The sequence below is a fragment of the Oryza sativa genome, chromosome 10, assembly GCF_034140825.1.
Source record: "Oryza sativa Japonica Group chromosome 10, ASM3414082v1".
Taxonomy (NCBI): domain Eukaryota; kingdom Viridiplantae; phylum Streptophyta; class Magnoliopsida; order Poales; family Poaceae; genus Oryza; species Oryza sativa.
In genome coordinates this window covers 18,134,546-18,193,109 of record NC_089044.1, presented here as the reverse complement: position 1 = coordinate 18,193,109, position 58,564 = coordinate 18,134,546, and the positions used below count along the sequence as shown (strand labels likewise).

At 39.9% G+C, this 58,564-nt stretch overlaps 4 protein-coding genes across 5 annotated transcripts; 3 read left to right on the top strand and 1 right to left on the bottom strand.

Moving 5' to 3' along the window:
* Positions 1 to 23,559: 23,559 nt before the first annotated feature.
* LOC4348872 (cyclin-dependent kinase inhibitor 4-like) lies at positions 23,560 to 27,085 on the top strand. Its single transcript, NM_001404020.1, has 3 exons — positions 23,560 to 24,017; positions 26,251 to 26,454; positions 26,601 to 27,085. The coding sequence occupies exons 1-3, from the start codon at positions 23,704 to 23,706 to the stop codon at positions 26,665 to 26,667; spliced, it is 585 nt and encodes a 194-aa protein (NP_001390949.1). The 5' UTR covers positions 23,560 to 23,703; the 3' UTR covers positions 26,668 to 27,085.
* An 8,947-nt stretch (positions 27,086 to 36,032) lies between these two features.
* LOC136351250 (protein NPGR2-like) lies at positions 36,033 to 40,591 on the top strand. The gene is made up of 6 exons (XM_066304913.1): positions 36,033 to 36,293; positions 36,778 to 37,076; positions 37,678 to 37,927; positions 38,045 to 39,258; positions 39,721 to 39,871; positions 40,086 to 40,591. The coding sequence occupies exons 2-6, from the start codon at positions 36,825 to 36,827 to the stop codon at positions 40,400 to 40,402; spliced, it is 2,184 nt and encodes a 727-aa protein (XP_066161010.1). The 5' UTR covers positions 36,033 to 36,293; positions 36,778 to 36,824; the 3' UTR covers positions 40,403 to 40,591.
* Positions 40,592 to 42,610: 2,019 nt separating this feature from the next.
* LOC4348871 (DExH-box ATP-dependent RNA helicase DExH1) lies at positions 42,611 to 51,302 on the top strand. Of its 2 annotated transcripts, none has more exons than XM_026020651.2 (16): positions 42,611 to 42,984; positions 43,486 to 43,631; positions 43,884 to 43,983; positions 44,072 to 44,275; positions 44,429 to 44,524; positions 45,169 to 45,444; positions 46,123 to 46,326; positions 46,415 to 46,567; positions 46,984 to 47,076; positions 47,661 to 47,875; positions 48,486 to 48,645; positions 48,723 to 48,996; positions 49,101 to 49,293; positions 49,556 to 49,742; positions 50,220 to 50,588; positions 50,965 to 51,302. In XM_026020651.2, the coding sequence occupies exons 1-16, from the start codon at positions 42,655 to 42,657 to the stop codon at positions 51,094 to 51,096; spliced, it is 3,132 nt and encodes a 1,043-aa protein (XP_025876436.2). In that variant the 5' UTR covers positions 42,611 to 42,654; the 3' UTR covers positions 51,097 to 51,302. The 2 variants fall into 2 exon arrangements, with proteins under 2 accessions (XP_025876436.2, XP_066161009.1); XM_066304912.1 differs by having other exon boundaries at positions 42,885 to 42,984; positions 43,880 to 43,983.
* Positions 51,303 to 51,970: 668 nt separating this feature from the next.
* Positions 51,971 to 55,226, bottom strand: LOC4348870 (cyanate hydratase-like). The gene is made up of 4 exons (NM_001423061.1): positions 54,804 to 55,226; positions 53,122 to 53,193; positions 52,606 to 52,714; positions 51,971 to 52,272 (listed from the first exon to the last, which is right to left on the bottom strand). The coding sequence occupies exons 1-4, from the start codon at positions 55,082 to 55,084 to the stop codon at positions 52,228 to 52,230; spliced, it is 507 nt and encodes a 168-aa protein (NP_001409990.1). The 5' UTR covers positions 55,085 to 55,226; the 3' UTR covers positions 51,971 to 52,227.
* Positions 55,227 to 58,564: the final 3,338 nt, after the last annotated feature.

The following is a 58,564-nucleotide window of genomic DNA, read 5'->3' as shown; positions in this document are numbered from 1 at the left end:
ACAACCGTTTCTGGGCACAGATATCACAACCTGACCCACATTAGTCACACGCACTCACACCAACATCCACACATCTTTTCAAACCAATTCACTGATTAAATCATTTGCATAGCCAATTGTTCATCACAAATATTAATCATGACAATGATTTCACATATTCATCAAAAAAAAAACCATATACAGTATATACAGTATACATAAGTTTGGTATTGGTGCCACCAATTCTAAGGCTGCGCTAAGTTTGGAGGATCAGCCAAGCTTATCATTCACACGGCAAACGAGGTGAGTTATAGAGCAATATTAATTTGACTTTCAATATTAACAGTTAAAAAATGAATTTATTTGATTCTTTAAACCTCTTTAAAGAAAAGTTTTGTATTAAAAAAATACATAGTTTATCAACTTAGAAAGCGTGTCCACGACAATCCAGAGAAGTATCCATAGTGAACTTCAGAAGCCTACACACGGTGTTCAGTGGGTATCAGTACACTTTGAGAGGAGTTTAAGATGCCTCTCCAATAATATCTCAACCATATGTACAGGGCAAACACGTACATGAGTGCTAATGTGGCGGTGCGCTGTCGACGGGTACGTGGTGCGCGTCTAAATGTCTCTATCGAAGAATAAACAAAAACTAAGAAAATTAGTGTGTACAAAGTTATTTAAGTAGAACAATTTTCGTTTGGACTATTTCCAATCTGTTAATGTACCCTCATATACTGTACACAAGAGAAGGATCACATGCAATAAGTATATGTATATCTGTCTGCTGGCGTTGCGCATGGCTCTCTCTATTCCGGGAAGAGGACGTATGTAAACAAAAACAGGGCAGGCAAAATATAATGGTCACAATGTCGATCTCTTGGGATCTATCTGAACCAAAAAAAAAAAACACGGTTGGAGGCCGTGTAGCACCATGGCATGGGCATGGCTTAGGTCGATGCCCAGCATCCCTACAGTAACAATCCTTGTGCAACGCCCATTTCTTTACAGAAAAATGGCATGAAGATGACAAATCCAACTGTTCTGCCCCCTATGCCACAACATCCAGGAAAACGGCGATACATCTCCTGGCGAGTCTGGACGGATGGATCGGCCTTCAGTTTGGATTTGTAGAGCTGGGACAACTACACATCAGTGGAGGGTTGGTGGTACCATCTCCTACACATGATGCATATCACAGTGAAGCTTGTGAAGCCTCTTGTAATTCTAGTCTCATGGGAACTTTGGTGCGAATGTAATTAGGTACGTCTGACACCCCGCCTGAAACAATCGTAGCTCAAATCAAGGAAGAAGCCACCGCCTGGGCGAAAGAAGGGGTTGTGTGCCTGGTAGAGCTCACCAAAAGAAACGCTCAGGAGTCTTTCGGCTAGCTCCACAAGGTGGTGGGCTAGATGACCTGGGTTCGAAGTCTCACCCCTTCTAATTATTTGATATTAGGCCCTTCCCTAATATTCGCGTCTTTTTTTTAGAGCTCACCGATTTGAGAGAAGTCTACTCATCCCCTTCCTTTTGTGGACGTTCGCCTTTACAAAGTCATGTAAAGTTATAATCTCTTGTTTGTTGCTTCCTACTTTATCAATATATACGAGGCAAAGCTTTTGTTTCTTTTAAAAAATAATGTCCATGTTTAAATAGCCAAAGGTTTTGTTTGTGAAATTTTGATGCGTAATTTGCAAACCGCCTCTACAAGGGCTCATCTGAAAAATGGGACAGGAGGGTGGGAATTTTTTTTTTATTTGGAACTGGGGATGAAGAGTTAGGATGAAACGAGATGAGATGACTGGATGATGGCTAGTATTAAAAATTACCCTATGATATGTTGGAAAATTATTATCCAAACAAATCCTAGAAAAGTTTCCTGACTCTATTATAGACTTTTATAGTTATATGAGAAACATTAAAGCACGCACAAACACCACTACCTTCACACATCACATATAGAGAGACATAAGTGTACTCTTTTACATACTTAAAGAGATGGAGTCCAATAGCAAATATCTAGCACAATAAAGTTCCAATTGAGGCTCACTAGAATTTAACTTTGATAATCATACAACCACAACTAAATCACCAAAGGTCTGATGCTCCAAACATAATGAAACCATTTGCAGCAAAAATTGACAGTTTAAAACCAGCTTAAAGATGAAAGTTTAACTGTTTCTACAGGTCCAAGGCCACAAAATTTTGGATTTCACTATTCAATATTCATGGTTAATTCTAACTCCTACTATCGTAGTATGTTTCCCCACATACCATGTTGTAAATGACGTTTAGAACAAGATTCAATTAAACTTTTAAAATTTAGACCATCAATAATTTCTTGAATGGTTAGTTTTTCTTTTTTAAAAAAAATTGGTATACGATATATCAGCCTCGAAAAGTATTATCACACGTATCATAATCTTGTTTGATTTTATACTTATTCTAATATCAAATTAATAATCATATGTTTTTAAAAATTTTGACCAAATTTAAATCTAAACATCGAATGAGAGGAAGTAGCTAGTACTATTCGACGAAATAAACCTCTCGCGTTCTCTCTTTTCCCTCCTAAATTTTGAACTTCGAAATGGAATTTTGAACTTCAAAAACGTACACGGAAATTCATGCGTGGAGATGGTGGAAAGCTGGAGAAAGGGTACATTCCGTGTTCAATTGCGCAGGGCGTCTCATCAGCAACGTACATTTCCGGCTGGGCTGCCATTCGCTCGAGAGCAGAGTCCGCAGCTGCCTTTCCTTTGGACGCAGCACGCGTACGTGCACAATTGAACAAACCAAAGCCGCCGTACGCCCTTGCACGAACCGCGAGACGGTAGAGTCTCCCTAGGTCGAAAAAAGGAAAAATCCAACCTAGCTAAGGATGGGACATCACCCATGAGAATATGGATATGAGGTTGTTCAGATTAGGAGGACGTTTCAGATTATAAATCATTTTGACTTTGGTCATAGTCAAACTATTTAAGATTTGGTCAAGCTGGTAGATAAATATACTAACATTTACAAAACTAAATTAGTTCCATTAAATTCATAATTGAATATATTTTATAATATATTTGTCTTGTGTTGAATATGTCATATTTTTTTCCACAAACTTGATTAAACTTAGAGTTTGACTTTAAGCAAAATCAAAACGACTTATAATCTAAAAAAAGGGAGTAGGATTTTTAATCCAACCTCTATATCAGCAAGTTTAAGTATTTGGGGTATCTTATTTTAGGAAAAAATGCCACACCTTTTAGCGTCTAACATTGCTCCGAGATTCGTCATCACGTATATATATTACTAGGGTAATTTTACTATTCTTGATAAGGTATTAGGATATATTATTTTTTATAGTATAAAATTTGGTAACTTCAGATACATCGAGGTACCAACACTTTTAGTGTAAAATAGATACTTTCTAAAGGATCGTAAAATTTATCATATTACTAGATAATTCCCTTACTTCGCTGCAAAAATTACTATGTAATCTTTAATATATTTTTATTGCCAACAATTGAGGTAGAAGTAAAAAATATATATATTAGTTATTAACAACAAATAAAACTGAATTATCAAACTATGTTTGGAGAGAAGTAAATTTAGTAATCTTTGTAGAAGATCGTAGATGAAATATTAGATTGTTGATCAAATTTTGCATCGCAAGAAGCGGAAGGTAGAAACCCTTTTTGCTAAAAAGTCAGTTTATAGTACTCATCATGAAAGAAACTAAATGATATCGTATATATATGCATGCTTCGTAATATATTTCGCATCAAAGCATATATATAGGATTATAAAAATTTTACCCTAAGCTTAATTTTGTACTGAAATGAAAACTTTTATCGATAGACAGAGAGAGTATTTAGAGACAGTGGCCCTAGCCATCTCATCCATGCTTCCCAACGATCTCGATCGTGTGCCGCATAGGGCTACTAGCAACACACACAACACACGACGGCCGGGCGTAGAAGGGACAAAGAATTTTTGAAATATTTTGAGACGTTTATTAGTCAGGTTGGTTGGTTGGTACGTAAGGCTGGCCAAGGTTATTTGCAAGTCATATCGTGGGAGCGAGAGTGACGAGACTTGTGGTTGATCGATAGAGATGAGAATCGATCAGGTGTGCGTCAAGCTAGGTGGCTACTCCAGCTAGGTTAATTACTCCCTCCGTTCCATAATAGATGTCGCTTTAACTTTTTTATTGTAACGTTTGATCATTCGTTTTATTTGAAAAATTAGTGCAAATATAAAAAAGGATAAGTTGTACTTAAAATACTTTTGATAATAAAGCAAATCACAAACAAAATAAATAATAATTCCAAAATTTCTTGAATAAGACGAATGATAAAAAATTACAAACAAAAACTCAAAGCGACAAGTAACATGGGACGGATGTAGTACTTGAGAAAGATCGGTGACCGTAGATACATAAATACTCTCTCCGCCCTAAAATACAATAGATTTAGAACGGAGAAGGCACGACATGACATATATAATACTTCATCTGTTCCAAAATATAAGATATTTGAAATGGGTGATACTTTTAGTAGTACCATCCGTTAAAAATCCCTTATATTTTAGAACGGATGGAGTAGTCTATTCTTGCTCAAGAAGTTTTGTGCCATGGCCGGCCGGTGAGCTCTTCCGTCCCATCAGCCGCTTATCATTTTGAATCAGCGGAAGCGAAGCGAGAGCCACGGGATTGGAGTAGGGCGGCAGCGAAGGTTAGCAACGGGTCTATGGACTAGTTAGCCTCCACTTGGAGAAAGAAGGGAGGAGGGAGGGGGACGGACGCGAGGGGCTTATAGTATGGGTGAGAAGGTAAGCTCTCTTTCACGAGTTTTGGAGACGCATGTCGTGGAGAGAAAATGGAAAGATAAGGTTTTTGCGTGAAACTTATCGTAAGCTGGGTCGTATAAAAGTGGGTGAAATGTGTAGGCATTTCTCTGGTGACTAAAAAATAAACACTTTCAATGATAGATATAAAAACTTGCAGTAAAATTTTTCCCTTTTGTTATATGTACTACCTCCAACCTGAAACAAATTTATTTTTACCCATTTCGCATATACCAATAAAAAGAAAATGAATACCCTCCATTTTATTAAATCTCGATACAATTGTCCTTTGGTTACGGTATATTTATTCTTACTTTCATAAACTCTAATATAATAATTATTTAAATATACTAATTTGAAGAGGTAAATGCTTTTAGAACCAATTTGAAGAGGTAAATGCCATCTTATTTTGAAATGGAGCTGATCAGGGTGGCAAAAGTTGGGCAACCACAAGATAGACAACTAGTGAGTGATCGTAAAACAAGTTCCAGCTCAGTACATGCCCTTGCACGTGTAGACTGTAGATTCTCGTAGCATTGGATTCCACCTATACGTATTCCGCCTTGGAAACAGCGTTATTCCAGACCTGCATGCCGACTAGTGTTAATCGGGAATTAATTGGCCAGTAATTAACTATATTTAAAATTGAGTGATTCCCCACGTTTTACTCCGGAAAATTACTAAGCAATTTTTAATATATATTTTCGACAATCGAGTTAAGAGTAAAAAAAAGAACAAAATAATGAAAAGTGAGGGTTTATTAGTACTTATCATAAAACAAATAAAACAAACAAATCAAATGATACTCGCGATTTAATGTGGAATATTTTGATAAGCATATGTTAAATATTATAAAAATGATAGATATATTTGTTAAAATATTATGAAAATGATATGAGGGGTGATGATTATGTTGATTTGTAGAATTAAATAAATTATAAATGATATTGTATGCTTGTATGAGGTTAAATATATAGTTATTGCTAGTGGATGATGATATAACATGGTTGCATATTGAGATTTAGAAGTTAGTGGACATCAACTTTATAGTAATATAGGATCAGAGTAATAGTACTCCTTCCGTTCGTCCCGTTTTAAAAAAGTTATTTTTTACTAATAATCATACTATCCATATTTATACTAAATATTATACCTATTATGTTACTAAATTTATATTCTGAAGTACTTTCATGCTATGCTAATTTTATATTGAAAAAGGTACGAATTACCCCCCTGAACTATTGTGGTCGACCGAATTACACCACCGAACCTGAACCAGACATTGTTCACCCTGAACTTTTAATACCGGACGAATTACCCCTCTCGATCCAATCCAGAGCGGTTTTGTCCTACGTGGCGTACACATGGCAATCCAGTCAGCATTTTCTATTTTTTTTAAAAAATGTGGGACCCACATGTCATACAGAGTCCCTCTTCCTCCCTCCCTCTCTCTCTCAGGGCGGTGGCAGGAGGTGGGCGGCGGCGCGAAAGGCAGCGGCGGGCGCGGTTGGCTGCGAGCGGCGGCAGGCGCGGCTGGAGGCGAGGAAGCCGGCGTTCGTCGAGCCGCCGCCGCTTGGCCACGGCGATGGCGAGGATGACCACCGCCGGTGGCATGAATCTTTCCTACCACTGAGTGAGCTCGCCGGCTCCGACGATGAGCCACGCCTCGTCCACTCGTACACCAAGGTGGTCAGCAGCTTCGCCGCGAGGCTCACCGACGGCAAGCTCGACGTGGTGTCCAAGAAGCATCCAGACCGTAGAATGCGGGCCTCCAGCATCACCGCCGCCGCCGTCTCCACCATCCCTAGTTACCTCCGCCACCGCGACTAACCCCCACCCCCATGCCGACGAGCACGCCGCCCGCCGCCGCTCGCGGCCAGCCGTACCCCCGCTGCCGCTCGCGCCGTCGCCAACCTCCAGCATCGCCGCCGCCGCCGTCTTCATCATCCCTAGCTACCTCCGCCACCCGCGATTACCCCCACCACGCCGACGAGCACGCCGCCCGCCGCCGCCAGCCGCACCTGCCGCCGCTCGCGGTCAGTCGCGCCTGCCGCCGCTCGCGGCTAGCCGTGCCGCCGCTGCCGCTCGCGCCGCCGCCAACCTCCAACATCGCAGCCGCCGCCGTCTCCATCATCCCCACCTCCGCCACTGCGACTACCCCCATTCCCACACCGACGAGCACGTCGCCCGCCGCCGCCGCCGCCAGCCGCGCCCGCCATTGCTGCTCGCGCCGCCGCCCACCTCCTTCCACCGCCCTGTGTGAGAGAGAGAGGAAGAGGGACTCCTATGACATGCGGGTCCCACATTTTTAAAAAAATTAGAAAATGCTGACTGGATTGCCACGTGTACGCCACGTAGGACAAAACCGCTCTGGATTGGATCGAGGGGGGTAATTTGTCCGGTATTGAAAGTTCGGGGTGAACAATGTCTGGTTTTCGGGTTCAGGGGTGTAATTCGGTCGACCGCGATAGTTTTGGGGTAATTCATATTTTTTTCCTTTTATATTTATTGAAAACATAATATATAATAAATTAATAATCAAAATATATTTATTAAAAACCTTGTAACTAGATATATAGATATAGTTTAGGGCGGAGGGAGCAATTCACAACATGTATGCCGAATAATCAACGCTATGCACTTGTGTGGGTACTGTGTTTGATATGTTCATACTATTTGTTTAGAGCATTTTTCCGGTGTGCGTATCCTAAACGGAGAGAAGCATCTATTGCATTCATATTAAAATAATTTCATCTTTAACTATTGGAACACAAGTCAAGATGAAGTAAAGAAAATCAAAATATCCCTTATTAATAAAAAAAATAGTTATTGATGGAACCAGACTCATTGATTTACGAACCGGGTAGCTAAAGAGAAAAGATTAAACTTATTTTCGGACCAATGATAAAAAAAATAAACTTATTTTAGAACTGGAGAAGGACTCATTCGGTTTGAAGGGTTTTTAAGGAAAAGTGGCCACATGATCGAAATTCATATTGAAGTTAATACCATTCACTTATTCGGAATGGAAAATTAGAGGTATAGAAAAAGTGGAGAAAACTTTCATTTAGCACAGATTCCATATGAAAAACACCGCAAATTAAACATCCCTTAGAACCTTCTTTTTTTTTCCCTTCGCTAGATCCAAGGCAAACCAATTCTTAAAATATTGAGTGACTATAATTTAAAGACAACACAAGCAAGCTTTTTTAATTTAATGTGATTGTTTTGAATGTTTAGCTAATTGCTTTCATTGTAGTAATAGATTTTGGGCTTCCTTGACAGATTCCTTATGTTACATTTTTTTCAATTGTTTTTTAACACTTTCTTTTACATGTGTAATCTATCATATGTCCATGTTTTCATGATTCAATTTTTTTCCTATCCTATATTCCGAATAGTCATGCATGCATATCGATCACATCACGTCATCATGCATGAGAACGTCCAAAATCAGAACAGCTTGTTAGAATTTTGACGGCGTCGTCGTTGTCGATGATCGGTCGCATGCAAATAAAGTAAGCAATGAACATATTTCGACGAAATAGTGTTGTTTTTGTAGGTTAGTGTGGCTTCAGAGACATTTGTACGTGCTTGCACGTACGCTAGCGAGCTACTCCCTCCTTCCTGCGGATTTTGGTTGGATACAATATATCTTATGGATTTTGGCTGGATACGACATATCTTAGTACAATGAATTTGAATAAACGGTCTGTCTAAATTAATTATAATATGATGTGTCACACCCATCTAAAATCCCTTATATTATAGGATGGATAGAGTATATGGCTGTGTTTTTTCTTTCAAAGTTGTAAGTTTGAGTTGAAATTGGTACGATGTGACTGAAAAGTTGTGTGTGTATGATAGGTTGATGTGATGGAAAAAGTTAGAAGTTTGGATCTAAACACAGCCTAGCCTATATGTAGCTCTCCTGGCAGCTGGGCTTCAATATATAAAAATAATCAATTAATTAATTACTCTAGTTGTAAGAATCTTGCGGTATACTATGTGCATATACCCCTATATATATTTATGTTTATTTATATTGTACTTTCGTTCCTTCATAAAAAAAATGTGTATATTGTACTTGCATTTTTTTCATGTTTGAGCTATCAACAATTTTAGCATCGGATTCCCAAACCCCAAAGGAGAGCCTGCACAAGGTAAGGTAGAGACGTGCTCGTGTGACGTACTGACGTGCATGCACGTAAGAATGCTGCCTGTTTGCCTCGATCGATGGCTGTACGAATGCACAAATGGGAAAAAAATAAAAAGACCCTCCAATTTTTGTTTGTTTGACGTTGGTTAGCTCAAAAATAAACTAAACAACATCATACATTTTTTTAAGGAGGTAGTATATTTCAAAAGGAAGTAAACCGTTTGTAGAGGTTTAGGTTTCCTTTTCTGCTTCTTTTACACAAGCTGCTAACTTGTTTTTAGTGCGTAACGTATAAATGGTACGTTTCGTGTAAAAGTGTTCTATACGAAAATTTATTTTAAAAATTATACTTATAATTTTTCTAAGTTCAAAATAGTTTATAGTACTCAATTAGTTTTGTGCTAATGTCCTATCTCATTTCACGTGCCACTGAGTAGTTCACTAAATTCACGTTAAACGGTCCTTCAATCGCAACCTTAGACAAAAAAAAAATAGAAGTGAACCAACAATTATATTTTATCATACATAAACAGTGAGTTGGTTCTGATGGGTTGTTTCATAGGCCTGGTTTAGTTTCCAATTTTTTTCCTAAAAACATCACATCAAATTTTTGGATAAATGTATGGAGCATCAAGATAAAAAGAAAAACCAATCGCACAGTTTGTATCGAAATCGCGAGACGAATCTTTTTAGCCTAATTAGTCCATGATTAGTCATAAGTGCTACAGTAACCCACATGTGCTAATGATGGATTAATTAGGCTTAATAAATTCGTCTTGCGGTTTCCAGGCGAATTATGAAATTAGTTTTTTCATTCGTATCCGAAAAACCCCTTCCGACATCTGGTTAAACGTTCAATGTGATACCTAAAAATTTTCTGTGGTAGTGCTTGGGCTGCTGGAGTGAACTGAATGACTAAGAGGGTAGAGGATAAGGTGAAGTTACTATACATGATGAATCTAAAACCTTTTGGCTCGTCGAAAGAATAAATGAGATGCTGGGTTTTCTTTCCCGCACATGTGAAATAGATGGTCCATTCTTGGTAAATTGTTTCTGAAGTTTGGGGGTGGCTGGGGAAACATTATTCACGAGTGGGCACTTAAACTTGCCCGCCAACGGAAATGGATAGGATCATTTCTACATGTGTTTTGAGTAGAGGCATCACAATTTGGTCCTTTTAGAAAATTTATTTTGCAAATAAACCCTTGAAAAAAACTTATCCCGAAAATGGTCCTTTTTGAGGCGCTAGAGTGGCTGGCGCCAGCCTCTCTGGCGCCATCCTCCTGCCACCATGACGGGGCGGCACTGAGGTGGCAGGGGGAGCGCGCCAATGTGGCTGACGCCGCCCCCACCCCCCGGGCCATTTTTTCCTCTAGTGTTGAGGAGAGAGAGATGTGCAACTTTTTTAATTATTTTGTTGATATTTTTTCACACTTAGGAGCACACAAAAACCAAACGTAGAAAAATTAAACTCAAATGAACGAAATATGTGACTTGTAAAATTTTCCAAAGATATACCGAAATGCCCCCCGCGCTCTCCCTGCTCTTAGTTGTTTTGGTTTTTCCTATAGTTCCAAAAATTAGATTATATTTCAAACACTCTTAGCCTTTTTTTACATCCTATAAACTAAAAAAAATTAGGGTTTGTATTTTTTTTTTACATTCGGGTGTCATTTCTTAAAACAGGTGTAACTTTCTCATACGGACTTGGAATCAGGCAAATAATATATCCATAGACATCTTCAAAAAAGTTATATCGGATTCGGCGAAATTAGAACTTTCAAATTCCGATTGCAAGATTATGTTTTCGAGGCGATAAGCTTTTAAGTAGAGCTTTGAAAAATTCTACACGTCACATATTTCATTCATTTGAGTTTAATTTTTTTATGGTTGGTTCTTGTGTGCTCCTAAGCGTGAAAAACATATCAAAAAAATAAAAAAAAATTGGGGGAGGGCACTAGCCACATTGGCGCGCTCCCCCTACCACCTCAGCGTCGCCCCGCCACAGTGGCAGGAGGACGGCACCAGAGAGGCTGATGCCGTCCTGTTGGACGACAGCGCCAGTCACTCTGGCGTCTAAAAAGGACCATTTTCGGGATAAGTTTTTCTAGGGGTCTATTTGCGAAATAAGTTTTTTTAAAAAAGACCAAATTATGAAAAATCCAGGTAGTTTGTTCGTCTCTAAAATTACATTTAGCATGTTTCAAGCAATAGTTTCCGTACTAGCATGTAATTCTCCTAGCAGCGAGAGAAAAAGGCGGGCTGAGACCATGTTTAATTTTTATTGTAGTGGAGATTTAATGAGGATTATATTGTTAATTCCTCATATTAAGCATGTGTGAGATGAGATATCCGTAGGTGTATGAGTATGGCGTGTTTAGGTCGCGTTCATTAAGAGGAAAAAGAGAGAAAATATTCATCGTTTTCCACTCGCACGCCTCCTGAACTATCGAACAATGCGTTTTAATAAAAATGATAGTAAAATTACTTTTAAAAACATATTAATATATTTTTAAGTTTAAAATAGTTAATGCTTAATTGATATTTTTATTTTTTTTCCTCCTCTTAAACCGACAAGTATATTTGTAAAAAAAATATTTTCTCTTTTTCGTGTCTCTACTATTGTTATGATGTTAGTTATCATATATGAGCCATTGGTGGATCGGTCTGTAAGCAGGCGCTTTAATTAATTCCTATTTCCTACTCCCTCCGTTTGAGATTGTAAGACTTTCTAACATTGCTCATATTTATTTAGAAGTTAATGAATCTAAACACATATATGTATCTAGATTTATTAACATCTATATGAATGTGAACAATACTAGGAAGTCTGAAACGGAGGAAGTATGTCCCATAATAAACAACCTAGCCCTTGTTTAATTCCAAACTTTTTTTTTCAAACTTCTAAATTTTCTATTACATTAAAAATTTCATACACATAAACTTCCAACTTTTTCATCACATCGTTTTAATTTCAACCAAACTTCTAATTTAGTCATAAACTAGATGAGGATTAGATATCTGCAATGGCAACGAATCTGGGTAAAAGGAAGTTCAAATTCGTTTGCTAAGATTTGTTATTTTAGATGATATCACATCTCTACGGATATTATTTTTTTAATGGAAATAGTACACGCAGACATAAATATGGTACAAATATATAGAAATACTGCTGTACTGTACTGGGAACGTCCATGTTGGTTCGATTGATTCGGGCATTGGCGTCGGGAATCCTATGATGATTTGTGTAGCAGCCTAGCTAGCTGCATGCCGAGTGTCCCAGCTGTTCTGCGCCATGGCGTACACGTACGCAGTTCAAAGTGGGCGGCAGCCGATTAGCTGAATATATACAGTATTTTGCTCCGCCGGCCCGGCCGGCAGCAGAGGCAGCAGTCTTACTGAATTTTCAAACCCGTTCCATCAAATAGTACTCTCTCCGTTACATAATATATAATATATAAGTGATTTTGAGTTTTTGTTTACACTCTTTGATCACTCGTCTTATTTAAAAAATATTAGAATTATTATTTTTTTTAACTTGCTTTATTATCCAAAGTACTTTAAGCATAACTTTTCGTTTTCTATATTTATACAAATTTTTTGAATAAGACGAGTGGTCAAACAGTGAAAAAAAAACTTAAAATCCCTTATATTATGGGACGGAGGGAGTACTATGGGTTCATTCAACAATCAAATTATAAAAAAAAAATCTAACGATCCTGTCGTCCATAGGCTACCTCCATCCATATTTTAATACAACGCAGTTGATTTTTTAATCGACGATTGACCATTCGTGTTATTAAAAACATTTATGTAATTATTATTTATTTTATTGTGGTTTGATTTATCATCAAATATTCTTTAAGTATAACATAAATATTTTTATATTTGCACAAAAATTTGAATAAGACGAATGGTCAAACGTTGTTCGAAGAGTCAACAGTGTCATATCTTAAAATACGGAGGGAGTATATGCCAATATACCGGGGGTGTATCGTACTAGCAGGATAGTTCTCCCTCCGTCTCAAAATAAATGTAGTTCTATGCTATTTATATCAAACATTTGACTGTTTATCTTATTTGAAATATTTTTATTGTTATTAGATGATAAAACATAAATAGTACTTTATGTGTAACTATTTTTTTTATTTTTCATAAATTTTTCAAATAATATGGATTGTCAAATGTTAGACATGGTTATCCATGGCTATAATTATTTTGGAACGGAGGTAATATTATATACTACTATATCCGTCTCAAAATATATCAATTTCTACCTATAAATTTGGATACTACTACCTTCATCTTAAAATATTTATACTACATTAATTATATTTTAGGAAAAATAAAGGTTAAGAAGATTCTGGCTCCCATCGGATGACCTAATCAGCTAAAGAAAAAGGCAAAATTTGAATTTTCAAACTTAATTTTGAGATTGATTTTGAGATATTTTCAACGCAGTTTCTTTTACAGCATTGGCTTTTAAGTCACCAAGAACACATTTATAAAAGTTTCATCAACAAATTTATTTTTATTTTCTAATAAACTGTTTTGGCTTATTAGGAAATAGGGACCATTGCTCCTTTGACCCTGTTTTGAAGTATAACTACTAATTTGACCCTACTTTTTAAAGTTTGCTTATTTGACCCTACTTTTCAAAATTGGAGTTGCCGTCTGACCCTGGTTTCATCACACCGTTAGGGTTTCATTTATACAATAGAAAAAAATGTTTTTATGAGCCACAAGTTACCAAAATACCCTTGCACACATCAACATTGTTCCCTTATCATCTCCCTCTCCTCTCTCTCACCAGAGCTAGAAATCATTATCCTCTCCCTACTTCCTCCTGTCGCCCTCCTCATGCAACGGCAGTCGCGCTGCGGTGGCTAGATGAAGAGGAGGGTCGGCACCGGCTCGACGAGGCGGAGGAGCGGTAGCGGCGGCATGGGAGGGATGGCGGCGGCGGCATGGGAGGGATGGCAGCAGCTCGACGAAGAGGAGGAGTGGCGGCGGCGGCGGCGGCTCGACGACGAGGAGGAGGGGCGACACTGGCGGAGGGGCGCGGATCCGCGCCGGCGCCGGCTCGTGGGGGAGGAAGTGGCGGCGACGGCGGCAGAGGAAGCGGATCCGCGCCGGCGCTGGCTCGTCGAGGGAGCGGCGGCGGTGGTGGAGGGGCGCGGATCCGCTCCAGCGCCGGCTCGTGGAGGGAGGGAGCGGCGGCGTCGGGACACGGTGGTGCACGGATCCGCGTCGGTGCCGACTCGTGGAGGGAGGGAGCGGCGGTGGCGGCGGCTGAGCGGCGTGGATCCGCGTCGGTGCCGGTTTGTGGCAGAGGGAGTGGCAGCAGCAGCGGTGGCTGGACGCGCCGGTGCCAGATCCTGTTTGCATGTTGTGACTTGGGATTTTTTTTTTTGTTGGAATGTTATTGTTGGATGATGTTCTTAGCAGGGATTTGTTTGCATGTTGATATGGATTTGAATCAATGCTGGCATGTTGTTCTAGATCCATTTATGCATGTTGTTCCAGATCCATTTATGTGGTGATCTGATTTGTATTCCCAATTGTATTTATTTTGGCTAAAATTCAAATCTAATTCAAATTCGCACAAAACATATCAATTCCAAGTGAAATTTATTAGAAGTTGCATCATGTACACCAAGTGTATAAAATTAGGTTAAATATAAACTCTTAGATAACAGGGTCAAATGAGCAAGGGTATAAACGGCATTTCGACCTCAAATTAACACCGTCAAGTTGATTTCACGGAATGGGGTCATGTCTGATGTTCATAGTTAAAAAGCAGGGTAAAAAAACAAAGTTGGAAAAATAGGGACAAATTGGTTGTTAGCTTTTAAAACAGGATCAAATATGCAATTGCCCCTAAGAAATAAGCCAAACTATAGGTACCTCATTGTAGGAGAAGACCACGGGGTCGAAGAAGTTGTTGTTGTACTATTAATTGCTCGGAGCATGAATCATCGCCACCATGTGACTAGCTTTATCACGAGGGAGAGAAGCATAGTACTAGTGGAGAGGGAGAAGATTCCATTGATCCCCCTCTTGACATATGTAATTAATTAGTTGTTTCATCCATTCTAAAATATAAAAAATTAATGCTACGAATCTGGATATACAACATGTCAAAATTAATAATATTAGGATGTGTCCATTCAATCAAAACTTTTTATATTTTTGGACGGACGATGTAAATAACAAAACCATTTTCTTAGCTAATTAATTCCACGTACAATACAATTTGTGATGAGCATTGCCGTAAAACAATTAATGTGCCTAAAAACCTTTACACCGTACAGCACCTGAATTTTTCATAGGTATATTGAAGTTTAATTTGAATTGTCCTTTTTTTCTCGTAACACAAAGAAGGTGAAACCATCACAAAGTACGCACTGCCATGACAGCAATGAATTGTTTTATACAGAAGGAATAAAAATGCAAAGCACGAGATATAAAAGCTACATGTCTGGGTGCCAAAGTGAAGAGACAATGCAACATGTACCTGACGAAACACAAACTTTATAAAAACAAATTAAACTAGTGCTCCTTGTCATAGAAAAATCGATCACACTCATTGTTTGACCCCCTCGAGAAGATTATGCCTTGGGCACTCTCTCTCTCTCTCTCACACACACACACAAACGATGAGTCAAATATGTAAACATATAATTAAGCATCTATGGCTACTTAAATGCGGCATAAATATTTTAGGTGAGGCCGGTGCCAGTATCTATGCCGGCATAGAAGGGAACGATGTACTAGTAATATCAGGGCCTGCATTGCATTACGTATAGAATCCACTTTGTTTGACGTTTGATCGATCTGAAGCTGAATTCAAGACGACGGGGGTTGGTTTTCTTGTCAAAGAGAGGCAGAATAATGCAACAGTGTGTGTGTCGCAGAGGAGCATCTTTGTATCAATGCAATTTAAGACCCCTTTTCTCCGTTGATTGTTCTGGGTGTCGATCGCTAGGACGATGTGCAGCTTGTCTGCGTCTGCTAAACAATTCCGGAGTGGAGGGGTGAGGTCGTGAGGAGGAGTACAGTAGTATCCTCCATCCGTCATAGATTACAAGACGTCTTGTTTTTTCAAAAAAATAATCTCGGTAATTTTTGACTAATAATTATATAAACTATATCTATACTAAGTATTATCTATACTAAGTATTATGTATGTTATATCATTATATTTATGTTTTAAAGTATTCTTGTATGATGCTAATTTCATATTTATTGAAAATATAACATGAAATAAATTATTGGTCAAAGTATGTCATTAAAACCGTATAAAAAATATAGATGTTATAATTTAGGACGGAGGGAGTACCTAATTAAGGAGAGGGTGATATGTGGTGTGAAATTCTGTTTTGCTTTTAATTTACTGAATGGATTGTCTTGTGGTCAAATAATCATCGCGTGTTTCATGTAGGATAAAATGGTTTGAAATTGGTTCTAGGAGTCTTTCATCAAGTTAGAAAAGGTTTGAGGTCTTCTCTCTCTTTTTTCCATTATCAGGACTAAGGTTTAGTTCGTTTCAGCTTCTGGGCTGAGATTTTCCTTTGTTAGCATGCTTCTTAAACGGTTAAACGATATGGTTCATAAAAAGACTTTTAATATATAAGATTTTAACAAAAATGAACAATCTATTTTTAAAGTTTGCAATAGTTAATATTCATTTAATCATACGCTAATAACTTATGTCGTTTTACGTATCAGCGTTAAGCTTTAGTTAGAAGTGACATGAACCGAACCTAAGGATAAATTAGACCGCCACAAGAGTTTAGGGTTGATTCGAATTATTTCCAATTATTGATTGGCAAACATCTACTTACACCCATTTCAAAATATAAGCATATCTAGCTATATATCTATATAAGCATTATGTAGATACATAGCCAGAAAGGTGGAGTATTAATATTTTGCAAATAAATTATATAGGTGCACTTGGCATAGTTGTGGCTACCATGATGATTGTGCATCAATAGTTAGTGCAGATCTCCTAAAGTTACTTCTATTATATTAAAACATAGGTGTAGTTGCGCTTTTCTGCAATGCTTAATACTCCTTTTATCCTAAAATATTGTTATTTTTGACTATGAATTTTTTTAAAAAATCGTCTAGATAACTCATAGCTATTTCTGGTTTAAGTTTCTACCACAAACAACTATATTTTGGGACGAGGGGAGTACAGGGTGTGACTCGCTAGGCCTGGCCCGGCCCGGCCTAAGCCTAAGCCCAAATTACAGCCCGACTAGGTCCAACAAAATGAGGGCTGGGCAAAAGATTTAACGTAGCTTTGGACTGGACAATATAATGATCCAAATTCCTTAATTGGGCCAATTTCAAGACCTGCCTGAAGCTTAGTTTCAGAATTTGCTGTCACATATGCACACGATTTGTTGCTATCATTACCTCAAAACACTAGCTGGATGACACAATTGGAGGTGATTATTTCCTCATGTACCATGAGGCCCGTAGGAATGCTACATGTGGCTACATATTACCGATAGTTTGCACCGGCCCGTCAACAACAATATGTCCTCATCATGTCAGTTTGGCTGCTTTATTAGCATATAAAACATTATTCGCTAGTAGCATATTCTATCTAATTAATGCTATAGTAGACAGATTAATTAACCTCTACTACTATTGTTTATGAATATATATATATATATATATATATATATATATATATATATATATATATATATATATATATATATATATATATATATATATATATATATATATATATATATATATATATATATATATATATATATATATATATATATATATATATCTGTTTAATTAAGAGGGAGCCATATATCCGGTGAGAATGTGCTAAAGGTTGAGAACTTGAAAATTTTTTGTCAGCTCATGATTGGTTTTGTTGGCAGCAATGTTTGAAAAATGTTTCGATTATTGAAATTTAATTAACTCCAGCTCAAAATCAAGCTAGTACGTGTTACTCTGGTTACTCCTGGTTAAATTCAAGGGTAGTTTGATTTAGAATATTGAGTGGATTATTATCATGGATTATATATAAATTAAGAGATAATATAAGAAATGCCATTGACAAGCATCCAAATCTTAGAAATGCCATCGACAAGTGTGAGTTACAAGAAATTCCATCGTACAAACGACTTTGTCCCAAAAATGCCATCACTGTTAGGGTTCCATCCATTTTGCGTCGTTAAGTTCTATAGGATGAACAGTGTATTTAACGGCGCAAAATAGACGGAACCCTAACGGCGATGGCATTTTTGGGACAAAGTTGTTTGTACGATGCCATTTTGGAACTCACACTTGTCGATGGCATTTCTGGAACTTGGACGCTTATCAATGGCATTTCTTGGATTATCTCATAAATTAAATATCTTAAGAAACAAACTTAACAAGCTTAGTGGTTTAACCATTGCTGTAGACAAAATTTATTTGAAGAAAACATATTTTCCAAAACATGGAGCAACTAATTAATCTGATGAATAAACTGCAGGAATAGGAGAAGATGTACTGCCGTTTCAATATATTTAGCCTTAAGCCTTAGTGGAATTCCATAGTAATTTTTAAAACAATGTTTAATATCTTAATTTTTTTAAAAAAAAACTCAATTTCTCAGAAATGGAGTTTTTTTTAAAAAAAGATAAGATATTGAACATTGTTTCGAAATATATCAAAACATTTCGGATGAATTTAAGGGCATATTTGGTTGGTAACTAATATTGCCACACATTGGTGGCTAAGCTTAGGGGTCTCTTTGGTTGACAATCAAATTTGCCACATCTAACCTTAAGTAAGCCTTAGTTTTAGTAGACAATGTTTGATTTATGTCACAATTCTACTTTGCTTAACTCTTAGCCACCTAACCCGCATGTCATACACTCTTTTTTTTTCCTAACTTTTTCTATGCTTAACTTGTCATTTTGTTTGCCACAAGAGCGTGGCAAAACTAAACTTAGCCACCTTAGTAAAAAATATGTGGCCACATTAGTCCCTAACCAAATAGGCCCCTAGTCCTGCCACACTTTTGTGACAAACTAAGGGGTTGTTTAGTTTATGATCATAAGTTGCCACACTTTACCATAACTTTGATTAAGCAAGTTTGATCATGTTACGAGAGCCTCATCGGTTGATCTAATAAACCAAAGTAAAAGTCAAAATTTAAATTTGTGAGCTTGATTGTGGGTTGATTTTAAGATATTTTTAACGTAATTTCTTTCAAGGCTTTTAAATCACTACATACAAATATATACAAATTTTACCTATAAATTAATTTTTATTCCTTAGTAAGTCGTTTTGGCTTATTAGGGAATATGGTAACCGATGAGGCTCCGAGTGTTTGGTTGGCTCCCACAAGTGTGGCAAGATTTCTCTTTTGTTATGTAGGTCTCACATGTTAGTGACTCTGAAAATAGTGTGGCATGGTTTTATTTTGTTGGCTAGAGTGTGGCTTTGATTTTGATGGTCTCACCTTTGGCAAGTTTGGCAATGAAAGTAGTGGAAACCTAGACAATCATAGTACGTGAACAAAACATCCCAAAATAACAATCTAAGGTTATGCAAAGTTAGACAATAAAATAGAGTATGACATGTGAACCAACTGGTTAAGAGTTAGATAAGATAAAGTTACGAAAAAAACTAAACATTGTCTATTAAGGTCCTGTTTAAATCACACCCCAAAATTTTTTATCATGCGCGCCACATCGAACGTTGGAACACCTGTATGAAGTGTTAAATATAGGCTAAAAAAACTAATTGCACATATTGCGACTAATTTGCGAGTTGCTACATGATTTCACAATGTGGTGCTACAGTAAACATTTGCTAATGACAGATTAATTAAGCTTAATAAATTCATCTCACGGTTTACTGACGGATTCTGTAATTAGTTTTTTGTTAGTGTCCGAACACCCTATGCGATAGTCTATATAATACATGATGTGACACACCAAAACTTTATGCCCCTGATCTAAACACCCCTAAAACTGAGTTAAGTTTTGTAAATTTAGTTGTCAACTAATCATGCCCTGAGTTCTCGGTAATTCGTCAGGGGTAACTAGTAGGGAGCTGAGTAGTGTACTATGCTGATACAATAATTATAAACAAACACTCAGCCTGTCAGCCCGTAATGTTACTGGTCTACAAGGACATCACCATTAAGGTAATTAATAAATTAAAGCCAATTTGTACCAGATCAAGTCACTTTCGTTTCCCAAATTCCAGTACACAAGTAGGCTTCCATTAAGGAAAACTCTAGTGCAAATGTGGGTACTACAACCTTTCATGATGTTTGCAGAGGCTCATTCAATATCCATTACCAACAGTAGTCACAAAAAATTCATTACCACTGTCAATGGATGGTCAAGGACTAGAACACCATATTATTGCTAACACGCAATCATCCACAAATTAAACATGTTTAAACATGCTCTCTCTCTACAGTGAGAGAAAGGCACTTTATGATCAGGTGTATTATCTGTAATCTCCACCACAACCTCCACTCCACAATACCACCTGCTAAGATAGCAAAACTGAAAAGAAAAAAAAAGGCACCTTTCCATGCTCAACATCTACCAGACCATCACCATCATCAGTATATATACTATCCAAATACCTGCAAGGATTTTACATAAATAACAAACCAGCGGTAGAGAACCTTGAGCACTGTCATATTTAATGGCAATCCATTTTCCTTTTTACTATTAACATGCTCATGCTTTGCAATACACCATGCCTATATATGATTAGAGATTAGCTGAGTGGATGTGTTTTCCAATGGGCCGGACCAGCCACATATGATCGGGGATTGGTTGGGTGGGTGGATTAAGGATAAATCACGATGGTTACGTAGATGCGAAGGAGAAGACAATGTGTGGAGGGGGCGGAAGGAGGACGATTCTGCTTCTAAGGTAGTATAAAGATAACAGCTAAAAACTTATTTTTATTAAAACACAATTTATTGTGTTTCCTTTTTTCATCGAGAAAATTATTCGTCCTTAATTTTGCCACTACATTTTGCTATTCCATTCATTTGTCTATCTTCTCCTTCGTTAGAATAGCATAAAATTAAAAACACATCCAGACCTAGACGTCGGACCCGAAAAGAAACAAAAAGTTATATACGGAAATAGCATAAAACCGACACAACCATTTCATTTTGCTATGCCATTCATTTGTCTATCTTCTCCTTCATTAGAATAGTGTAAAATTTAAAACACCTCCTTACCTAGACGTTGGACCCCGGGAAAACCAAAAAGCTATATATGGAAATACCATAAAATTATTCCCAAAACTTTCCTCAGCATCATAATTGAGGAATTTATCCAATTTGCCCTACATTGAATTCTATATTACTTTGCATATATAACCATGGATGTGTTTACATCCTATATTGCCGAGGTTGCTTGGGTTGCCTCATCTTGTGCGTCATGGGTCAATGGCTATTGCCACGCTGGTGCAGCCCTTTGTTAGCTTGAGGATATGGATGTTTCCCAAGAAGATATGCATCTTGCATAAGGATGGCTTACATGTTTCTGCAACTATCCATTATCAAAGCCATAAGTGGTGGTTGTGTAGATGTGCATCTTGCATGGGCATGGTTTACATGTTTGTGCGGCTCTTCTTTAGCTAGAAGCCGTAAGCGTTACATACAGATATATGTGTGGCAATTGGGCATGCTAATATCTGTATGGCCCCTCGTATACCCAAGTCTATATCTGACGCTGATAGAGATATGTGTGGTGTGTGAATGGACGCATGATTCACAAGATATAGCGTGTTGAAGAACAATGTAGATTAACTTTATAGATGATGAGAGAGATACGACTTTTAAGGTTGGAAGATAGTTTGTTTTCTTGATTTTAAGGACAAGATGCACTGAAATTTTACAAATTAATGACAAAATTGAGATAGTCACTTACAAACCATGATGTAAATTATAATAAGTTGTAAAAAAATATAGACCTGTACATTTTAATGGCACACACAATAGTTAACACATGTCCAAATTAGGATGAAAAGAACACCAAAAAGTAACTTTCCTCACTATTTCTAAAAAACAAAAATATTACTACAAGTTTAAAAAAACCCCTTTTTTTTGCCAAGAACAAAGTGAACACATTTCCCATCAATCCAACAACCACCACAAAATACAAAAAACACATCCTATTAGTACCTTCACCACATATGTTTTTATAAAGAGAAACTACAAAGAAACCAAATCCCCCTCTATTCGGCCGTCCAAGCATCTATTTCCCCCTTTTTCTAAAAGAAAAAGAAATCCAAATACCAAAACCAAAAATCTTCTCTCTCTCCTTCCTCCCTTGTGTTTCTCTCTCTTCCTAAGCGTCCAGTAGTAGGTTTTGATATAAAGAAAAACCACAAAGAATCCTTTTTATCAAAAAGGAAAGAAAACCAAAATATCCCCTTTTCTAAAAGAAAAATGAACCCAAATATCCCTTCTCTCTCCTCCCTCACTTGTGTTTTCTCTCTTACCTCTTTTATCTAGGATTAGTTTTTTTATCGAGAGTATATGTTTTTATAAAGAAAAAACCAAAACCATAAAGAACCCTTTTATCAAAAAGGAAAAAACTCCAAATCTCCCCCTTTTCTAAAATTAAACATAAGTCCAAATACTAAAACCCCAAACATCATATCTCTCTCTTACCAATATTCTCTCCGTTTCATAAAAACAATTGTAGAACAAATATAGACAAACTACTTATCTAGATTCATAGTATTAAAATATATCACATCATGTCTCCCAAAGGATTACTTCTTTAGGATTAATTCTTTTAACCAAAACATATAAAGAAAAAAAATCAAAACCATAAAGAACCCATTTATAAAATGAAAAAACCCCCAAAAATCTCCCCCCTCTCTATCTATATCTCTGTCTCCTCCCTCACTTGTGTTTTCTCTCTCTTACTAGTATTTCCTTATGATTATTCTTTTTACTGAGAGGATATGTTTTTATAATTAATGAAAAACCAAAACAATAAAGAACCCTTTTATCAAAAAGGAAACCCCCCAAAAAAAATCTCCCCCTTTTCTAAAAGAAAAAAAAGAAACCCAAAAAAACCCCTCTCTCTATCTCTCTATCACTTGTGTTTTATCTCTCTTACCAGTACCTGCTCCGTTCCATAAAAAAATCTCGAATGAATTTGGACAAACCAGTACCTGCTCCGTTCCATAAAAAAATCTCGAATGAATTTGGACAAACCCACTAGTCCAGATTCGTAGTATAGGATGTGCCATATATTTGTTTTTTATATGATAGAGGGAGTACTTATTTAGGATTAGTTTTTTCTTTACCTTAACATATAAAGAAAAACCAAAACCATAAAGAACCATTTTATCAAAAAGGATAAAAAAACCCCAAAAATCTTCCCCATTTTGAAAAACAAAAAAGGAATAAAAAAAGCTGAAACCCAAAACACCCCTCTCTCTCTCTCTCTCTCTCTCTCTCCTCCCTCACTAATGTTTTCTCTCTCTTACCTAAGCCATCCCACCCTCCCTCCTTCCCTCTAAATAGCAACACCCACTCATCCCTCCCCCCTCCCCTACCCTTTCTCCTCCACCCTCCAAATCCACCCGGGGTCCCCCTACCATTTTAACCCCGCGGCCTTAGCCGCTAATGCTCCGCGTTTGAAATCGCTAAGCGCACCCGAAACCCTAGCCCCCTCCCCTCCCGAGTCCCGACCGCCATGGGCAAGTACATGCGCAAGGCCAAGGTGGTGGTCTCCGGCGAGGTGGTGGCCGCCGCCGTCATGGAGCTCGCCGCGGCGCCGCTCGGGGTGCGCACCCGCGCCCGCTCCCTCGCGCTGCAGAAGAGGCAGGGCGGGGAGTACCTCGAGCTCAGGAGCCGCAGGCTCGAGAAGCTCCCTCCTCCCCCGCCGCCGCCGCCGAGGAGGAGGGCGACGGCTGCGGCTGCGACTGCTGATGCGACGGCGGCGGAGAGCGCGGAGGCGGAGGTGTCGTTCGGGGGGGAGAACGTCCTCGAGCTGGAGGCCATGGAAAGGTGGGGATTCTCTCTCTCTTCTTATTGTGCGATTCTTTTTTTGTTTTTCGTGGGTTTCTTGGTTGGATTGATTGGGGGAATCGCGTGATTAGGGTTCAGGGTTTAAGCACCGTACGGGAGTTCTTGGGGTTCGATGTTTCTATCCGGTTTTTCGCATCGGAAAATTTTGGGGATTTTTTTTCGGTGCGATTGTGGCGCTCGGAATTCCTGTGGCCAGTTTTGGGGTTTCGAAAGTATCGAAATGGAGGCGAGGAATCTTTTTTTTTTCCATCACACGCGGTTGTAAAGCCCCGATGCTTTCTTGGTGGGATTCTTGTCCCTTTGCTAATTGAGACATGCAATTCGTGCTTTCCTTGTTGCCTAAATTTGTTCTTTTTCCATGTTTCTTGTGGCGATACAGCCTTTTCTTTTTGCCAATTTCTTGTCCCTTAGCTTGTTTACAAGTTAGAACCCATTTTAACTTCTTTTGAAGAAGGGAAAAAAAGAAGAAGAGAAGGTGTTCCCAAGTTTTAATCCAAATGGTTGCAAGAACCACTTCTTTGCCCCCCAAATTTACCTCGAAGAATCCCCCCAAATTTGTTATTGTTTTGGATGATAAAAAGGTAGGAACTGTGCAGTAGTGCTCAAGCTCTCAACTCAAATCCCAATTGAAACTTGATCAATTGATTGAGCCCCCCTCTTAGTGGGGTTACTCCCAGTGGCCATGGCCTCCTGCTTTTCCTTAGTGGAAGGGAAAAGCAGCATCCTTTCCCTCCTGTTCTTTGTGTTTTGTTTGGGGGGGAGGAGAGGGGAGGGGGGGGGGGGTTGTGCTAATGGTGGTGGGGGATTTTGGGGGGGGGGGGGGTAGGGACCCCTCTCAATCTTTTACCAATCAAAAGCCCTCACCTTTTGCAAGAAATTTCTCTCATAAACATCCTTCCCAAAGGCACCCCCCATCTCACCACCCACCTCAAGGCCTCATTCTTGCAACTAACTAGCCTGTCACTTCTCTGGGTTCTGGAAGGGTGATGAAATGGCATGCCTTGGTAAAACCATCTTCCTGGGCCATGCCCCCAAATTGTCACCACCATTAAATGTTTGAGGTGAAAGGAGGGGGTCCTCCCCCTCCCCACAAGTACTAGAAGTTGATTTGTTGGTGATCTTTGGTTCAAGCTAGGGGGATGGAAGAACATTTTAGGATCAGCTAGCTAGGCTACTACTACTACTACTTGCTTCTGCAGTTCTTGGCAGGATAATATTTTTAGCTACTACTACTGTATCTCACAAGCTAGCAAACGTTCTTGGTTCTAGCACTATCTTGTGGAGGTGGGGGATCTTCCTCAGCCTAAACAGGTCAAAGACCCTATTTTGCTGGCGTGTCCTTTGGTGTAGGATAGCTCCATTTGTTAGCTTGAATTGTGTGAAAAATACATGGGTTGCACCATCACCGAAGTACCCAAGAGTGGGGGCAACTTGCTTGCAAGGGACAAAGGGCGTGCCGTATGAGAGAGATGAGCAAGTGCTGCGTCATTTTTGGTTTGTCATCTTGGGTGCAAGATCAAGCAGCAGGTGTCACAGGACTCACCACAGCTTGGGCTGTCCTTGGTGCCCCATGTCCAAGGGTGCATTCATTGCACCTCCTCTAGCCATGGCCTAATGGTGCATACTTCTGTGCCTCAAGGACTGTTGTCTTTGAACCATTGATGGATATCTATCTGCATCCATTTGTTTTAATCCTTGGAAGCACCATGCGTGGCCTAAATAGTGTGATCTGAACAGTGAGCATCTAAGCTAGCCATGGCCCTCCCAAGCATTTGCCATGGTGGAAGCTGCAGTGCAGAGTCAGCATGTGGTGTTGTTGCTGGGCCACTGTTGGTGACCGTCCTACCACCTTTTGCATGCAGCAGCAGCCAGCAGCAGCTTCGGATGCCGGTGCTTGGGTCTCTAGGATGGAGTTATGGCCGGGGGGATCACCTCACCTGAGCTAGTCATGTGATTCAGATATGGGAGCTCCTTAGACCAAACCATTTTCTTGTTTCACTTGGCCTTGTGTTTGGTTGTCCCCTAGCCTTTTTTTGGCATGTGAGATAAACATTCAGAGGTGGAACATGGTTTATTTTGCAGGACCACGGCGATGCTGATTTTTTTTCTCAATATTACCGGTGCATTTTTCTTGTTTAGTTTTTGGTACAAAAGAAAAAAAAGCTTACGTTGCATGTTCTGTTTTAAATTTGTATGCTTTTGTTTCTTGCAGGAATACCAGGGAGACGACACCTTGCAGCTTGATCAGGGACCCCGATACGATTAGCACCCCTGGATCTACCACAAGGCGCAGCCACTCGAGTTCTCATTGCAAGGTGCAAACACCCGTGCGCCACAACATTATTCCAGCATCAGCAGAGCTGGAAGCGTTCTTCGCTGCCGAAGAGCAACGGCAACGACAGGCTTTCATCGACAAGTACGATCTTGCTTTGCTCTTCTATTATGTTCAGTAAATATATCCCTGGATGCATTGTGATAATGTCCATGGCCTTGCAACTTAGAAATACTATAATGGTGTATTATCGCTGACTGACAATTTAACTTCTTTGTCGTAATCTTCAGGTATAACTTTGATCCTGTGAATGACTGCCCTCTTCCCGGCCGGTTTGAATGGGTCAAGCTAGACTGATAGATTTTCAGGAAAAGAAGGGCACCATGGACCTCTCTGCTCCCTCCACAGTAGTAGCGTGGCAGAGGCGCTTACCGTCAAGTTAGCTTTGATCCTGTTGTAAAAATTTAGGGTTAGCCTGTAGACTCAATGGTCAATGTGAACATACAGAACTGATGCTGAGTTACAACCCTAATCCCTCAACTACAATGTAACCCTTAACAGCTCATTCTGTAAGGAACCACCTCCTCCTCTAGGGCCTAGCTAGCCTTATCATCTGTTATTACCAGTTGCTGGATTAATGAAGTTAGATCTAGATATTGTGTCACAGTTTAACCTGTTCTGTGTGTGGTGGTAGCATTGGCATTGGCAATGGGGTATGGCAGTGTGTGTGTGGTGCTGCACTGCACCTCCCGAAGTGCTGTAATTTTTGTCTATACTTCTGCTAAATTGTCCATCTGAAAAGCTGGTTGCAATGCTTGATAGGGAGTGGCATCTTCATCAGACCCCAGTATACTACCTGTGCCATTATTGCTACCAATGCTTTGCATTTCTGTGTGCAATTTGCTCATGCTCTCCTCTCAGGTTGGTTGCTGCAATGCTTCATGTGAGTCTGGGATGGTTCTGCTTGGAATTCTCTTCCATCTGGTGAATGTGTGTGTTGTTGGTGCATGCTTACCTACCTTTGTGCAATGTGGTGCTCTCTGCTCAGGCTTAGTGGGGTGATCCTTTTACTGTGTAAGCTGCCAATGCTTTTGACTGTGATGGGCCATTTGGGCATGTTGCACTTGCACAAGGCACATTTGCCATCCTCTCTTTTTTTTTCTCCTTTTTTTTTTTACTCAGATGGTAGTAACTGGTAGTGGTAAAAGAGGGTCCCTTTTCACAGTTTATCCTTTCACCACAACACTTTTGGTGCATCCTGGCCTGACCAGTGGTCTTTCACCTTTTCACTTACCTTCCTGGGCTTTCTTTTTGAGTTGAAACCACAGTACTTTTTGATTTTCCATTAGATCATACACTTTCTGTCAAGTAAAATATGAATAAAATTGACTCAAACTTCTTGGACTGCACACTGTAGCAGGAGCTTGATTGAGTTTGTCTAGTGTTGCATTGTCCTGTGTGCTGTCCTCTGCTCTTCTCAGGGGGTGTTTGGGAACTAGAGACTAAATTTAGTCCCTCTCACAAAAGTACAAGTCCCTATATTAGGGACTTATGTTTTTATGAGAGGGACTAAAGTTTAGCCCCACTTTAGTTCCTCCAACCAAACACCACCTCAGTTGAGGACCTGAAATCCTGAATGTCAGTTTGAACCTAGAAGTATTCAGTATCTTCAGTAACATGCATATATGCCGGTTTTGCTTTCTCATCATGATTTTTTAAAATCGTTGTCTAGAAAAATCATGATATTTATTTATTCGACTATCTTAGTAATCACAGTTGTTTAATCTGAGAAAGAAGAGCTTTTATTTCTGTAGAAAAGTTCCAAAGCTCATGCTATCTGTTTCATATAATATATGGTGTGTCAGGTATCATCTGGAAGTAGAACAAATTCTGATTGAAACAACACAGTGTTCAGCTGTTATCTTATCTCTAACAGTTCTTCACTTGGAATATTACTCCAAATTCATTTGAATCTCACTGCGTGTTATAACAAATCTGGTGATGAGACGGTTCATACATGAAACTGTTCGCCTTTGAAAATGTCAAAGATCAAGACAAAGGTATGTTTTGTGGGGCTAACCATTTAATATGGAGCCTAGTGAATTCTTTGGCAGTTTCTTTTCAAGTACGAGTACAAGTCCACCGACCAATAAAAGACAATTTTATTTGCCGAACTAATACATTTTGACAATTTTGCTCATTAATTTTGTTTGCAACATGTCATAAAAATGACATAATTTTTAATTTATGAGATTTGTTCAGAACTTCTTACTATGTTTATTTTTCCTATTTCCGCTTGGTATGGATCTATTGTAATAATGTACGTTGGGTTTTGTGCATTATCTAAAAGAAAATTATGAAATTTGTTCCACAAAATGAGTTTTTTCATATGCAAACATGTTAGAAATGATTGGCCCCCAGGATGAATCTGACAGTTCCATTCTTCTCATGCTGGAGTATCAAAAGAAATGTGAGGTTTGTGAAATGCTTGCTGCAGCTCTTCCAATGTTAAGTAATCAGTAAATTCTATACTTTGTTAACACACTGGGGGTCAGAACTCAGAAGCACAGTTGGTGGATTCTTGTTGACAAGACAAAAATTTGAAGGAATCCTTTTCATGCATCAAGAGCTGCAAAAGACAAGAGGGGAGCTCAAAAAGTGTATAGGTAAGAGCTGGGGATTCCCTATCATACACTTGTGTGTACATTCTTAAAAGCCTCAATGTGTGTACTTCCTTCTTGCAAGTCCAGTTGGCCTTATGATTGCCAAAGTACTCAAAGTTCATGTGTTTCTAGGGCTATGAAAGAGAGATGCACAGGCATCCTTGCTGACATGAACAACAATTATTCTAGCACTATGGTGTGTCTCAACTGAACAACTACAAGTGGTACATATTTTCTAAATTTTATATGGCAGGTAATACTAAGCTCTTTTTTTAACAATGGATAAAAATCCAGCCTTCCAGGTCTCATAACCGAGAAACAACAAAACAATAACCAGATAATACTAAGCTAGGCTACACAAATCCTGAAGCACCCAGATAATCACATATTACCATTGTGTTCTTGTAGAGCTGCATAAGTTAGTCTTTTCTTGAGTACTTCAAACATTAAAAAAAAACATTTGTAAACCATCAGATGACCTGAATGAATTTTGTTGTCGTTACTGTTCGGATCACTATTTCAAGCACAGATGTGGTGATGACTTTTGCACAGTGACGAAAAGGTTTAGGCTGTCCTGAATGGGTGATCCTCTCATGTGTAATAACTTCATGGATGATGGTAGTAGTAGTACTTGCCAGTCTTCATTCAGAGGTCTGGAAGCCATTGCTACGGACGAATTTAACATGAGCTCTGTGCCTGTGCCTTCTTCAGATACAGCAGACTGGGGCAGCATTAAGAATCATCAACAAACATATGTAGAGTAGAGGTCCCCCCAAATCAACTTTGGCACTTAACTAGAGGATGATTTCATCTGACCACTTTGGTCAGTTGCCACATAATTTTATAGTAATTGCTTAGGCTCTCAATGGAACTGGGAACTGGTTGGTGTAGTGCAGTGTACACTGCAATTAAATACAGGATTTAATCCATGGTTGCGAGTACAATTAAGTTAAAACAGCCCCAAAGCCACTCTCTACCCTAATAACCCCAGTATTCCTTTGCGAACCCTGGTGATCTTGGTTTCATGGGAAATTTGGTGCGAACGAAACGCTAGAATCTTCCGAAACATCGCCTCAACACCGATGTCCATCATTGCCAAGATCAAGGAGGAAGCTCGAGCTTGGGTCAAGGCTGGAGCTTCAAAGCTTCAAGAGTTTGGTATTTTGGGAGATATCACTTAATCTCTTTTGGCGGGTTCCTGTGGGTGTAGTTCTTGAGGCTCCCCATGTACATATTTTGGTCTGTTTTTTCTCCATCTCTATTAATATACGAGGCAAAGCTTTTACCCTCCTTTCAAAAAAAAAAAGCCACTCTCTAGATCTCCTTTCATTATTTCATTTTCTTTCTTTGCAATTTTGTAGATATACTGGTTATTAGATAAAAATTTCCAAAGAAACATTATACATATGGATTTTTTTTTGTTCCTACCCATAATCCATCTGCTCAACCAAAATTAATGATTATATATGTTGTTAAACTGCTGAATCTGATGGTGCAGATCACCAGACCCAGATAAACTTTTTCTTACTTTAATGTTAGGAAACATTTTTTGAGATGAACTCCAAAGAGTGGAAATCATGGAGATTTAATAGAGACTTTCATTTATGATACCTATACGAACTGAAAGATCCTCTGGCCTTCTCTTGCATTGAAGAAGTTAAGATGGTCTGAATTCCAGACAGGAAATGGTACTGGTCCATTAAACACTAGATCAGGAAAAAACCAGTCAGGACATCTGATATCTTTCTTGAATAAACCTTAAATAGTAGTAGTATGTACAACAAGTGCTGTAATTAATATCTGAACAAAGCATCACTAAATTACTAGTACTACTTACCAACCAACACTTAATTATCTTTCTCAAGTTTTACAGCCATAAACAAGGAGTTGATGACCATAGCATCTGCTTGCACTTGCACTTGCACTGAAGAACCAGCAAGTTCCTAGTAACTCATTTTCAGAAAGAATGAAGTGAAAGAACTGAACATGTACTTCTGCTGGATTCTCCTTTTCATGAGCTTGTGAATGTAGGTGCATGAAATCTAAGCAAGCTCTTTCCAGCAAGATGAGATGACAGAGCAACCAGACTACCACTGAATCCTAAATGTACAATACATAGGGCAAGTCTGATGGAGAGATGCAGCTGCTCCTGCAGGTGTAGGGGGATCATGGACTGACTTGCCATTGGAATCAATGTCCATCTTCACCTGGCGTGCATGTGTGCAATCAAAAGATACCACCATACACTACCTGTACTGCATTTACATGATATACATTGAAGTGTCCCATTTTTTGTCTATTTTGTTAATATGAAATACAATATTTTCGTTATCTTATTTTCTGAGAGCACATCTACTTCAATGGACGCGCGCACACACCCCCTACTCCTATGAGCTTTTCCGAGATATTTATTTTTAGATAATGGAAACTTTTATTGAATCCAGTCAATTACATCAGGTTGATATAATTTTTCTGAGAACACTTCTGGCCTCTGCATAAATAAGATGCACACAACCGAGCACACAAAACCACACTCAAAAAAGAAAAAAAAACATGAAGTATTGAGGGCCATCAATCCAAAGACTAAATCGCCACCCATGAACAACCCCTTGGGATATGAAAACGAATACATGGTGCTCTTTGAGATTGACTAAATCATCGTAGGTGCGTGGTATGTCGCTTACTACTTAAAAAAATAATTAGTCGTAAATACGGACATTTTCTATTTAGGGGCGAAAAAAGAACCATGGTGAGTGGGGAGGAGAGTGGCAGGGGCCGCACTACTAGAGTGGTGTAGAGGCAGTAAGTATTATTACCATTGATTGTCTCATTTGCTGCACTGTCTGCTTGTCCTGAAAGATTTTGCAGTGCTTTGATGCAGTGTGCACTTAGACCAATCATCACACATGCTGGTGATTTGCTTTGGGCATGGAAGAATGAGAGATCCATCTGATCCTCCTTGAGGACTGGGAATAGAGAGAAGCTAGAATGATTAGTGCTGTTCTTTTTTTAAAAAAAAATACTAAAGTGCTTTTTGTTGATGAAAATTTCTCTTAATATGGTATTGTAGTTTCCCAACTACAAGGTGAAAATGGCGGAAAATAAATTAGCAACGACAAATCTACAACCCCGAGGTTTTGGATGACAATGGCACAACAGGAAAGGCAGACCGAAACAGCAAGAACCCAGTACCCATCGAATAAAAAATTACTCTGAACTTCTCAAAGAGAAGTATCTGAAAATTGAACCTTTTCATGTAAAACTCATATATATCATAAACATTCTATCTTTTTGTTTACATGGCTCGTATTCGCTAGCAATCTCATTGTTATTATCAGTTCCATCTTGTGTAGCTACAAGATAATCTTTTCTCTAAGCTATAACGCAGAAAGAAGGATAAAAATTGGTTGCAGAACAAATTTTTTGATTGATTCTGTCAAAACACGTAAGCTAGCTAGCACAATTGGTTCATGAAAGTGGAAGTAATATGTGCATAGTGGTAGGCAACTCTTGAGCAGAGCTCTCTGTTCATCTGAGACAATGAAGGCCCACGGCCCATGGGCCTCAATCCAGAAACCTCATCAACGGCCCAAGATTTTCCACTGCACCTGGGGATTTCAGTCACACTGTATAGGTTGTTTGAACTTGCTATCAGATTTGCAACTTCCATTTCTCTCAAAAAACAAGAAGATTTGCGGCTTCCATTATTAAAAGAAACATATATTTTCTTTCTGTTTCTTTTTTGGAGGGCATGAAGTTTACAAGAATTCAGAAGAAAGCTCATTTTACCCAATCATATGCCGCTATACCGTGTTGTGTCACCCAAAAACCATCAGGTCTGAATTTCAGAGTTGGCAACAACTGAAAATTTACTTGGTACTCCATTTGTTTATAATTTGTTGATGGCCCAAAGTGCAAACTTGACTGAATACTTGATGTAGAGGGCAAGCTTGGTATCTTAACTTTGTCAGTTCTTTCCTTTTTGCTTTTGTAATGTGATGAGAGTTGTCTACTTTATGGACACTTTTAGGTTAACCACCCTCCAAATGACACATCATTTGGACTAACAAGTAACAAAAGAGCTAGCTGCCATAGGTGTCTTTTTCCTCTTAGTTCTTTTCAAGCAAGGAGTCCTTCTTACCTGTCAAACGTTGAACAGCAAAGGAAGCTGAACAGTATTCAGACTTGAGGATTGGACCTGTCCTGTTTATTATCTGTCATACAGAATGGGCAAGTAAAATGACAGGAAAAGAATTTCATGAGATGGAAACATGGTCCAGTTCATGCTTGTTTCTTGCTCTCTCTTTTTCTTCTTCTTCTTCTTCTTCTTCTTCTGATAGCTCAGCAGCTCTCCTCTGAACCTCCCAAGTCTGAACTCTGAACCCATTGTGGCAATGTACAGCAAGACACCATCATCTAGAACACTAATTTGACCTTTTGTTATCGCAAGGCATTGATTGCAAAGCCCCACAGCCAGCTAGAGCTACAGCAAGAATGTCTCTTTTCTGTGTTTCTGGGGGGGTCCAGATGAAGGATTTGCATTTGTTTCTTTGCTCTTTGGGTGCAGAGTGCAGAGAGTGCGATGGATATCAAATGGACAGATGGTCCTCATGTTCATCAGCGTACAGTGTGGTAGACTATCTCATTCCTTTCGCTAGAGAAAATGGAGCATATGGTTTTTCGCCCCACACAAAAGTTTGTTGGAAGAAAGGCTGGATTTTTAAACGCGTTGTCTGCAGGCAGAATGTGCAGAAAACGCCTAAGGATTGTCAAAAGAATGCATAGTAGGATGTGAAAGAATGGGCTTGGGATAAAGGGAATCATCCAAACAGATGTCGAATTCGAAACAAAAAGGAAAATTTTGAAGTTTGTATGACTTTCTTTTAACTTCTTTTCGCATTGTATTGGATGGTCATTAATCTCGAAACATTATATTTTTTTACTTCCTCCATTCTAAAATACTTGTCACTGGATACTATTTATCTTCGAGTCTTGACCGTTCGCTTTTCTTTTTTGAAAACAATAAAATGTAAAAATACTTTGAAGTAGGTTATGTTCTAAATATAGCCATGAAACTGCCACTTTTAAGATGTGACGATTAAGGATTTGCCGCTTACTGTGTATGACACGTGGGCCCTCATATATCTATAACATGTGGGTCTAGTGACAAATTCTTTATCACCACTCGTAAGAGTGGCAACTAGTTAATTATTTCCTATACAACATAGTAATATAACAATTTAAAATTTATCAGTAGTCAAAATTAAAATTGTACTAGTCAATAATGATATAGGTGTGTCGGTGACATGGGACCGGGGGTATCTTGACTAGAGGTTTGGGGCAGCTGCAGTCACCCACGTGGCCTGACCCCCTCGGGGGGGGGGGGGTCGGGCCCGAGGGTGATGTGGCCGCCCCTCCCTCTGTCTCCCCGAGGGGTCGGGCCGCTCCCGTTTCGGCCCCGAGGGCTGGGGCGCCCCGGCCCCCTGTGGGTTTGGCGCCACGTGTGTGGGTTAGGTGAGCACAGCGGCGCTCACCTAACCGCGTTTATTGCGGGTTGGACGAGCGCCCCACGCCGCATTTAATGCAGCGCAGCACACTCGTTCGGTCCGTCACAGGTCACAGTGTGTGACCGGTCACAGACCGGTCAGATCGCGGGTTAGGTGGCAACAGACGGCCTGACACACGCCTCGCCCCGTCCCGTCGGAATGATGAGAACCTCCAGGCACTCGTCCCTAGCCGGAGCCGGCGTGGGAACTCCTGGAGTTGGCACGTCAGCCCCGGCCAGATACATTCCAGGCTTCATCGCAACCATTGCAACGAAGTCATTGTATGAAGAAGGGCAGACGTGTAGCATGCTGAACTGACACGTGGTGGACAAGAATGACCGGTCTGTGACTGGTCTGACGCCGGTCGCGTCATCGGCAGACAACCGTGCTCCCACGATGCATCTGCCTCCGGTGGAGTGGAGGTAGGTATGACCCATCTCGTCGGATGGTCATTTGGAAAGCAGCCATGGCAAATCTCCGCCCATTAATGAGGGAGTAACAGGGAGATCCCCGGTGTCAGGCGAGAGACGGCGCTGAGCCTCACTCAAGGACAAGTTGTGATTTAGCTTCCAGGCGAAGGTGCAAGCCAAGTTTTGGTCAAGATAGGGTAGGTCCCCACCCAGAAGAAAAGTAGGTAGAAGTGGTGCATGTAGTATCCCCTTGAGATATAAAAGGAGGACCTTGCCCACCAAAAAGAAGAGAGGGAGGAGGCGAGAGGGGTTCTGGAGCCTGAACTCTCTGGCTCTCCGGCTCTCTGTAAATCCTTCACACACAGATCCACCAGAACACAGGAGTAGGGTATTACGCTTCTCAGCGGCCCGAACCTGTCTACATCGGCCGTGTCTCGTGCACTTGCTCTCTCGCGAACATTCTCCAGATCGATCGAGGGCGAAGAACCTCACTTAGCGCCCCCGGCCGAACCGGCAAAGGGGGGCCTGCGCGGTCTCCCGGTGAGGAGCCCCACGCTCCGTCAAGGTGCTACCTTCATCACAAAATATAAAAACCCAGTACTGGACACATCCTACTAAGTACAATGGAAATGTGTAGATTCTTTAATTTTGGGACGGTGAGTTTTTTTTAAGGGTAAATTGGAACCATGCCATTATAATTTTGCAAAGTTTGAGATATGTCATCGGTATCTTAATGACATATAGGACCCACATGAGTCAATGATGTGTGGGTCAGGATGACATATCTCAAATTTTATAAAATTATAATGGCACGGTTCTAATTTTCTTTTTTTTGAAAGAGGCTGTGTTTAGTTCACACCGAAGTTGGAAGTTTGGTTGAAAATTGGAACGATGTGATTGAAAGTTTGTGTGTGTATGACAGTTTGATGTGATTGGAAAAGTTGAAACTTTGGAAAAAAAAACTTTGGAACTAAACACACCGGAGGGTAGTAGTTCAATTTCAATTTTAATAAAATATAAAATACTGAGACGAAGAATGACCAAAATGCCCCCCTCCCTCTTCTTTCTCTTCTTCTTCCCCTGCCTTTCTACACACTACTACTACTCTTCTCCCTCTCCATCTCTTCCCTATCTCCCGCTGCCGGAGCCACCGCCGCGCGCCTCGCCTCGCCTCGCCTCCACGCGCTCGCGGCGGCCGGCGAGCACGCCCCCGCCCCCGCCCGGAGCGCGCGCGGCGTGGAAACGGTGCTCCTCTCCTTCTCCGGTCCCGCCCTAGGCAGCCTCCTCCTCCTCCCCCTCCGCCGACGAAAGCAGGTTCGCGAGAGGCGGCGTGCGGCGTGGCGGCCGCGGAGCTGAACTCGAAGGTGTTCTTCTCTCCCCTCTCCCCCTCCGCGTGACAGTTCTTTGTGCCCGCGGTTTCTGGAGGAGATCCGTCCGGATTCGGATTGATTCCTCTGCCTTCAGTTAAACACATCCGGGTTCTTTTGAATGCGTTGTGCAGTACTAAAAACGCAGTTTCGTTTTTTTTTTGTTCATAATAAAAAGGTAGTAAAATTTTTGGGCCCAGATTAACCCCCCTTCATGCCCTGCGTTAGGTCGGGCGAACTGCTGCGAATTTTGCTGTGCTCGAGTTTGGTGAAATTGTGTTCTTCCATCGAAAAAAAAACAAAGAAGTTTTCTTCTTTTTTTTTTGGGCATACCGCAAATTCTCGTGTTGTGGAGTATCCGTGATATTTTGGTACAAGTTGTGCTTGACTTAGTTCTGTGCTGAATTATGACGCGAATCTTGTGGTTGGTTGTCACATTGTACTAGTTGGTGATAATCTTGAATGTGCTATCAAATGTTAGGTGATTGTGTGGCGAGATGGGAAGAGCAGGTTACATGATAGAGAAGGATGGAGGGTAGGAAGATTGAGAGGGGGAGATTGAGGGGCTTCGTCCGGCGGATGGCAATGGAGTGCCTGTGCTCCGGGGAGCAGCTGAGGGCGGCAGATGAGATCATCCGGTCACCGGAATCTGCAATCACCAAAGATTGCTCGGCCAGCGGGTACTCGTCCCAGAACGGAGAGATCGAGCAGTACCTTGATAATGGCAACATTGAGGAGGCCGAGTTGTCGCTCCGGGAGGGTGTTTGCCTTAACTATGAGGTTGGTACAGCTTTTCTGAAACTAATTTTGATTTTGTGACGATTGCTTGGTGAATGCGAGGTTTCTCTGAAGTCTGAACCTGTTTCTCGTGAATATATCTGTGCTTTCCTGGGAGTAATTTATCATGACAGCTAATATGTTTCCTAGTTAAGTTAATCTTGAAACATTCATTTTTTTTTTCATTTTATGCTCATGTGAAGATAAGTGTATACAAAATTCAACATGTGCTGAACTTACCTGTTTTTGTTGACTTACTTTAATAGATGTATACCTGTCTTATCTGCTACCAGAATTGGTTCACCGGTTCCCTGCCGTACCTTTTAATAAACAATTTCCCATGTCCTTCTTATTCTATGATTTGTCAACAACATGTACTCTTACTATACCTACAATATATACTGGTGACAGAACTGGCACTTCAGATGATTATTTTGAATTTTGATTACCTCTTAAGTCTCTCATTCTCTGTTTAATGATCAGATGCTAGTATCTTTTGTTACTTCACATCTTCAGGATTTTAATATCTGTGGACTTATTGATTGCAATCTTGACGAACACCCAAACCAGGGCAAAATCATCACATATAATTAAAATTTTGCAGGAAGCAAGGGCATTACTAGGAAGGCTAGAGTACCAGCGTGGGCATGTAGAAGCAGCACTTCGTGTATTTGATGGGATTGATATACCTGCTTTAGTCCCTAAGATGAAAATCTCAATTGCTAGAAAAGTGGATCGTCGGAAGACTCGTTCACAATGGGATTCTCCACCAATGCCCTTGCATGCTGTCAGCCTACTCATGGAGGCCATATACCTTAAATCAAGAGCTCTTCATGATCTTGGAAAGTTCAAAGGTAACCCCATTCCTGTCACACAACATGTCAGAATCAGTCCTGTTGACATTCCTATAATTTTGTGTGAGATTACTGCAAGAGTAACATAAATTCAATATTTCGAATTTGATTTTGCAGAAGCTGCACAAGAATGCAGAATGATATTGGATATCGTGGAAGCAGCAGTGCCTGAGGGTTTACCAGCAGGCTTTGGAAAAGATTGTAAATTAAACGAAATAATATGCAAGGCTGTAGAGTTGCTCCCTGAACTATGGAAACTAGGGGGATTTTCACTTGAAGCCATATCTTCATATAGGAGGTCTCTTCTCAATAATTGGAACCTTGATGGAGAGACCATAGCTCGCATACAAAAAGAATTTGCCATTTTTCTCCTATATAGTGGCTGTGAAGCACGACCTCCAAATCTTCATTCACAGTTGGATGGTTCATTTGTACCTCGCAATAATATGGAAGAGGCTATTCTTCTTCTAATGATTCTATTAAGGAAGTTCAATCTCAAGAGGGTTGAGCGGGATCCTACTATAATGCATCACCTTACATTTGCTCTGTCCATCTCAGGGCAGCTAAAGTCACTAGCTGTACAATTTGAAGAATTGTTACCTGGCATGCTGGATAAAAGAGAGTGGTCATACAATGTTGCGTTGTGTTACCTTGCAGAAGAAGATGATTCGACAGCCCTGAATCTTCTCAAAAGGATATTAAAATCTGGAGATGATTCTGACAATTTCAAAGAACTCCTCTTAGCTTCAAAGGCTTGCACTGAAAGGAGTGCCCAAACTGAAGGTGCTTCCTACGCACAGAGAGCAATAGCCAATATGCAGGGAGGATGTGAACAAATGGCGGGTGTTGCAGACCTGCTGCTTGGAGTTAACCTTTCTAATCAAGCTAGATGTGCCACATCTGATACAGAGAGAGCTTCTTGGCAGTGTGAAGCTCTGGAGGTGCTTGAAAATGCTGAAAATAAGATGCATGGGAAAGATCCTCGTGCAATGTACAGTCTCAGCCTTGAAAATGCTGACCAGAGAAAATTAGATGCTGCTGCCTTTTATGCCAAGAAATTGGTGAAATTAGAGGCTGGATCGGAATTGAGGAGTTGGCTTCTTTTAGCTCGAATACTATCTGCTCAGAAACAGTTTGCTGATGCTGAAACCATTATTGATGCTGCTCTCGATCAGACTGGGAAATGGAGTCAAGGAGATTTATTGCGAACCAAAGCCAGAATTCAGGCTGCACAGGGCCAACTCAGGAACGCTGTTGAGACATACACCAAACTTCTCGCTGTCATTCAACTCAGAACCAAAAGTCTCAGTGCTGGGATCTTTTTGGCAAAGGTGCTTTAAAAATTCTATTTTGAAATTCATCAGAGATAATCACATATTCTTGCACAATATCAATTATTCTTAGACTAGTAGCTCTTGAAACTCTACTGTTTCTGTTACATCAGTTATCTGGTAGCATTTTCTACCAGCTGAAACATGATTCTACGTTCATTTTAATTCCCATTTTCATGACTAGAGATAATTCCCTTGATGTGACCTACCTAATCTCCTTTCTGAAAGCATAATAAGTTTAAAAAATGTCAGATTTATACATTACCTAATCAACTATCAAGAGTCACCACACTTCCCTTTTACTTTTGTTTGTCGTAAATTTGGTCTTGTTCATGCATGGAACAAATGGGCACTTATAAACCATGCGACTGCTTGGTGTAAGCATTGTGTGTTGGCTGTGATGCAGCTGAGAAGCAAATAAAAGGCCCCTCATCTCTGACATTCTCTTGCAACTTTTTACAGGGCACTAAGGATGATATAAGCCTGGAAATAGAGACCTGGTATGATCTAGCTCTGTTGTACCTACGCATGTCACAATGGAGGGATGCAGAGGTCTGTGTATCCAAGATAAGGACCATCAGTCCATATTCTGCCTTGGCTTGGCATGTTAAAGGTGATTATTGTTTATTTCTTATAAAGTATGTGACATGTTAGAATTTTAGATGGGGGGAAGCGAAGATAAAATTTCTAACTGTTTTGTACTCAAGTTTTTCTATTTGGCATTGCAATCTGCAAAATGGGAACATAGGAGAAAAGCTTTTGCATTAAACCTGCAAATATTATATCTAAGATCTTTTTGACATTATTTGTACATATTCGATTTGCAGGAAAACTCTATGAAGCAAAAGGTCAACCAAAAGAAGCCTTGGGATCCTATTTCAGAGCATTAGACCTTGACCGTAAACATGTTCCAAGTTTGATATCAACTGCCTCTGTTCTTCGAGAAATTGGCAACAGGCCATTGCCTTCGGTCCGGTGCTTTCTGACCGATGCGTTGCAACTGGATCGAACAAATCATGCGGCTTGGTTTAATCTTGGGCTACTCTACAAAGAGGAAGGTGGTCGGTCAGCAGCAGAAGCTGCAGAATGTTTCCAGGCGGCTGCTCTTCTTGAAGAAACAGCACCTGTAGAACCTTTCAGGTGACACTTGTATGTACAGGTGCTATAGAAACTGTAAGCTATTGTTTGTCTTTTGAAATGTTTCATTTACACTGATGAAAAGGTAGATTGCAGAACTCCAGTCATGACCTTTGGGAGATTATAGTGTCAGAAATTGTTGGAGAAAAACTTGGTTAACAGTCAATATATATAGCCTCAGTTCATTTTTTATGTAGATTTCTGAAAAATGATATTCCTCTTGATTTCTTCATGGATCAACTTTGTTCAGTTTGATTTATAGATGGTCAGGGCAACAATGTGATGAGTATATCTTGAGAAGCAGCATGTCTTAAAAGTCTGATGTATTTTTATTTCTGGTACTGATGCCAATTACATAAATGTCTCAGCAAATCAGAACTTCAGCAGTAGATGAGAAGTTATCGATGCCCTCACTACCAAGGCCTTTGAAATTTATGTAATCCAGTGGTACCTCTTGTGACTGCATGGTAATGTTGGATACTTGTGGATGCTTGCCATGCTGACAACCAAAGCTTTTTTCGCAGATTGCACATGTATATTTTTAAAGCATTAGAATTGTTTCTGATGCAGCAGACTGCATTGCTCTATATAGACTTTTACTGAGGCCTTCCTTGGTTTCCTGACCTCCATGAAGATCCTTCAGCATTTACTACTGTTCATTCAGCAGCTTATCTAGTACTAGTACTAGACTCAAATGAATGCTGGTAGATATTGGTCTCTTTTCATGCACTAATGGGACTGTCTGCTGTCTACCTAATTAAATGGTGTCTCAACCTTCTTGTTGGTGGTTTTTTGTTAAAGTCAGATGACGATGAATCGGAGGAATTCCAATCATTTTTTTTCTGGTAAGCTTGCTCCAAATTTCACACATGTTCTTCTAGTGCATCAATGAATTTCTTTTTATGATCATATGGTTTCCTACTGAAATATGAAGCTGATCTTGTATTGTCTGAAATTTGCAGTTACCTGTTAATTACCTCACATAAAACCAGTTACCTGTTCTTCTACGGAAATAGGAAAAATTTTTAGCTAGTTAACTTAGTTCAATTTCACCATGAAATCTGATTTTTTTTTTCAAACTCCAGTTAAATTTCCAGGCCTGCCTGCTTACACTGCTTCCATTTTACAGTCTTCTAGCATAGCAACTTTGAAAACGCATCCTGGACATTGACTTGTGTTCTTTGCCTTTGCAGGTAGCACCATAGCAACATGTAAAAAAAAAAAATCCAAAATGAAACAGGCCCATGCAAATGTAAGCTCGGTGTGAATATTTATGCCCTTTGCTGAAGCCTTCTCCATCATCCATGCAAACTTGTGGATAAATGGTTCAGCCTTATTCCCTGAACGTCAGTAAATCCGTTGTGCATGAATTGCTGAGATGTTCAGGGGATTCTCGTGACGTCATTGTGCCGTCATTTTATGGCAAGGAGCGTTGTTTTAACATTTCTTTGGTACATGGTCATGAATTTTCCATTGTTGTGTACTCTACCGAATCTACTATTAGCTGAACTGGAATCAAATATCTTAACAGAATTGGAATCGGTGGACGATGGTTGGTACAGATTCCGCTTAATTGAAGCAGACAACACGACCAGTGGCTCGTGTTGTCGTAGCTAGCTAGTTCTGTTATTTGATTCCATGCTCTAATTCTGCTGGCTTCAACTCCTGGATTCTTATCATAATGGAGTTAGTAAAAAAATGTTTATAAAATACTTCCTCCGGTCAAAATATTTGATGTTTAGGAAATTCAGTTAAACTTTTAAAATTTCAACTATCAATAATTTATCAAATGCTTAGTTTATCTAAAAACAAAAGAATGATATTTGGAAATTTGCATTAAGAAAAATACTATGATAGCATCATAAGCTCATTATATCTTAAATAATAAAATTGATATGTTGAAATTTTAAGAGCCGCTGACACGTGGGCCTCGTCTGTTAGACTCAGCGAGCCAACCACGGTTAACCTACCACGTTAGCGGAAATCACTTCTCAAATCACACAGAGAGTGAGAGTCTATTTGAACTGCTTTTCGAATAGCTTTTCGACTGAGGAAGATATCCAATCGGAAGCAAAGGGACACAATGTAGACTTGTTTCAAAGAAAAATTCTATCCCATGTTCCGTTCGGCCCACTGGAAATATCCGCCCACGGTCCAAACCCATCGGCCCAGCCAAAACGTCTCCACTCTTCCTTTCCGGTATTCCCACTGGGATCCGCATCCGGTTGGATATATTTCCTCCTCCTCCTCCCCCACCAGATGCTCGTCCACTCCTCCGCTCGCCGCCTCCTCGTCTCCCGCGGCGGCGGCAGCGGCAGCGGCAGCTTCTTCCCCTTCGCGGCGGCGGCCAACGCTTGCTCACGCAGAGCCCTCGCTCCTGTATCCGCTAGCGCCATGTCCTACCGCGGCGGAGGCGGCGGGCGTCGCGGCGGCGGTGGGGGCCCGAACTCCCAGCGCGGGCGCGGGCGTGGAGGTGGTGGAGCGGGGAGGGGAGGGGGAGGAGGAGGGCGTGGCGGCGGTGGGAGAGGGGAGCAGAGGTGGTGGGACCCGCAGTGGCGCGCCGAGCGGCTCCGGCAGATGGCCGGCGAGGTGAGGGGTGGTGCCCTACGCTTGTGTGTGTTCGTCGTGGCGATGGGGGATGAGGGTGCTGCGCATGGATCCATTGTTTTGCGTAGAGTATCCGCGGTAGTTGATGTAGGTTGTGATTCCCTTGGAGTTTGGATCAAACTAATGCAGTAGTTACCTTTTGAATCTATCAGAAAAGGGTTAAGTAGCTTGATTTTTCCGCTGTTTCTATTCACCGATAACCGTGTGATACTCTCTGCATACTGCTTGATGGCGTTGATGCAAAACTAAGTTAGCTGCCTTAAGAATTTAGTTTTTTCTTTTGGAAGGTTTAAGGCTATCATTAGATAGAGTTAGATTCGCATGTCCTGTGATTGTTCTCTTCTGCTCTGGTTTGTTGCCAGGAACAGGCCCACATGGACACCAGCCACTGGTCTGATGCAATTGAGCCTGTGATGTAAAACTTGACTAAGCTGCTTCAATTTCTCGTAACTTATAAGATACGTGCCTCTTTGTCATCTTCAGGTGGAAAAGGTCGATGAGAACGAGTGGTGGAACAAGATAAGACAATTAAGAGAAGGGTCTCAGCAGGAGCTAGTTGTTAAGCGGAATTTTGGGCGTGATGGACAAAACATACTGGCAGATATGGCTCAGAGACAAGGGCTTTACTTGTAAGTGTCACATTTTTTATTTAGCCTTTTACTTTTCTTAACTAGATTCAACTTCTTGCTATCATCACCGTTCTCAGATTTTGTTAATTGAATAGTTGGTGTTGAAACTTATTTAACTTGTATCCAGTAAAGCAATGACTACTTGATAGTATATAATAGATCATTTGATGCCTTTTTCCGTATCTCTAACTTACACTTGGAGGCTGACAAATTCCATTTTCATTATCCTGTTTTTAACCTGGGGGAAGATAGCAATGTGTACAACAAAGGGAAGACAATTGTTTTCAGCAAAGTTCCACTACCTGATTATCGAGCAGACCTTGATGAGAGACATGGATCAACACAACAAGAGGTATTATTTAGTGCCTTACAAGTACACAAATAACATAGGTGCTTTTCTTATGTGACTTATACTGTTATTATATTTAAACTATGGACAGATTAGGATGTCTAATGAGACTGAGAGACGAGTGGAGAGCCTTTTGGCCAAGGCAAAGTCAAATAGTAATGATTCTGCAAGCACATCTACTCTAACAACGAGGCAATCTCGGCCAAGCACATCTTCGTCAGTAACTGAATCAACAAAAGATATTGATAAAGAAAGGCTCAGTTCTGAGCTTAGGGATATACAGAACTCAAGGAAGGTAATGCCAACTATTCTCCAGTTATGCAAACACATCATTTTTAATTGTTGTGCCATTCACACATCCACACCTAAAGAAAAAGGCTGAAGGTATACATTTTTCTTAGGTTGTGCTGTTGTGCTAGAGATCTTATCATGTATGTTTTTACTTCAGATGATGCCAAGTGCTAGGTCGATGCAATCTTTTAGGGATAAACTACCAGCATTCAAAATGAGAGAGGAGTTTTTAAAAGCAGTAGCAGCCAATCAGGTAAGAAACATAAGATCCATTATTTGATCTATATAGATAAATATATTCATGTCATACATTGAAATTGTGCTCTCTAACAGTACTGCTCTTATATCCTTAGCAAGTAATAGCTTATGTTTCATCTTTACTTGACGTCCCTTAATTGTTCAGACTTCAGAGAGAAAGTATTGTGCTTCCTTTTGTTTAGAAAGCTAGTTTTGAATAGGATCCATTATTTGTTTTTACTAGCTAGTAATATGCACGTGCTTTGCAATGGGCCAGACCCATATAATTAGGGATTGAATGGGTGGGTGGATTGAGGACAGGATCCTATGGTGGTTGGTTACGCACACACGAAGAAGCAGACCTTCTCCCGCCTGCATACGGTGGGAAGGGGACGGAAGGAGGAGAACTGCACTTTTAAAGTAGTAGAGATACAAAGGTGGTGGCTTGAATATAGTGGTCTCAGATTTAACACATTTTGTATGATGATGACATAGACGCATAGTTAGTGTTGTCCTTTTTTTTATTATTTTTGCTGCTCATCTTTGTCTTCTACAATGTACTGATATTTATTTTATTTAGGGTTCTAAGATATGTCATTGCCTTATTGATCTGCCTGTTTAATCTTTCTCCATACCTTATTATATTTTTTGTAATTTCAGGTTCTAGTAATTTCTGGTGAGACAGGCTGTGGTAAAACAACACAGCTTCCACAGTTCATACTAGAAGAGGAGATAGATAACCTTCGTGGTGCTGATTGTAGCATAATATGTACTCAGCCTCGCCGTATATCTGCCATATCGGTTGCAGCTCGTATAGCATCTGAGAGGGGTGAAGAGCTTGGCGATACCGTTGGATACCAGATTCGCCTTGAATCGAAACGATCTGCACAAACCAGACTGCTATTCTGCACCACAGGAGTTCTACTTAGAAGATTGGTATGCCTATGGCTTCACTGTTGTTTATATTCATGATTTTTGATTTTTACTCTTTGCTTCACACTACTTTTTTTGGGTTGATGTGCTTGAATTTGAAGAGAAGTTATGTTCTACCTTGATTCTTTTTTTGGTTCAGAATTGTTGTGTTATATAATGTCTTGGAATATCCAGATTTTGTTCCCATTATTTCTAGGAAAAATTGGTTATATAGCATCGAAAGTTCACGTTTTTGGTTTTATAGCTCGAAAGATACCGGTTCACTTTAATAGCACTCAAAGTTCACCCAGTTCCCATATTTAGCACTTCCGTCAATTCTCGATCGTTTTCCGTCCGCCTTGATCGCTATTGACCTAGCCACGCACACGATATGACGTTTCTACCCCTCATTGCCATGCATTCTACTTGTACTTGTGAGAGGTAGAAACGTCATATCGCGTGTGTGGCTGGGTCAATAGCGATCAAGGCAGACGGAAAATGATAGAGAATTGACGGAAGTGTTAAAAATGTGAATGTGGTGAACTTCGGGTGCTATTAAAGTGAACCGGTATCTTTCGGTGCTATAAAACCAAAAACGTGAACTTTTGATGCTATATAAACAATTTTGCCTTATTTCTATGTGGGTAAGCTCATTTTGTTGTTACGTAACTTATATTTGCTGCAAACAATATATGAATACAGGTTCAGGAGCCAGACTTAGTTGGTGTAAGCCATTTACTAGTTGATGAAATTCATGAACGTGGCATGAATGAAGATTTTCTCATCATAATTCTTCGCGACCTTCTGCCAAGGCGTCCAGACCTCCGCCTTGTATTGATGAGTGCAACCATAAATGCAGAACTTTTTTCCAAATATTTTGGAGAGGCACCAATTATGCATATCCCGGTACTGTCACATTTCATGATCATCATTGATAAAAGACGTGCCAGATTAAGCAATGTGCACTACACTTACATTTAGGTGCTTTGAGCAGGGCTTCACATTTCCTGTTACCGAGTTGTTTTTGGAAGATATTTTAGAGAAGACCCGGTACAAGATCAATTCTGAACGTGACAATTTTCAAGGGAACTCAAGAAGAAAGAGGCTTGCATCAGTTAAGAGTGATCCAATATCTGATGCTTTTGAGGTAAACTTCAGTTATTTTTTGCATTGTGCCAGCTACTCGATCCCTCCAGTTCAAAATGTAAGGCATATAAATTTTACCTTCATAGTACAGAGCCACATAAGGTGTGCTTGCAAAATTAACAACTGACAACTGGGATAGAAAGGCAAAAGGTCATGTCTACTGTTCTTATTGTTTTCAACAAAAAATAAATGAATGGACTATAAGTAGTTATGAGGTCGGCGAATCATTCAAATTAACACACTAATTCAGCTCTGCTATCACTAATTCTGTAATTCATATTATTATTCTTGAACATTAATGTGTTGGAAGCTATTGCCGAAGTTAGAAATGCTTGCTTTCTTTTTCTGTAAGTTAGTAATTTATATTATTAATCTTTAACATTAATCTTTGTTTTGTGCACTTAACTTTTTTTCCAGGATGTTGACATTTATAAGGAATATGGAAATTACAGCGTTGCAACTAGGCAATCCCTTGAAGCTTGGTCGGCTACCGAACTAAATTTGAGCCTTGTATGGACTTTTACTGTCTATTTCATATTCATGGTTGCAATTAAGTGGAGATGCATGAAGGATATTGCTGAAGGGGACATTGCTCTTTACCTACTAATAGATGTCTTAGATCAACTTCATTTGCATTCAGATTAATCAGGAGTAGAAAGAACATAAAGAAACACTTCGAGATAGTAAGGGCTTTCAGTGCAAATATATGTGCTGTGTTCTTCTCTGCAAACTGAAGAAAACTGATGAAAATTGCCTTTTGTATTTCATTCATTCTTTATTTGTCTTATTCATTTTATATTATTCATCAGAGGATCTGAGCTAGAGAACTGCTCGGACAACAGTTATGAGCTTAAAGTTTCTTCATCTTGCCAATTGTGATCTTATTTGGTTATGTCAACTAGTGTAGTGCTAATAGAATCTATATTACTATTGTCCCTTGTGATGTTCCAAGAGTCAACTTTTGCACGCTGTTCGTTGCAAAATTCATCTCTTGCATGGCTGCACCGTACTTGCATTTGTTCGTTAGTCTTGTTCCAATTGTTATGCACTTTAAAATCGTGCTAAAATAAGACATCTTTATGCTGACATTTTAGGTTGAAGGTACAATTGAGTACATCTGTCGTCATGAAGGAGAAGGTGCAATCCTTGTGTTCCTTACTGGTTGGGATGAAATTTCGAAACTTTTGGATAAGATTAAGGGGAATAATCTCCTTGGAAATTCCAATAGATTCCTGGTTATTCCACTCCATGGTTCTATGCCCACTGTCAATCAGCGTGAAATTTTTGATAGACCACCAGCCAATATGAGGTAAATCACCTAGGTACCTACCTAGAAATATAGAAGATTGGACTTGGATGCATGAATCTTTGCTGTCTAGTTGTTATGGCTAATATGTTATAGCCAAGTTTTTGCCTTTCTACTTGCATTTCTTCTCATGTTATCTATTTATATTTCTGCTATTACACTTTTATTAGGAACTTATAGAAGCATGCTGGGTTTCCTACCCTTCTAATTTCCAGTTTCAGTATCTATAAAATTAAAGCCAGATCTGGTACATATAGTTGGCATATTTGATATACTATGGTTGGCAAGTGAACTTGTGAAGGTACAGAATTATGTAATGTTAATAAAATAACTTAAGCTAGGCTTATTTAGCAATGACATATCTTCTGTATTTTTCCAAGTCCCAGTTTTGAGCTATCTGGGTTTCTTAAAAAGCTATCTTATTCACTGACATTCAGGTTTTTTGTTTTTTGCTTCATTATTCATTATTTATGTATTGTGTTTGATTACCATTTTATTTTGTTTTATTTTGACGCTTTTTATGTTACATTTGAGCTAGCTGTGTCTTAATGGCTAATCCTATTTTATTTGAACAACCTGTATTGCTTATTGCTGTTGCATATGTATTTTTCAGGAAAATTGTTTTGGCAACAAATATTGCAGAAAGCAGTATTACAATAGATGATGTTGTCTATGTAATTGATTGTGGCAAAGCAAAGGAAACAAGTTATGATGCCTTAAATAAGCTTGCATGCCTTCTACCATCATGGATATCAAAAGCTTCTGCCCATCAGGTACACTGTCACAGTTTATGGAAAGTTGAAAAATCCAACAATAGATGTACTAAATGGATTTTGGTTATGTTACACAGAGGCGAGGTCGTGCAGGACGTGTTCAGCCTGGTGCTTGCTATAGGCTGTATCCTAAAGTCATTTATGATGCGATGCCACAGTTTCAGTTACCTGAAATTCTTAGGACTCCTTTGCAAGAGCTCTGTCTTACTATCAAAAGCTTACAGCTTGGAGCTGTAGCCTCTTTCTTAGCCAAGGCACTGCAGCCACCAGACCCGCTTTCTGTTAATAATGCGATCGAGCTTTTGAAAACCGTTGGAGCATTGGATGACGTGGAGGAGCTGACTTCTTTAGGTTTGAAATTTTGCTGCACCTTTTAGTCTTGTATTGTGGATCTCTTTCTTGATTCTATTCTAACTGTTTTTATTTACTCTGTGTGTCTTCTTCTGTGTATGCAGGGCGACATCTTTGTACACTTCCGCTAGATCCAAACATTGGAAAAATGCTGCTTATTGGATCTGTTTTTCAGTGTCTGGATCCTGCATTAACAATCGCTGCTGCTCTTGCATATCGTAATCCATTTGTGCTCCCAATAGATAGGAAAGAAGAAGCTGATGCTGTCAAAAGATCATTTGCTGGTGACTCCTGCAGGTAATTAATATAATCTTTTCTCTGTTCCGTATTGATTCCTTTTGTCTTACCTGTACTAAAATATCTTTGTCACCATATAATGCAAAGAATGTGAGTGTTATACTGTTATTACCTCAGACATAAGTACCAAATTGATGTAGAATGCTGGGTTGCGTACTAGGTTACCGCTGATAACTTACTTTGACAATTATAACATTTCTACAAGTACTTTAGTTTTGAAAGTAATGTTATGTTGATAATTTTTTGTAACTTATTTTTCCAGTGATCACATTGCTCTTGTTAAGGCGTTCGAAGCATGGAAGGAAGCAAGACGCAGTGGAAGAGAACGCTCTTTCTGCTGGGAAAATTTCCTTTCACCCATGACCCTGCAGATGATGGATGACATGCGTAATCAGTTTTTTGATCTACTATCTGACATTGGGTTTGTTAGCAAAACAAGAGGATTGAAGGTTGACTATCTTTCCACATTACATTTTAATTCAAACATGTAGTGCAATCTAAATTTTCAAAATTAATTATATAGCTTCCTTCAACTTCTGATTGTGTTTGCTACCGTGCTAATAAATAGCACTATAGCATTCATCTAAGCTGAGGTCTTTATTTCCTCACAAGACTGCATTAGTTTCACTATTTGTGGTGTTTATGCATTCACTTTTGCACTTGTCCAATAGTTACTGTCATTTGATTGCTACTTAATAACCATGGTCTGTAAAATTTAGTGTTTAACTGTACGGGCACATATGGGGCCTGTTTGGAGAGCCCAAAATTATGGACAATCCACGAAGATGGGCCAGGATTTTGGGGCCTCCTAAACGATCTTATAATTATCTCTTTTCCCCATTTCAACACACTTGAATCATATCTACTTTCGTGTTCCAGAACATAAGTTTGCAGTATGGGTTCTTACTTCCATGATATAATTTCAGGCATATAATTATTATGGAAAGGATCTGGAGATGGTATGTGCTGTCCTATGTGCTGGGCTTTACCCAAATGTCGTTCAGTGCAAAAGACGAGGCAAGAGGACAGCGTTTTACACCAAAGATGTTGGCAAAGTGGATATCCATCCATCATCAGTCAATGCGGGAATTCACCAATTCCCATTGCCTTATCTGGTTTATAGCGAGAAGGTTAAAACTGCTAGCATTTATGTCAGGGATTCCACAAACATTTCCGACTATGCTCTTCTCCTCTTTGGTGGTTCTCTCAGTGAGAGCAAAACTGGAGAAGGCATTGAGATGCTTGGGGGGTATCTTCATTTCTCTGCACCAAGGCGTATCATAGAGTTGATCCAGGTATCTCTAACTTCCCTACAAGATAACTTGTTTGAACTAAAGAAAAAAGGATTTCAGTTATTCTATTTCGTTTCTATTTTAAGGTTTATTTTTCGAACAGGAAAAGGTATTAAATTTCATGCTTGCTATTTGATCTACATTCCTTTGTTCACACTGAGCAATCATTTTGCTTGACTGATTTACGGTTTTAGTCCCTCAAATGCATTGCAGCGAATAGAACATCTTCATTTCTTCACATGTCTGCACAGAACTTGCTTTATTTTCTTGTTTGCACAAGCAAATCATAAGGATGTTAAAACAGTTTTGGAATCACTTTGTTGTAATAGATAGACCTATATGCCTTCTTCTCTAATTTAGGAATGTTTTTATTTGACAGAGATTAAGAGGTGAATTGGACAAACTCCTCCAGAGGAAGATCGAGGAGCCTGCACTTGACATATTTTCTGAAGGAAAAGGCGTTGTGGCGGCAGCAGTAGAACTGCTGCACAGCCAAAACGTTCACCACTAGATGCTATCTATACCGGTTCCATATAGCAGTTTTAGAACTAAAATAACAGCTATACCAGGGAGTGCTTTTGTATACTCCCTTCAATTTCGTTTGCTTGTTAGAGTTGACCCCTTATTTTTTGTGATTTTCCGGGAGCAAGTTGCTTTTTACATGGACAAACGGGATAAAATAGATAAATCAATATAAAAATTTAATACGGACAAAAACTTCGAAACATTTTTTTGATCTATTGCTGGGACTTTTAGAACAGTACTCATTTGCCAACGAAAATGGAAGAAGATCTCAGAAATTGAACCGGTCTGTTTCCTTTCACGATATGAACACAATGGAAGAAGATACCGAGTCCTCTTGTTGTTAATAGAGGCACAACAGATATTGAACTGATCTGTTGAATGACAAGCGCTTGCTTGATCGTATTATCCAGCACTTCTGTATTTTTAGAGAAGACCGAGTATCGTATGCAAGAACACAATAGTGAGAACTTGAATCAAATTGCAATTGCTAAAGCGGTTATTTTAGTCCTTGTGGTTTGAAAAGTAATACTCCGTGCAATTTTTGTTTCTTGGTACATGAAACAGAAGTTACATGGAGCAAACATCTATTCTGACATTCAGACTTGACCAAGACAATAGTATGTTTGTTTCTTCAAAAAAAAAAAGAAAGAAAAAAAAATGAGCAGCATGTTTTTCCATCAATCATATCTGTCGACTTGAAGCATCACACCTACTGCTTACCTATATGATACTAAATTTCTTGTCATTCTGTTATGATACTAAAAATAAAACAAATTGGCTCTATCGCAAAAAGAAGAAGAAGAAGAAGAAGAAGAAGAAGAAAAGAAATAGGAAAGAAAGACAAATCGGCCCACTTGACATTTCAGACAATATCTTTTCTGTTCAACACAATGAAATGCAATTTAACACTTCATGTGTTGTTTATTAACTTTATTCAATGATAGAAGTAGTAAAGGTGACATCGAACTGTATCTCTGCTTAAACAATTTATTCATGTATACATCATTACAAAGTATGTTTATTTCATCGACTATTGGGAGTAAAAAACATGCTCGATTCTATTCAATCCACAAGCAGAAGCAGATGATACATCATTTTTCCCACAACACCAGCCATCTCAAGATGTCTTGCGGGTCAGCCTAGACATCATATGATCAGATCTCTGCAAATATGAAAATTCTGTGCTTAGAACTGCTTGTCAAATTCAGATCAGCAAGAGAGGTAATAAGATGGAAGAATTCTAGTAAAAAGATAGAATGGGTATAATGATTAAATCTGTAACTCTGTAGCCTCATCCAACGCTTATCTGCTAATAATAATCAAGGATAGTACAATGGTGTGACGGATCACTTCCAAAGTTAAGTATAATGTAAAGCATATATTCAATTCCAAAATCTTCCATACAGACGGCAGATGATTCAACATATTCAATTATGCATCAATTCAAAAAAGTAAGATGATTATATCGAGAATAGGGAAGCAAGAAAACACTAACCTGCTCACTGTAAGGAAGATATTTCCCATCAAATGTGACCACCACGCGATCTTTTCCATCAGCACCTTGTACCTTGTCAACCGAACAGTAGAAGTCTATAGCTGACATGCTGCATTAGGAAGCAGTTAAACGGATTCTTTCACCTTTTTTTTTCAAAGGATATAAGCATGGCAGCCAAAATTAGATGGTCAGTAGTCTTGAAATACAAAGGCCTCTATATCAGCCTGAAGAGAAGAAAATATTTTACTTGACATCCTGATAAGAATATAGTGATCGGTTACCAGCTACCACTAATAAGAATATAGTGATTAATCTAGACTTAATGAACCTCCAGGGATTGTTCCCATAAAGGTACATGCTTTGCATTTTTTTTCAGAGAAAGGTGCATGCTTTACATCAGTGCTTACTGTATACAAATCCTTAACTTCGTCCATGTGCAGTTACCAGGAACAGGAAGTCAAGAAATACTGGGGTAAATGAAAATCAAATAGAATGAAGCATAGGCAGATATCTTACATTCCATCACCAAACTCCTCATTGATAATTTCCTTGATGCTCTCTCCAAAATGCATAACAGCTTCATTCAATCTGAGCGCAATATATAATTAAAAAAAATATCAACAAGAATCCTTTTCTAGAGTGTTGTAAAAGTGCATTACCACAATAATTTAAATCAACCGTGTACTAAACTTGTAATAATCTGGTAAATTTTCATAGAGACAACATCTTCCATTACAATAGCACATATATGTCGATAAAAGGCTCTTGCATGTTACAAAGCAAACAGAACTAATCATGTTCTTTAGCATATTCTCTTACAAGTTAACTATTTGGCTTCTTAATTTTAATGGAAAAATGAAATAAATATTCACTTTCTGACATAGAATCCCTAAGAATATAATTAGTCTTCGCCAACGCGATAGAATTAAGCAACATCGTGTCTATTTTTCTATGCCAAAGGTTCAAAATTTCAGAATCAAGAACAGCACAAAGAAATTACTTAATTTCGCCATCCTCACAACTCTAGCAAGCATGTATAATAAATAACGAAAAGATAAAGAGGGCTGCTACCCCACGGTATTCCGTTGCTCCTAGCAGTCACGGGATAACTAAAATCCCGAGAGATTTAATAAGCTTCATCAATTTTGTGGGGAGGCCCACGCTATCCTGCGATTCCACCATATCCAATCCTCCTTGGTATCTTGGGTAAGGTACCGAGGTGGTACCTGGTACATTGGTATCAGCTGGTACCCTGGTATCGACTATCGACTGATACCTGGTACACCCTAGTATCGACTGATACCTGGTACCCTGGGTATCGAGCTGATACCTATGTATCAGGCCTTGGTACCTAGGTATCAGGTCTTGGTACCTGGGTATCGACTGATACCTGGTACCCTGGGTATCGAGCTGATACCTAGGTATCAGGCCTTGGTATCTGGGTATCAGTGTGATATCCCAAGAGAGAGGAGGAGGAGGAGTCGTGGGTCAGGGAAGTCGAGCAGCGGGGCGACGGCGGAGGAAGAGGAAGAGGAGGCGATAGATCTGGTGCCTACCTTGTGCCATTCCGTCGCTCGTCGTCGTGCCTCGCTCCAAACCGCCAAACCCGTGGCTCCATTGACGCCGCCTAGAGCAGCTCCTCGTCGCTCATGTTGTGCCAAGTGCTCGCCCCCGGTGGCCGCGTCCATCGCTCCCCGACCGTAGGAGGCGCCAGCGCCGCCAAGGAGGAGGAGGGCGGCAGCGGCGAGGAAGCTACCGACAAGAACGACGAAGAGGAGGAGCGCCTTGAGGAGCTTGATGGGGAGGCTTCTTGACGGCGGCCGTCGCCCGTGGTGGTCGGGAGCTCCGCCGACTGTCGTCCAGGTCGTCCGCGGGGGCTGGTGGTGACGGCACCGTCGTCGTCGTTGCCGCCGCCGTCGTTGCCGCCGTCGTCGCCGTTGCCGTCGCCGTCGTCGCCGCCTCCGTGCTCATGGGTGGTATTCACAGAGAGAGGGATCGAATGGAGGGGAAGAGAGAGATAAGGGAGTAGTACTATTCCGTCTCCACGGAAAACCGTAGGATAGATTTTCTCAAAGATAAAATTCTAGAAGAACAATCAAAAGGAAAGCATCAACATGTATGGTTTGGAATCAGAGGCGAGACTCAATTGAGAAGCAGAGTACGGTACGGCCATGGGAGGGAGGGGAAGGAGGAGGCACCTGTAGATGGCGGGCTCGTGGACGATGTCCGGGTGGTAGGAGCGGAACGGCGGCTCCATCATGAGCGCGACGAGGTCGTCGGTGAGCCCCGGCACGGCCGCCCGCAGCGCCGGCGCCGTCTCCGGCTTCAGCTGCGCCTGCCGCCGCAGCAGCTGCGCCACGTACACGTTGGTCAGCCCCGCCTCCTCCCCGATCTCCGAGAAGCTCTTCCGCGACTCCGCCTTCGCCGCCATCAGCCGCCGCACCACCCCCGCCGCCCTCTCCCCGCCGCCGCCCTCCATATCCCTCTCCTCTCCTCTCCTCCCGCCGCCACGCGTCGCAGTCGAGGTGAGTGGGTCGAGGTCGTCGTCGGCGGCGGCGCGATGCACGGTGGCCTCAAAATCACAGCTTTTGTATGCTCATCTTCATCATCACCATCAAGGAGGGGGGGGGGGGGGGGGGGGCGCGCGCCGGACCGGTGGGGCCCACTTCGCTGACAGCTCTGTGGGCTGTGGGTCCCACGTGGTAATGGGCCGGAATTTTTTTCCTGGTTTGGGGGCCTGGTAAGGTTTTTGGGCTTGGGCTTGGGCCCTTTACGCGCTCAGCCAGGATGGGGAGAGAAGCTCAGATCGGCCGTTCACCTCGGGCCTTGGCTCAGGGAACCTTGGGCCTGGAGGTAATGTGGGCAAAGGGCAACCAAACACGGGCCTTGCAACCATGCGTGCAAGCCAACCATTATCACTGTATGTAGGTAATCAAAACACGTGCTTAATGCTTATATTACGTGGCAGAGGGTGGTTACCCCTCCTATGTGGTAATAATGACAGTAACCGCAGTAACCAGTTATCAAGTAAAACCGATAAAAAAACCAAATAAATTTTATCGGAATTTAAAATATTATTTAAATTCTTTTGAACTCGGTCGATACCGAGCGGTTTTCGTTACTGCACCCCAATGGTAAGTCCGGTTGCCCGTTGGACCGATGATAATGCAAACCCTGTCAGATATTTGCTAGCTAGTGCTTTTGTTATCTTTCCTTCTAAAAACCAGCTTTGATTTTTTTTTCTTTTCACCAGAAGAAAAGTTAACAAATTGTGGTCCTCCAAAAGGAATTAATGATTTTGAAGATAAAAAAAGGACGGTTGGGTCCAGTGTCTCATATATCCACCCTTCATGCCTGTAGCTCCACTACTGCAAGCAGAGATTGCACACATGCAATTTGCAGTACAGACTACAGTTACAGAGACGCTCAAATTCCAGCCCAATTTATGCCAACTTTCCAGCAGCAAATGCATCCGAACGCCCAATCTATGCAACCTCTGACAGAATGAGATCTGAAAATTAAAGGAGACATATAACAATGCATGGTTTTATCTGATCTCTTGCTTTTGCTGGCCACCACACTGAATAATGCAGATATCAGTCAGGAATGGACAGGCAATCGTAAGGTTAATTAATCTCTGCATTGATCAAGCCTACATTTAATTCTGAAGTACTGGCTCTCGATCGATTAATTGATCACCATTTAGTTTAGGCCCTGTTTAATTCCCACCCAAAAATTTTTCCCCGTCACATCGAACGTTTAAACACCTGTATGTATGAAGTATTAAATATAGGCTAAAAAAACTAATTGGACAGATTGCGACTAATTTGCGAAACGAATCTTTTAAGCCTAATTGTTCCATGATTTGATAATGTGGTGCTACAGTAAATATTTACTAATAACATATTATTAGGCTTAATAAATTCGTCTCGCGGTTTACTGACGGATACTGTAATTAGTTTTTTTATTAGTGTCCAAACACCATATGCGACATCATATATAATATTGACACGCCAAAACTTTACATCCCTGATCTAAACACCCCCTTAGTAGCTAGCTTGGTCCCTCCCCTGCGTATCAAAATCCAGAACAAGTAGCATAACTGAACTATAAATGAACTGGACCTAACTAGGGTACGTTGATGTGCTTCATCTCCGATCAAATGGGCTGGAGATACTGCATTTCTGTTCATGGAGAGTACATTTGTACATATATACAGTACACTGATATTTAATTGAGCTTTTTCTTACCAGCCAGCAGCCATGTGCTCGTTGGTTGCGACTTTGCAATCGTTTACGTCGTCCTCTGTCGTCGTGCACTGTGTGAATGGAGCAACTGTTGTCTGTACTACTCCAGTTGTCATGATATTCATGCGTTCCATACGAGGCGAGCGTATGAAATTTAATGGATTTTCACAGAAACTAGGACAATATAACATCACTGTTATGTCACATAAGTCGAGCCAGCCATTATGAGTGCCGTTCTAAAATATACTAACTCCGTCCCAAAATAAATGCAACTGTGAAAATCCGTGTCCAATGTTTGACCATCCATCTTATTTGAAAAATTTATAAATTTGTTTTTAAAAAAATTAGTCACACATAAAGTATTATTCATATTTTATCATCTAATAACAATAAAAATAATAATCATAAAAAATTTTCAAATAAGACGAACGGTCAAACGTTAGAGATGAATAGTGCAAAACTTATTTTGCGACAGAGGGAGTAAATACGTTTTAAATACTTCTATTTATATTAAGTACTCCCATCATCTAAATCTGGACATTTTCTAGTACTACTTCAGCATTGTTTTACTTCAAAGGATCTATTTGTAAAGTATATATATGTTGGTATAAATTTTAGATGTTACGAATGTTTATATTTTAAAGTGGATGGAGTAGAACTGATCTATCTCACCCTGATCCAATGCTACTACACTGGAGAACTGTAAGCGAAGTCAAAATCTCTTTAGAGAGCTCTTCTGTATTGCTTCACAGTACTCGATCTGTTAAGCTAGTTAGAAACACGAAGAGGTTTTTAGCTAGCTTCATAAGGTGGTGGGCTAGTCGGCTTGAGTTTAAAACCTCACCTATTTTATTTATTTGATATTAGATATTTCTCTAATATTTGTGTTTTTCTTCTGATAAAAGAGTTTAAATTTATTTTTAGGATTTAATTATTTTTGGGATAAAGGAAGTACTAATTCACAACCTGGAAACTAAGATGCAGCTAGCAACCAACTCAAAAGCAAGCAGCAAAGTTTTTTCGAGGGGATTTTTTTTTTCGAGGGGAAAAAAGCAAGCAGCAAAGTAGCTTTCCCTTCCCTCCCTTCCTTGGCCTCTTCCCAACAGTGCAATACTGCACTGATTCTCGTCTCATCAGATCAGTTGGAATCAACAGTGTTATGTCTTGTCGGATTCAGATATTCAGACATCACAGACACAGCCTGATAATTCAGCAGTACTAGACGACGTGTAGAAAGGTGATAAATTTCCTTTTCGCATCAAAAAATCAGCGAATATTTAGGTGGTGTTTGAATCTCCTCAAGATTTGAAGATAAATATTAATTGTTTTACGCAAAACGAGGTGATAATAACGTGTGATTAATTGAGTTTTAATTATTACAAACTTGAAAAATGGATTAATCTGATATTTTAGAACAACTTTTACATAGAAAGTTTTCGTACGAAATATACCGTTTAGCAGTTTGAAAAACGTATCATTTTAATCCAAAAGTTTATCCTCTAAAATTAGGCTGCTTTTTATGTGCACTTTTCCTTCTGATTCCTAGTTTTTTCATATCCACGCTTACTGAGCTGCTAAACGGTGTTCTTTTCAAAAAAAAACTATAGAAAAATTATTTTAAAAAATTATATTAATCTATTTTTAAGTTTTTTTATAATAGTTCCATCCAAAAATCATAAGGATATTTTATTTTTTTATTTTTTTTCAAATGA

Coding starts and splice junctions, on each gene's coding strand:
- LOC4348872 (NM_001404020.1), top strand. CDS start 23,704: ATGGGCAAGTACATGCGCAAGGCCAAGGTGGTGGTCTCCGGCGAGGTG. Junction 24,018..26,250: donor GAGCTGGAGGCCATGGAAAG/GTGGGGATTCTC, acceptor TGTTTCTTGCAG/GAATACCAGGGAGACGACAC. Junction 26,455..26,600: donor CGACAGGCTTTCATCGACAA/GTACGATCTTGC, acceptor CGTAATCTTCAG/GTATAACTTTGATCCTGTGA.
- LOC136351250 (XM_066304913.1), top strand. CDS start 36,825: ATGGAGGGTAGGAAGATTGAGAGGGGGAGATTGAGGGGCTTCGTCCGG. Junction 37,928..38,044: donor TGATCTTGGAAAGTTCAAAG/GTAACCCCATTC, acceptor TTGATTTTGCAG/AAGCTGCACAAGAATGCAGA. Junction 39,872..40,085: donor CTTGGCTTGGCATGTTAAAG/GTGATTATTGTT, acceptor TTCGATTTGCAG/GAAAACTCTATGAAGCAAAA.
- LOC4348871 (XM_026020651.2), top strand. CDS start 42,655: ATGCTCGTCCACTCCTCCGCTCGCCGCCTCCTCGTCTCCCGCGGCGGC. Junction 43,632..43,883: donor CAGAGACAAGGGCTTTACTT/GTAAGTGTCACA, acceptor GGGGGAAGATAG/CAATGTGTACAACAAAGGGA. Junction 44,525..45,168: donor AAGCAGTAGCAGCCAATCAG/GTAAGAAACATA, acceptor TTGTAATTTCAG/GTTCTAGTAATTTCTGGTGA.
- LOC4348870 (NM_001423061.1), bottom strand. CDS start 55,084: ATGGAGGGCGGCGGCGGGGAGAGGGCGGCGGGGGTGGTGCGGCGGCTG. Junction 52,715..53,121: donor GAGGAGTTTGGTGATGGAAT/GTAAGATATCTG, acceptor TTCCTAATGCAG/CATGTCAGCTATAGACTTCT. Junction 52,273..52,605: donor ATCTTCCTTACAGTGAGCAG/GTTAGTGTTTTC, acceptor TCATATTTGCAG/AGATCTGATCATATGATGTC.